The sequence below is a fragment of the Chlorocebus sabaeus genome, chromosome 18 (assembly GCF_047675955.1).
Source record: "Chlorocebus sabaeus isolate Y175 chromosome 18, mChlSab1.0.hap1, whole genome shotgun sequence".
Taxonomy (NCBI): domain Eukaryota; kingdom Metazoa; phylum Chordata; class Mammalia; order Primates; family Cercopithecidae; genus Chlorocebus; species Chlorocebus sabaeus.
In genome coordinates, this window is record NC_132921.1 from 22,495,816 (window position 1) to 22,567,904 (window position 72,089).

Here is a 72,089-nt window from a genome sequence, read left to right on the forward strand (position 1 = left end):
AACACTTCCATTGCCAGACAAGGTTTGGGGTAGGTGGGAGTGGGAGTTGGGGTGCCTGCTAAAGTAGGCTTGGAACAGTGGTGGCAACGCTAGCCGCTAACTGGTGCACCTGAGAGTGTGCCAAGATCCTGGCTGGCCAGGCTGCCCCTAACCCCACCCCAGACCAATTACATCACATCCAGGCACCAGTAGTTCTGAAGGCTTCCCAGGTGATTCCAGTAGGCAGGCTGAGAACAACGCCTTAGAGGGACATTTCCTGCCTCTGGTCTCTGCTCTCCACCTGTATGGCTTTCATTTCTCTATTGCCTCACCACAGAAAGACTCTTGGGCAAGAGGCTGCATTGGAAGGTTCTGGAGAGTTCGCCCACTCACCAACAGAAGAGAGATCTTCTCCAGGCCACCATGTTCATCTCAATCGTTTGTTGAATCCAAACTAGTAGGGTATCCTCACAGAACTCCAGGGGGCACTGTAAACGCCCTGTTTTCTGGGATGGGCTCTTCTGGAAATAAAACTCCCCGTGAGTGGTGCCACCTGCAGTTGGGCAACAGTCTAGCCACAGTTCAAATGCTGGCCCAGTTGAGGTGAATAATGAATTTCATGTTCCTCTCTTCACACACTAGTGTTCCACCCCCGGTGCAGTGTGAGTGCTGCCTGACTCCCTCCTCCACCTGGTTCTGGTGGAGATGCCTGTGTCACTCCCTGGTTCATGAGTTTCAGCTGCGATGGATTCTACAGGAAGGCGGCCAGTGAGAGGCAAGGCTGCCTCTATGGTGGATGCTAGGAGGTGCTAGAAGAAAACCCTGAAACCCCTCAACATCTCACCCACTCACTTTGCCACTGGGCTCCATCCGCCCACCATAGGCTTCCTGTTTGGTTGAGGGGTTTTGCAGGTAGCTGCAAAAATGGAAATGTGATCTCACAAGGAATCTAAGAAATTAATTTTAGTGTAATTAAATTAGTAATATTAACTTTGCAATGAATGGGGCTAAGGGGATGGGAATAAAAGAGGTGTGTTTTTAATAAGGGGCATAGAGAAAGAAGGAAGATTTTTATCTCCTGTCATTTTGCATGAGAAGAATTTGCCGAGCCCTTGTGGGTGCGGTGGGAGGATGTGGGTGTGGAGTGATGAAAGAGAAGAGGGGACCAAGAAAGAGAAATACCAAGAAAATTCACTTACTTTACAACATTTTCTAGAGCCAGTCTGAGCATTCTCTCCTTTATTCAATAAATAATTTTTTAGCATCTGCTGAGCACTGTGTGAAGTGCAGAGAATAATGATGAACAAGGTGCTTTCCTTATCTTGAGCAGTTCACAGTGTAGCATCAGAGACACTTAGGATGATTTAAATGTTACCGTGTGGTATTAGAAATGTTGATTTAGGGGGCTGGGCACGGTGGCTCAGGCCTGTAATTCCAGCACTTTGGGAGGCCGAGGCGGGTGTATCACGAGGTCAGAAGATCAAGACCATCCTGGCTAACACAGTGAAACCCCATCTCTACTAAAAATTCAAAAAATTAGCCAGGCGTGGTGGCGGGTGCCTGTAGTCCCAGCTACATGGGAGGCTGAGGCAGGAGAATGGCGTGAACCCAGGAGGCGGAGTTTGCAGTGAGCCGGATGGTGCCACTGCACTCTAGCCTGGGCGACAGAGCGAGACTCCATCTCAAAAAAAAAAAAAAAGTTGATGTAAATTAGAAAACCCAACTCAAAATGTCTTCAACAAAGAGGAAATTGTTTCTTGTTTCTCTTTCTCTCTCTCTCTCTCGCACACACACACACACACACACCTGCAACACATGCTGTCTTGTTGGGCAGTCCCAGGGCTGGTTAATTCCGAAGCTGAACGATGTCAGACAGGGTTTCACCATGTTGGCCAGGCTGGTCTTGAACTCCTGACTTCAGGTGATCCACCCGCCTTAGCCTTCCACAGTGCTGAGATAATAGGCGTGAACCACTGAGCCTGGCCTGGATATCTTTCTGATTTATTTATTTATTTATTTAGCGTGAAACCCCAGCCTGGAATTTTTTTTTTTTTTAGCATGAGAAAATATTTCCCAGAACCATGGTTTATCTGAGACTAGGGGAGATAATGAATATCAGAACAAAATCAAGGCTCTGATAAGTAAGAAACGGTAGATTATTGGTATTTTAATTTGCTTTTTCCTGTTGACCAATGAGAATAAGCACCATTCCATATGCTTACTGACTATGCACATTTCCCCTTTTTAGAATTACTTGCTTATTCCTTTATTCCTTTCACTTCTTTTCAATTAAGTTTATCCTTATCTTATTGATTGGTAAAAGTTCTTAAATGCACTGAGTACTAACCCTGTGTCACTTCTATGCATTCCGGTGTCTTCTTTCAGAGCACTTTGTCTTTTCTTTTTCTTTTTTTCTTTTGTTTTTCTTTTTTCTGAGACTAGTCTCACTCTGTTGCCCAGACTGAGTGCAGTGGCTCAGTCTCGGCTCACTGCCACCTCCACCTCCTGGGTTCAAGCAATTCTCCTGCCTCAGCCTCTGGAGTAGCTGGGATTACAGGTGCGTGCCACGATGCCTGGCTAATTTGTGTGTGTGTGTATGTGTGTGTGTGTGTGTTTTTCTTTTTTAGTAGAGACAAAGTTTCACCATGTTGGCCAGGCTGGTCTTGAACTCCTGACCTCAGGTGATCCGCCTGCCTCAGCCTCCCAAAGTGCTGGAATTACAGGCATGAGCCACCTCTTCTGGCTGCACCTTGTCTTTTCTATGTTATGTTTGGTGTCCTTGGTTATAAGAAATTTTAAATTTCAAATTAGTCAAATATATAGATAATTTCCACTAAAATTTGTGTTTTTGTTTCTTTGGTTTTTTGTTTGTTTGTTTTTTTGTTTGTTTGTTTTGAGACTGAGTCTCACTCTGTCACCCAGGCTGGAGTGCAGTGGTGCGATCTCAGCTCTCTGCAACCTTCGCCTCCTGGGTTCAAGCGATTCTTTTGCCTCAGCCGCCTGAGTAGCTGTGACTACAGGCATGTGCCACCCTGCCCAGCTAATTTTTGTATTTTTAGTAGACACAGGGGTTCACCATGTTGGCCAGGCTGGGTGTTTTTGTCTCTTAAAATATTCTCCTATGTCTTTATCCACAATTTGCTTTTCAGATTCAGGCTTTTAATATAGCTGGAATTGATTTCTGTATGTGATAGGGAGCCTACTTTACTTTTCATACAGATAGCTGATTCTTGCAGGCCATTTATTGAGCAGGCCATCCGTTCTCCAAGGATTTGTAATTCCGCCTCTGCTGCTGACCAAGTTCCCCATGTGAGTGGAATCATCTGTCTATTCTCTCATTAGTTCTATATTCCTAACCCTTTTCTCTTATGAATTTAAAATCGGTTTGTCAAATCCAGCAAAAATCCTGTGGAAATTATTAGAACTCAATTTAATATATAAATTACTTTTGGAAGAGTATCCTTCTTTATGAAGTTCTGTCTTCTCATACATGAACAAACCACATCTTCACTGATTCAGGCTTTCTTGTATCAGTTAATGATGGGCATAATTCTTTTCATTATGGTCTTGTTCATTTTTGTTTGAGATTTATTCTGAGGCAACTTACAGTTTTGTTGCTATTGTCAACAGTATTATTTTAAAATTATATTTTCTAATGAATTATCATTGATCTCTGTGAATGCTATTGACTTTAAATTTAATTTTTAGTTTTATCACAGTAGTACATGAACATAACTTAAAGAATCAAGTAGCCTTATAACCAAAACATACCTCTTCCTTATCTCCTTTTCTAATAGTTCTCAACCAGGGGTGATTTTGCCTTCCCCAATCCCCTGCCCGGACATTTATAATGTCTGGAGACGTTTTTGATGATTACGACTGCGAGTAGGGGACATACTGCCATATAATGAACAAAGGCCAAAGATAGGACAGTCCCCCGACTACAGAGATTTATCCACTTTAAAATATTGATAGCAGCAAAGTTGAGAAATCTTGTTCTATTCCATTCTCCCAAAGGTAATAATCAATCACTCTTCTAGCTGTTTCTCTGGGTATTTAACCTCCACATTTCTAAATTATTTTTAAAACTACAACTTTTAATTTTTTCTCTTTTTTTTTGTTTTATTTATTTATTTATTTAGAGATGGAGTCTCGTTCTGTCGCCTAGGCTGGAGTGCAGTGGCGCAATCTCGGCTCACTGTAACCTCCATCTCCTGGGTTCACGTACTTCTCTGCCTCAGCCTCCCGAGTACCTGGGATTACAGACATCTGCCACCACGCCTAGCTGATTTTTGTATTTTCAGTAGAGACAGGGTTTCACCATCTTGGCCAGGCTGCTCTTGAACTCCTGACCTTGTGATCCACCCACCTCGGCCTCCCAAAGTGCTGGGATTACAGGTATGAGCCACCGTGCCCAGCCTTGTTTTATTTTAAAAGTAACCGTTTATCCTCAAATTTCTGCTAGGGATAAAAGCTCCCAATATGTTGAAACACATCAAATAAATGATCATTTGCATTTGTTTTGTGCACATCCTCCATCCTCTTGCCTGCGCTCTAGGTCTGCTGTACAGATGTTGATCTGGGACAACTTTCACCATAACCCGGAGAATTTGTTTCTCTTCTTCCCCATGTTGGATTACCCATTTGCTGAATCCCATGTCTGCACTTTTGTGATTTCTTCTTTCATTCTGCTGGGGCAGAAGCTTCAATGTTTTCACAGGAGACATATTTCTTGACTCCTGGATTATCTGAAATTTTTCTTACTCTACAGTGTTAAATCAAGTTTAGACTAAAACTGCCTTCTTACATACTTTAAATTCAGCCTAAAGGTTTCTCCTTACATGGTGAACTATAGCCTAACTGCAAGTGTAAACAGACTGTCATCTACTCTTGTGCCAATCACTGAGTTTTGGCCAATTAAATGTGGCCAACTATTCGAACCTTGTTCAAATAAGACAAACACTGAGCTGTAACCAGCCTGGCTGTTTCTGTAGCTCACTTTGTTTTCTGTAATTCATTTTCCTTTTTACTGTCTATGAATCCTCTGCCACCACGTGGCTGTGCTGGAGTCGTCTCTGAACCCACCCTGGCTCCGGAGGCTGCCCAATTTGTGAATTTTCTTTGCTCAGTTAAACTCTTTTAAATTTTATTCTGCTGAAGTTTTTCTGTTACTATCAGTTAAGATAGATAATTTGGCTACATATACAATTCTGAATTGGAAATGATTTCCTTTAGAATTTCAGAGGTTTGCTTCATTGTCTTCTGACTTTCAATACTGTGAGGAGAACTCTGATGGCCTCATGTTTCCCAGTGCTTTATATGTCACTTTATTTCCTCTTTGGAAGATTTCTGGGATCTTTCTTTGATTCTCATTTGTTGTGCGGAGCACAGGGTGGCCACATTCTATCTGGAAATTCATATTCTACAGTCTGAAAACATTTTTCTTCTTTTTTTTTTTTTTTTTGAGATGGAGTCTCGCTCTGTCTCCCAGTGCAGTGGAGAGATCTCGGCTCATTGGACGCTCTGCCTCCTGGGTTCACACCATTCTCCTGCCTCAGCCTCCCAAGTAGCTGGGACTACAGGCGTCCGCCACCACGCCTGGCTAATTTTTTGTATTTTTAGTAAAGATAGAGTTTTACCGTGTTAGCCAGGATGGTCTCGATCTCCTGACCTCGTGATCTACCCGCCTCGGCCTCCCAAAGTGCTGGGATTACAGGCGTGAGCCACCACGCCCGGCCTGCCTCTTCTTTCATTTATTAAATTAATTGTCTCTGATATCTTACTTTCCTTCTGGAACTATATTTTCCTTCTGGAACTATACTTTCCTTCTGGATCAAACGCTCTTGTTTTTGTATCATGAGCCCCTTGTCACAATAATATTCTTAGATGCACAAAATAAAATGCATAGGATTACAAAGACAAACACTTCTTTTGAGGTACAGTTGAAAAAACATTAAGAAATAAATTTTTAAAAATAAAAATAAAAAAGAAATAAATTCATATATATAACATATATAGAGAGTTATATATGTTTTTAAATAACAAAACAATAGTAAGTTTAACAAACTACCATTTTAAAATAAAGTTCAATGCAAACTAATTTTAAGATATCTATAACAACTGCAATATGATTGTAAAATATCTATGATTTCTATTGGTGACAAAGTTGCAGTAAAGTTGTGCTTTGTTGCTTATGTATTTACTTACTGTTTTTTGTTTGTTTGTTTGTTTGTTTTTGTTTTTTAAGATGGAGTCTTATGACCAGGATGGAGTGCAATGGTGAGATCTCAGCTCACTGCAACCTCCCCCCTCTCAGGTTCAAGCGATTCTCCTGCCTCAGTCTCCCAAGTAGCTGGGATTACAGGCACATGTCACCATGCCCAGCTTACTTATTCGTACTTATTTTTATTTATTGTTTAGAGACAAGGTCTTGCCCTGTCTCCCAGGCTGAAGTGCAGTGATGCCATTTTAGCTCGCTGCAGCCTCGAATTCCCAGGCTCAAGTGATCCTTCCGCCTCAGGCCCCGAAGTACTGGGACTACAGGGACAGCACCACGCCTGACTAACGTTTTTATTTTTTGTAAAGATGAGGTCTTGTTATGTTGCCCAGGGTGGCCTTGAACTCCTGGGCTCCAGTGATCCTTCCACCTCAGCCTCCCAAAATGTTGGTAGTATAAGCATGAGCCACCACACCTGGCTGCCTGGACATTTAAAAGAGGAAATGTTATGTATTTGTCAGGGGTTAGGGAAAATAAAGATGTATTATTTTACCCTATGGGTTTATGAACGAACTCATTCCACAGACCTTTTAGGAGTCTGGGGAGCCCAGGTTAAGAATGCCTGATTCAGATGTTAGATCTCTTAAATGGATCCTCTAATTTTGTTATTTTTCTCCCTATTCTTGTCTTTGCCTTTTTTTTTCCTGATTTCCAACAAATGACTTTTACTTTATTCTCTGATACTTTGAAGTTTTTAAAATTATATTTTGAATTTCTAACAATTTTTGTTGTTGTTGTTTTCAAAATGTTCCTTATGTTTAGCATCCTGACCTTGCTTCATATATGCGACATCCTTTCTTATCTTCTGAAGAGAGGGATGAAAGTGAAGGATTTGTCTGTTTGTTTGCATTTTCTTCTACTCCTTACATCATTATCTCTTTCATCATAATTACTTCCCACTATTTGGTTATTAGGGATCATGAGTTTAAAATGATTAATTGCAGAACTTTTACTGACTGTACCCATTATTTCTCCCACAATTTTATAATGCTGGCAGGTTTTTAAAAAACTGAGCTACAGTTTACATAAAGTACATAAACATTCAGCATACAGTTCAATGAACTGTAAAAACCAAGGTATAGGCTGGGCACGCCTGCAATCCCAGCAAGTTGGGAGGCCAACGTGGGAGGATCACTTAAGTCCAAGAGTTTGAAACCAGCCTGGGCAACATAGCAAGACCCTGTCTCTACAAAAAATTTACAAATAATAATAATAATTAACCAGGCGAGGTAGTGCATGCCTGTATACTTGGGAGGCTGAGGCCTGACAGTCGCTTGAGCTCAGGAGGTCCAGGCTGCAGTAAGCTACGATCGTGCCACTGCACTCCATCGTAAATGAGAGCCTGTCTCCCAAAAAGAAAAAAAAAAAAAAAGGATATACAACATTTACATTACTCCACAGATTTCTTGTAATCCAGGATATATAGGATATATAACATTTACATTACTCCACAGACTTCCTGTAATCCATCCCAACAAATATTCCCCTTCTATGTATAACCCCTGTGTTGACACCATGAATTCCTTTTGCCTGTTCTTGAACTTTATATAAATGAAATAATGGAGTATTGATGTGGACTTTTGGGTCTGGCTTTTTTCATTCAGCATGTCTGCAAAATTTGTTCATATTAATTCACCTATCAGTCTTTTGTGTACTTTTTGCTAAGTAATATTTTATTGTATGAATATATCACATGTTATTTTTCCATTCACCTATTAATATACACCTGTCTTGTTTCTGGGTTTTAACCACTATGAATAAAACTGCTATGAACCTTCTTATACATATTTGTAATTGTTTCTAGAGTTTTAATTTCACCTTTTTAAAACCGGAAAGATAATTTTTAAAACACTGATTTTCTGAACTATTTTATTGATGTCTGTCTACACAATTGCGTGTTGTGTCTCACACTGTTGCTTTGGGTTCACATTATTCTCTGCTGAGGTGTCTCCTTTAATAGGGAATGTTAGTGGCTGGTGCGTTCCTGATGTCTTAGTTTTGTCCTTCTTCTTGAATAATGACTTGAAAAATGATTTATATTACCCTTAACACTGTGAAGATACCACCTCATGGTCTTCTAGCTTCTGTTATTGCTGATGAGAAGCATGTGGCTGTTTAATTCTTATTCCTTTTTAGCTAATCTGACTGCTGTTTCTCTGGTAACTTCTAAGATTTCCTCTCTGGAATTTTTATTCAGCTGTTTCATTATGTTATTTCTAGGTGTGATTTTATTTTTATTTAACCTTCTGCCATGGGGAGAGCACTTTTGATCTAAGGACTTGTTTGTGATCATGGAACATTCTCAGCCATCATCTCCTCAAATATTGCTTCTTTGCTGTTTCTTTTCATGATTCTCTTCATTATTCCTTTTATTGCCTGCAAAATTTCTATTAGGTATGTAAGTTCTTCATTTATTACTCTGTAGATCTTAAATATATATATATATTTTAAATAGTTTAATAATATTTTATTACTGCAATCGTGTAGAATGAATTTATCTTTTGACTGTTGATTTTGTTGGATGCCTTTGTTAATTGTTTTTATATATTTTGGAATTTTGGCTTAATTTCAATGGAATTTTGGATAATTTATCTCTCTCTCTGTCTCTCTCTTTCTCTCATTTCCTCTCACTCCCCCTTCACAATTGACTTCACCACTGGCGCAGGTCTTGTATTGAGGACAAGGAAATACTGCCCCATAATGCTGTTGAGAATATTTAAGAGCAGTCAGGAAACCTTTGTAGCTTGGTTTTATTGCAGCAAGTGTGTGTGTGCTATTTATACTGGCCTGTTTTTATGTTTTCATTGGTTTTTATCTGTTTTTATGTTTTGTTATATTTCAGCAAAGAGGAGGACCTTAAGTCCTGAACTTCCAAGTCCAACTTGACTGGAAACTCTCCAGTCTTTAATCCATAGAAACCTGACTTCTGTCCCCACCATGCCTAGAAAACTACTTTTTAAAAGAACATTAGTGGTCACCACATTGGTAAAGTATTAATAAATAAACATGTTTTAGTTCTAATCACGCTTGGCCTTTTGGCATGCTTCCTGACTATACTGCATCCCCCACAAATGCTCTGTTTTCTTGGCTCCCACAATAGCATACACTTTTTATTTTTAAAAGGTTGTAAAATATGCAAAACATAAAACTTATTATCATAACCATCTTCAAGTGCACAGACCAGTGGCATTTCATATATCCCCATTGCTGTGTGGCCATAACCCATCACCACCGTCTGTCTCCAGAACTCTTTTTATCTTGCAAAACTGAAACTCCATACCCATGACACAACAATTCCCCATTGCCTGCTGCCCCTAACCTCTGGCAGCCACCATTCTACTTTCTGGTTCTTTTTTCCAAGACTGGGTCTCCCTCTGTTGCTCATGCTGAAGTGCAGTGGTACGATCACAGCTCACTGCAACCTCCAACAATCCTCCTGCCTCAGCTTCCTGAGTAGCTGAGACTACAGGCATGTACTACTACACCTGGCTAAGATTTTTAGTTTTTGTTTTTGGCAGAGATGGGGTTTTACTGTGTTGCCTAAGCTAGTCTTGAACTCTTGGCCTCAAGTGATTCTCGACCTTGGTCTCCCAAAGTGCTGGGATTACTGGCATGAGCCGCTGCGACTGGCCTCTACTTTCTATGAGTTTGACTGTTCCAGATGCCTCCTATGAGTGGACTCATACAGTATTTGTCCTTTTGTGACTGGCTTTTCACTTAGTGTAATGTCCTCAAGGCTTACCTTTGTGATAACACATCTTTCTGCTGACTTCTTTCCAGTCCCCCTTCTGCCTTCTTTCCAGTCCCCTCTTTGTTCATCATGTCTTCATATTGGTCTTCCTCAGCGTTCCCTCCTCCCGGACCCTGTTCTGTCTTCATCATCGCTACCCCTGGGTAATCTTCACTCTCATGGTATCAACTACCATCTCCATGGAGGGGATGGGGCTGTGTTTCTAGCCCAGACCTCTCCCTTAGCTCCAAGCTTTGCATCTCCAATTGTCTGCGGGACACTTTTTCTTGGATAGTTTGTAGGCACGTCCAGATCAGCATGTCCCAAGTTCAATTCCTCATATCTTTCTTCCCCCATAAATAAACCGCTCATTCTCTAGGTTTCCTGTCTCATTAATTGACACCACCATCTACCCCAACCCAATCTACAAATAAAGATGTCATCTGTGACTCCTTTCTGCCTCCCTTCGCATTCCCTCCAGAGTAAGCCAGTCAATTCCTATTTCATAAACATCCCTGTATCTAACCCATTCTCTCCAAATCTACTGCATATAACCTACAACAGACCACCACTTTTCTAGCCTGAGAAACAGCCTTCCACCTGGCTTCTGTGCCTCCAGATCTTACACCTTCCTAATTTGTTCTCCAAACTGATACTTCTCAAATGCCAATCTGATCATTATTTTCTGCTTAAAACCTTCAGTGGCTTCCCATTGCCTTTGACAAAATAGCCAAACTTCTTGGTCTGGCTCCTCTCGGCCAATCACGAACCCATCTGCAGTTCATGTTCCAAAAATGAAACGCCCTAGAACAATGACGTCCACCATTTCTTTCCGGGGTCAAGAGAAGAGCTTAGAAGACAAATTCTAGGAGATGATGCCCTCATTCCTTTAGGGAGGCAGACAATTGGATGATAACTAATTAGCATACATGTACTGGTAAAGTCAGCACGTGACCTGGTGAGCTGGCACCAAGATGAGCTGGTGAGCTGGCACCACGAGGCCTGTGGTGCCTTACACATGAACACGCAGCCTGACAGGAGCTACAGTCTTAGGTATGACGGGAGAAGGATTGCCCCCTTCTGGCTGTGATTCTGATTGTCCCTGAGTTTTTCTGTTCCCTAGCATGATTAACTCACTGGGACATCTTTATTAGAGCTGGATCCATGGTTACAGTTTATAAAGCAATGAGAACAAATTTGAAATCTTAATAATGTCCATTCCAGGAAAAAATTAACCACTTTAAGAATTGGAGGGGGAGGGATGTAATTTTCTACTTCATTGCATGGGTTTGGAGTATAGCTGAGAGCTATTTGGTTTGTGGAAGTTATTTCTGGATGATTCGACGATGAGGCAGCCTGGCTAAGGCTCTGGAGAGCTGGTTTAAAGAGGAAAACAAAATGAAAAAAGAAAAATTATTTTTACATAACCTTTTTTAAAATGGGGATTTTTAAAACAACAAAGTTTTGGGGTGTTTTTTTTTAGTTTGTTTTGTTTTGCCTGGTTTTAGTTTACCTATTCCTTTGAGAAGCTGTAGAAAGACTTTTATCCTGGAGAGGCTCAAATGCAAAGCTAGATCAAATTTTCTATAATTTCGAGGTATCTGTGGAGTCTTTGGAGCGGTTTTATAAATTCGCAGGACTCATGAGCTTCAGAACCTCTGTCTGGGAGTTCAGTGAGAAATGAAAAGATGGAGTCTATTTGGGGAGGATCATAAACACTTTTTTTTCTTTCAAAGATAGGGTCTTGCTCTGTTGCCCAGGCTGGAGTGCAGTGGCATGATCATAATTCACTGTAGCCTTGACCTCCTGAGCTCCAGCAATTCTCCTGCCTCAGCCTCCCACGCAGTTAGGATTACAGGCGTGCACCCCCATGCCTAGCTAATTATTTTTAATTTTTTTGTAGAGATAGGGTCTCACTGTGTTGCCCAGGCTGGTCTCAAACTCCTGGGCTCAAGTGGTCCTCCTGCCTCAGCCTCCCAAGCTGCTGGGATTACAGGCATGAGCCACTGTGCCTGGCCCAAAAACACTTTTTAAGAGTAAAGCTAAGCCAAACAACCATGAAAGGACACAAGTATGAACTGCTAAGTGTAGGGATTGGAGCCAAGAGGACAACAGAGGCTGTCGCAGAGTGTCACGAAGATGTTCGTAGATTATCTCCCAAATGGGAGGCTGATTATATTAAATTGCAAAGTTTTTGTTCTTTTTGGTTAAAAAGCCTTCATGTCTTGAATTTAGTTACCAGCTCAAAAAGGTAGGATGACCTGGGGTGGGAAATGAAACATTGAGAAGTCTGGCCGGGCACGGTGGCTCATGCCTGCAATCCCAATGCTTTGGGAGGCCAACGTGGGCAGATCGCCTCAGCTCAGGAGTTCAAGACCAGCCTGGCAAACATGGAAAAGCCCCGTCTCTACTAAAAACACAAACATTAGCCAGGCGTGGTGGTACATGCCTATAGTCCCAGCTACTCAGAAGGCCGAGGCAGGAGAATTGCTTGAATCCAGGAGGTGGAGGTTGCAGTGAGCTGAGATAACGCCACTGTACCCCAGCCCAGGTGACAGAGAAAGACTGTCTCAAAAAACAAAAAGAAGAAAGAAAGAAAGAAAGAAAGAAAGAAAGAAAGAAAGAAAGAAAGAAAGAAAGAAAGAAAGAAAGAGAAGGAAGGAAGGAAGGAAGGAAGGAAGGAAGGAAGGAAGGAAGGAAGGAAGGAAGGAAGGAAGGAAGGAAGGGGAAAGAGGAAAGAGGAAAGAGAGAGAGAGAAAGAAAGAAAGAAAGAAAGAAAGAAAGAAAGAAAGAAAGAAAGAAAGAAAGAAAGAAAGAAAGAGAGAGAAAGAAAGAAAGACTGAGAAGTAAAATTCAACTATTCTTGTAGGAAAAGTCCAACACTTCCATTTATTTATGGTTGTAATGAAGACAGGACCACTTAGGACCTCAATTAAGTAATGAAGTGATTACCATTGCCTGGGGCACTTATGCTGGACAGAAAGATGATGCTGCATTAAAGCACAATATGGGACAAAAAGAATTCTGGATAATGTGACCTTCAGGCTTGACATATTTTGACATGCTTACCTTACAAAATTATTTTTCATGAATATTGATAAAATATTCACACCTCCTTTGTGGAAAAAGTCACTGAGATGAGCTTTCATGTGTGTGGTGTTCTTTAGCTAGGGGCATCAGCACACTTTTAGAGTCTAAGGGTTTTTCTTAGCTTTCTTTTTTTTCTTTTTCCTTTGAGATGGAGTCTCACTCTGTCACTCAGGCTGGAGTGCAGTGGCGCTATCTGGGATCACAGCAATCTCCGCCTCCTGAGTTCACACTGTTCTCCTGCCTCAGCCTCCCAAGTAGCTGGGACTACAGGTGCCTGCCACCACGCCCGGCTAATTTTTTGTATTTTTAGTAGTAATGGGGGTTCACCATGTTAGCCAGGATGGTCTCGATCTCCTGACCTCGTGATCCGCCCGCCTTGGCCTCCCAAAGTGCTGGGATTACAGGCGTGAGCCACCACACCTGGCCTTTCTTACCTTTCTTGCATCACAATTTCTGCATTTGTAAAAGAGGAATTCTTAGAAGCTCAGGTCTGCTGGCAGCCTTGAAAAGTCACCTAATCAGTCTTTAGGCAAGTTCCCCACAGAAGTAACTCTGACATCCTTGGCTGATGCACCCAATCTCAGTCAATCCACTGAGATTCTAGAACTGGAGATGCCCACTCTTAATATATTGACTCAGGGTCTTCAAAAGATGTGCCAGTGCCCATAAGCTCTGTCCATGGGCATCACTCTGATATAACTGCTGCCTCACCTGCTGCTTGTCTTTTCTTTGTGACCCCAGACTGAACTGTGATATTGGCCCTTACACCTTACCTCCCTGAATACCAACCCCTCTCCTTGTGTTATCTGGTGTCCTAACCAGGCCTTAACTATGAAGCTTTTCTTGCCCACCGGTATCCCTTCAGCCCTTGCCATCTCAGTGCCCACTAGCCTGGCTTCAAGTTGCCAGCCCCTGCCTTTTTGCCTCGGATGTCCTCTGGCTGTTGGAGCCTGTTGTGCTCCAGTCTACATGGCAGAAGGAATCAATCACCCCAAGGAATCAATTAATCCCGGAGCACTGACAGGAGTGGTTGATAATTACCCCAGCTTCCTTGCCTTTCCCAGGGAAGCACTGTTAGGCACATGCTCTATACTGTTTTCCAGAGTTCCCCAGTGGTATTAAGCTCCACTGGTATATACACTGGTGTCTTTTTAAATAAAGTCACCACCTTGTTACCTGCCCTCTCTTCCCTGTCTTACTTCCACATCACCCATTATTGTTTGCATAACAATAAATGCAATAAACTATTGAAATAAACTGGCATTCAAACTCTTGTCTCAGAATTTGTCCTTGGGAACAAAAACTAAGACAGGCATCTCAGACTTACCTTGTTCAAAACAATCCTGAACCCTCCTTTGCCCCTCTGTTTTTCTTCCATTCCGCACGTACCCACACCCGAACTCTTTCTTTCCGTTTTCCCCATCTTAGCTAATGCTCCAGCCAGTTCCCCAGTTGGGCAGGCTACAAACCTACGAGTCATCTTTAGTTCTCTTTCCCTCTCGTAGCCTACATTCAACCTATTGGAAAGTCCTATTGGCTCTATCTCCCAAGATAAATCCTGAGTTCAGCCATTCCTCATTAGCTTCTCCGCTGTAACCCTCAACCAAGTTACTGAAACCTCATACCCCGACTGCTACAACTGTGCCTTGCTGTCTCCCTGCTGTACACTCACCCCTATGGCCCACGCACACCCAGCAGCCAGGGCAATCTTTGAAAGTATAAATAAATCCTGTTACTCCTCCGCTTAAAATTCTCAAAAAACTCCCCATTGCTACTAGAACAAATACTGAATTCATGGACAATCAGCTCCTGCCTTCTCTTCACTCCCTATCTTTTATGACATTCCTATTGATAGATTTGTTTTTTTCCCCCCCATTGCATGCACATGCCAAGCTAACTCTTGTTGTAGCATTGGGGTTTAGAAAATGATACCCCAGGCCAGGTGCGGTGGCTCATGCCTGTAATCCCAGCACTTTGGGAGGCTGAGGTGGGAGGATTGCTTGAGCCTGGGAATTTGAAGCTGCAGTGAGTTGTTTTGGGGCCACTGCACTGTAGCCTGGGCAACAGAACAAGACCCTCCTTCTAAATGAAAAAAAAAAAAAAAGAAAAAATAGATACCCCAAAATATGTCAAATATGCCGCTTTGGACTTCAAACTGAGTGCATCTGGGAAGCAGCAAATATGGTGGGGAGAGGAGGTTCTTCCTAAAGTTCCCCTATCTACCTAAATGCCGGATCCTCCAGAAGATATTCAATTACTGGGAATTCCTTCCCCAGATATCTCATCAACCGAATATCTTTGCAGGAAGAAAGACTAGAGTAGACTCCATACCCAGAGCCCACGCTATTGCCTATTATTCAAGCCCATTCATCTCCCCTAAAAATCATTTGCTCTTCCTCTAAAATTGCCTATATCCTCTCTTCCCTCTCCCCTATGAAGAAGATATTTAAACGTCAGCCATCTGGCCCTTCTTTGAGTTTCATACGTTGTGTGGCTTATGTGCACTTGCATATTAATAAATTTGTATGCCTTTTCTCCTGTTCATCTGTCTAAAGTCAAGTCTATTTCAGAGAGCAAACCTTCAGATGGAAAGTTCCTTTTGCTCCAACACAGGGCTTTTGTGTTTGCTGTTTCCTCTGCCTGGAATACTCTTCCTTTATATGTTTGTGTTTCATTGCTACGGTTGCTATATCACAATGCTGAGATTCCTCTGCAGAAATGAAGAACAATGAGTTGCTCCCAGATGCTCAAAGTGTTGCCAGCACATAGCCTTCAGCTGTGAGCCATCTTCTGGCATTGCCTCTGCCGAAGATAGATGCCCTTCCCAATGTCACGCTTCCTTTTTGGAGGAGCCACCATCCAATGACTGATTATATCATGGGCATGTGCCTGTCCCCTTGCCCCAACTCAGGGAAACTCTAAAAGACTATCTCAGCTCCAGAGCCCCTGTGGGGTTGGCTGAGGCCTTCATGGCTCAACTTCTCCCTCTTCCCAATGCCACTTCCTTCCTCTCCATTCCATGGGTGTTGATCCCACAAGCACTCCTTGAGAACCTCCTGTGTGCTAATCTCCATTCCAGAGTCTGTTTCCTAAGGATCCCAACTGGTGATATTAATCACTGAAGGATCAGCCCCATGTCAACCCCTCAGAAAGGGCTGACCACCCAATCTAACGTTGTATCCCGTGGCTGAATGAAGACAAACACTCATGAAAACGTTATAGGACAGGATGAGACTGAAGTCACCATCGAGAAGGGGTGCAGAGCACTAAGTGCAGTAGGAGACCATACAAGGCAGACATCAGGGAGGTCAAAGGGCTCAGGGAAGCTTCCTGGAAGGGCTTGGGCTTCCCATGGTTCTGGTGGATTCTGAGTTGACATGTTAAGGTTCTGGCCACTCTTCCCTCCTCTGGCTGGATGTCTAAAAACTAGAGGAGCATGATTTCAATCCTCCCCTTCAAGGGGGCATGGATAGACACTTGGACAGCACTGTCCTCAGACTGTTCCACTAGTCAGTGACCACTATCTTTTGATGGACAGTGATATGTGACTTCACATCTTTTACTTGCTTGTTGGGGGAATCAATAATAAGAAATGTATGAAAGACATTTTTTGTGTATTTTGGAATCAAAGTGCTACAATAATGCAAGCAAAGCCATTTTCTGCATGGGTGAAAAACCAGCTGCTTGTGCCCTGGGGTATTGGCAGGAAGGCAGTCTAAGAAATGTTGCATGGAGAAGGGCTCTCTGAGCATCCCGCGGGCGGAGCACATGCTGTAGAAAGGTTGCTCTCAAATTCGATTACTCTTCAGATGCAGCACACTTCCTGGCCACTTTTCTATGCCCTTAGTTCGTGTGTACCATCCTGAGAAATGCGAGTTCATTTCAGCAACAGCCTGAGCAAAATACTTTTTAAAAGGGCACACCAGCCTGGCGTGGTGGCTCATGCCTGTAATCCCAGCACTTCGGGAGGCTGAGGCAGGCAGATCATAAGATCAGGAGATAGAGACTATCCTGGATAACACGGTGAAACCCTGTCTCTACTAGAAATACAAAAAATTAGCCAGGCATTGTGGCACACGCCTGTAATCCCAGCTACTCGGGAAGCTGAAGAAGGAGAATCGCTTGAACCTGGGAGGCGGAGGTTGCAATGAACCGAGATTGCGCCACTGCACTCCAGCCTGGGCGACAGAGCGAGACTCTGTCTCAAAAAAAAAAGAAACAAAAAACAAAAAACAAAAAAAACCGCACACCAGATTGTCTGTAACACAAAGGGATAGATGCCCCATCTTCCATGATGAGATTGTTATGCATTGCATGCCTGTATCAAAACATCTATGCACCCCATAAACATATACACCTACTATGTACCTGCAAAAATTAAAAATAAAAATATATTTTAAAAAAGCATACCAGCTGGGCACAGTGGCTCATGCCTGTAATCCCAACACTTTGGGAGGCTGAAGCAGGTAGATCACTTGAGGTCAGGAGTTTGAGACCAGCCTGGACAGCATGGCGAAATCCCATCTCCACTAAAAATACAAAAAATTAGCCAGGCATGGCAGCACATGCCTGTAAACCCAGCTACTTGGGAGGCTGAGGCAGGAGAACCTGGGAGGCAGAGGTTGCAGTGAGCTGAGATTGTGCCATTGCACTCCAGCCTGGGCGAGAGATAGTGCCATTGCACTCCAGCCTGGGCGAGAGATAGTGCCATTGCACTCCAGCCTGGGCGGCAGAGTGAGACTTTGTCTCAAAAAAACGGCACGCCAACTGTGGGAGGACATCACATCATGCAATCCTAGCCTAAAGATAAATGATGAGTGAATTTATATTATCAGCCACTGATTCGTATAATAATCAACTAATGAAAAGCATTTGTTGGATACCCAAGTGTCCAAAATAGGTGAATGATAGTATTGTTCTCCTCTATTACCACTAACAATTGAATAAATATTGATGATTCACAGATTATCTGATTAATTTACGTGTGCACTTACTAAGTAATGGTGTCTCCTGTTGCAGAGGGTTCATCTCCATAGTCTGGCATGAAATATGCTGAGAATGCACAGGAACCCACTCTAGATTTTAACTTGTGTCCCACAGGCCCCACCCAACCTCACGGCCCTGACACCATATGACCCTTAGATACAAGAACTGGGCTCAAAAGAGTCTTACGGTGAAAATGAAAATGCACTGCTGCACAAAGGAATGCTCACAGGGCATCTTAGGGCATTCCCACAGGCACTCAGTAGGGCTAGGCTGCACAACGTGCTTAGCTAAGCCTGGAAATTTGCTTTTGCCAGGCAAAAGAAGCGCCATTCCAACTGCCCTCGCAGCTTCGGCAGGAGGGGAGACTCCTTCCCACCCTGCCGCAGCCCACAAAGCACTCAGCTCTAAAGTGTTTCCAAGTTGTTGCTGGCAGAGCTGCCCACCTGGACCCAAAAGCCAAGGAACACATTATCTCCCACATGTCCTAAAGCAAATGAATGACTAATAATGGGGCTGGGTTTTCGATCTCGAAGTGCTTTCTCCAGCACTCTGAGCCCTACCACAGTGTGAGAATATTGCAAGGCACTGAGAACTTTATTTTTCCAAATAAGATTTCCTTTCCACAAATTAAACTACTCAGTAGCAGTTGTTTTGACAGAGATTCAGTCCAGAATGCTGCTGAGGTATTTATACTATGCTCTGCTTAACAAGAGGGCAAGAGACACCCTGAAGTCTCTCTTCTCAGACGTCACTGACCTAGCCCAGAACTTAAACCTGAACCAGGTAGATGTCCAGGGAACACAGTGTGGAGAGGAGGAAGAGGAGGTCGTTTTTACAGCCTTGTAATGACAGGGCACTCTCTGCTGAGGCTCAAGGCCAAATGACATAACATTTTCATTCAACAGAGATAGTGAAATGAAGCGGATATTTCCAAATAATGTGTTAAAATAAATATTAGCTTGGGCAGATCTGGTTTTATACATGGAAGGGAGAATGCAAATGCATAGTGAACCCTTTCTATTCTGGGATTTGAAAAATTCAAATATTTCAATACTCAGATATATGTTAATATACTGTCTCCCCTGCTCCAGCTGCAGTGTCTGCAAAGTCTCTGCTCCAACTCTCAGAACTCCCAGCTGTGAAAACTTTGGACCACGTTTGGTCACTTTGGTAGCTTCTGTTCGGTGTTTCTGCCTCCTGGGGGGTGATGGAGAAAGGTTGTCATCTGAAGGCACTCTTACAGTTTGCAGAAACACATAAGGAACTGTTGTGTGGAAGAGGTACCAGGTCTGATTTGAATTGTTTAGAAGACAGAGTCTCTTTTCTTGCTTAGTAATATACCTGATGGATGAGATCCTAGTGATGGTGTTGACATAGCAGAGGGAAAAATGTGTCCATCAGAAGTGGGATGAGCTAGTAGAGCGCCTAAAGAAAGCAAGCATCAGGAGAAGTGTGGACACCCTGCCAGTCTGAACCCAGCACCACCCCAGAGGTGTGCCCTTCCATCAAGCATCCGGGTGTGCCGCTGGGAAGCAACTTCTCTATTGTGGAGATAAACATGTTTAGTGAATAGATCTGATGCCATTAAGCACTCAATTCCCATAGCTCATTTGCTTTTAGTTTTAGTTTGCCTGTGGGGGACCATGCACTCTTCATCATGACTTGAGTATTTTTAGATATATGTCATTTTATTTGTCATCATGAATTATGAGTTACCAAGGAAGTTTACCATGAGTCTCCACAGGCTTGGCTAATTATGAGGACTCCGCTAAGAACTGGGTCTCACGCTGCTGAGAAAACCAGGGATTGAAGATTTCCATGCTGAAGACTCTAACCTGGACCATGGGGAATTCATCATGATGATGTTGTGAAGTACTTTTGCATGTCAGCAAGCAAAATTGTCTCAGAACACTCCTGCATTGTTGAGCCTCAAGTAAACATCATGTCTGCACCTTAAAGATGGAGAAACTGAGGCAGTGAGCTGTTAGTAACTTGCCCCAGTAATACCCTACTAAGTGCTGGATCCAGGATTCAGGCAGGGGACAGTTGACTCCAAAGTCCAGCTTTTGCACTGTAACAGGCTTACCCTTGTAGCTCTGCCGTGGGAAGCTGTTACTTCCTCCTCTAACCTGGCCTTACTCATCTTTCTACTCCTATACGTAGCACACTGTCCAACAGACAGTGGGCCCTCAAATGTTTTGAATAAATGAACAATGAATGACGTGTCTGTGTTCTGGCTTCACAAGTTCCCAGGATTTGACCCATCCTCAAAGTGGTGTTTAAGGAATCTAATGAACTTGGGCTTGTGTGCATGCTTTCATAAGTGCTGAAATATTATCTGACTGTAAGTATTAAAGTGATTCAACCCTGAGATATGTATCCTGACTGCTGTATCCAAGAGCGCAGAGGTTTTCTTTCGTTCTAGATGCTGTGATAAGTTCCTTCTGTCTTTCAGCTCTCCTCAGTTTCAGGAGGTGGATGACTTTCTTAGCTGCATTATAAAGATGGGGCAGCTGAAATTCAGAGAGGTCAAAAAACCTGCCCAAGACACATAGCTAGTAAGGGAAGGGATGGGATTTGAACTTAGGTAGTTAACCATTACACTATACTCCCTCCCACAGCAAATGGTCTTTCCTATGCTAAATGGTCTAATGGCTAAATGATCTTTCCTATGCTGTCAGGAAGAAAAAAGATTTAAAACAAATAATAAAATGATGGGACATCAGAGCTAGAAGTGATTATCTGGCCTGATCCTCTTCATTGAGGAAGTGATGAGACTGATGTGTGACGTTGAAATGTAGGAACTTGGTTGTAAGTTTGGTCTGTGGAAAGTGGTCTTTCTGCCGTCACATGACTTGAAAGGTGGAGCAGATTCTCTCCTTCTTTGATAGGATCTCAGGGATAGGCAGGTCATCCCAGAGAACACTCCAATTTCAAAGTGTGGGGCAGGTCTATTGCTTTAGATTCTCACTCTCCGTGTTTCTAATCCCTTAATACCAACGGTGTCTTTTTTTTTTAAATAATTTCAACTTATTTTAGATTCGGGGGTGCATGTGCAGGTTTGTTACATGGGTACATTGCATGATGCTGAAGTTTGGGGTACGGTTGATCCCATTGCCCAGGTAGTGAGCATAGAATCTAATAGTTTTTCAACCTTTGCCCCCACCCCTTTCTTTCCTCCCTCTAGTAGTCCCCAGGGTCTATTGTTCCCATAATTACGTCCATGTGTACTCAATGTTTGCCTCCCACTTATAAGTGAGAACATGCAATATTTGGTTTTCTTGTTTGTTTCTTTGTTTGTTTTTGAGACAGAGCTTCACTCTGTCACCCAGGTGGAGTGCCGTGGCACAATCTCGGCTCACTGCAACCTCCACCTCCCAGGTTCGAGCGATTCTCCTGCCTCAGCCTCCCCAGTATCTGGGATTACAGCTGCGTGCCACCATGCCTGGCTAGTTTTTGTATTTTTAGTAGAGACGGAGTTTCACCATGTCAGCCAAGCTAGTCTCAAACTCCTGACCTCAGATGATATGCCTGCCTTGGCCTCCCACAGTGCTGGGATTACAGGCATGAGCCACCATGCCCAGCCTGGTTTTCTTTTTCTACATTAATTCTCTTAGGACAATGTCCTTCAGCTGAATGCATGTTGCTTCAAAGAACATAATTTTGTTCTTTTTATGGCTGCATAGTATTCCATGTTGTATATGTACCACATGTTCTTTATTCAATCTACTGTTGATGGGCAGTCAAAGGTGATTCTTAAGTAAATATGGAGGTAGAGGTATGGGAGGCTGTCTCTGCTCAAATCAGTATATCTAAGCATGAATTGGCTTGTTAGATTAGCTAGAGTACCCTTATAGGAAATTCCTTTACACTAGTAGTAAGTGAGGGAAGAAAAATGATGGAGAGGAGGGTGGGGAAGGTAAGTCCTCAAGTGCAAGGCTTGGCTGGGCAAGGCTTTTACTGTGAGGTTGTGAGAAAACTGGGCATGGGAAAGAACAGGGAGAAGCTGGAAATCGATCGACTGCAAAGTAGGAAGGAAGTTGGAAAGGGGGGTGAAGAAGTAAAAAAGGTCAATGATTCTCTCTTTAACCCATGTCCAGCCCACCGAACAGTTTCCCCTACACCATTTGAGGGTTCTAGTAGAGACAGGCTCTCTGCCCTCTCCTACATCCAGCCAATGCCCTTTTTTACCTGGAAACCCTGCTCAGTTGGCAGGAAGCCTCCCCAGGTATGCAAGAGTACAATCCTCTGGGGCTCATTTTTCTTAAGGTAATGGAACAATAGAGGTGAAAAAGAACATTCTCTTCCCCTGGCCACTTTAGTGCACAGAATTCCTGCAAGGTTCTCAGAACTGAAGATTAGCTTTCCTACAATCATGAGAAAGAATCTGGTGCAAGGACAGGGTTTCTAGTATTTTCCACCTGGTATGTACATCACCCAGCATGTATTTTAGTAGTGATTTTTTCCCTTTTGCATATTATATAACAAATGTCCTAAATTTTATATAAATTAAAATTTATGCAATTATATACTGTGACACAAATATAAGCCCTTTATGAGAAATCAAGCAATATAAAAGATGGAATTAAAAAGCATAGTTCTTCTTCTTCCATTCTGCTCAGTCTTCGAAGGTTAACCGCTTAGCATTTTAAGATGTATTCCTATCAGCCTCTTAATATGTGTTTACATTTAACTAAATCTATCTGTCCATCACCTGTATTTCTTTTTTTTTTAAATTTTTATTTTTTTGAGGTGGAGTCTCACTGTTGCCCGGGTTAGAATGCAGTAGTGCGATCTCAGCTCACTGCAACCTCCACCTCCCAGGTTCAAGTGATTCTCTTGCCTCAGCCTCCTAAGTTGCTGGGATGACAGGTACACACCACCACGCCTGGCTAATTTTTGTATTTTTAGTAGAGATGGGGTATTGCCACATTGGCCAGGCTGGTCTGGAGCTCCTGACTTCAAGTGATCCGCCGGCCTCAGCCTCTCAAAGTGCTAGGATTACAGGCGCGAGTCACTGTGTCCCACCTATATTTCTTACATAATTTTAGTGTTCTGATTTTTTCATTCCTTTTTGGATAAACCAGATAGACTATAAACATTGCTTTGCAACCTGCTTTTTAAAAAAAACTGTGTCCTGAAAATCTTTGCATATCAGTACATTTGCCATTACTATGTTCTTTATAGCTGTTGGATCGTATTCTGTAGCATGGATATAATTTATTATTATTATTATTATTATTATTTGAGACAGAATCTCACTCTGTCACCTAGGCTGCAGTGCAGTGGCACAATCTTGGCTCATTGCAACCTCCGCCTCCCAGGTTCAAGTGATTCTTGTACCTCAGCCTCCCAAGGAGCTGGAACTACAGGCACGTGCCACCATGCCCAGCTAATTTTTGTGTTTTTAGTAGAGATAGGGCTTTGTCATGTTGGGCAGGCTGGTCTCAAACTTCTGGCCTCAAGTGATTCGCCCGCTTCGGCCTCCCAAAGTGCTGGGATTACAAGCATAAGCCACCGTGCACAACCTGGACCTTATTTGCTAAGTCAGTTTTCTACTGTGAGACATGTTTGCTGCCCCAGCTTTTTCGTTTTTGCAAACTGTGCCAGAATGAACACCCTTATACATGCATCTTTGTGCACCGGCACAAGCGTGTTTGTAGGGAACGTTCATAGAAGTGAAATTGCTGGGTCACAAGGTAGGTGTATTTAAAACATTTACCGGTACTGCCCAATTGTCCTCCAAAAAAGTCTGTTACAATGTATACATTTTCTGCATAGCTTGTTCAATATTGGATATTATGAATATCTTGCTAGTATGATGAGTAAAAATAGTACATGGTTTTGGCTAATTTGTATTTTCTGATTACTAGTGAGACTGAGCTTCTTTTCACATATGAATGGTCATTTGTATCCTTCTTTTCTGGATGAAGTCCTGAGGTTTTACAAAGAAGCAAAACACACCTCTCTGTATAAGATATTACTATAGACTGAATGCTTGCATTCCCTATAACTCATATGTTGAAGTCCTAACTGCCAAGGTGATGGTATCAGGAGGTGAGGGAGGTGATTAAGACATGAGGGTAAAGGCCTCATGAATGGGATTAGTGCCCTTATGAAAATGACCCCCGAGAGCTCTGTTACTCTCTTTCTTGCCATGTGAGGGTCCAACAAGAAGTTGGCAGTCTGTAACTTGAAAAGTGACCGTCACAAGAAACCAACTATGCTGGCACCTGGTTTTGGACTTCCCAATCTCTAGTAAGAAATAATTTTCTGTTGTTTATAAGCCACACGGACTATGGTACTTTGTTATAGCAGCCTGGACTAACCAAGACAGATACCCATATCTTCTAAAGCATGAATAAAAGGCAAAAAAGAGCTAAAGTTATTGATGGAGTTGGACTGTCATATGCATTTGGTAACTTATTATAGAAATTATATTCTGAAGGTTGCATGGCTACAGATAAATTCTAATTTGAACAGAGGATAAATTTGTAGAGAACACTTCCTTTAGGCAAATCTGATATAAAATATGAAAATCCAGACTTAGAGACAGATTTACTCAGGAAGTGATTATTTGCTTTACAAATGGTTTCACCATAGGGTTCCCTTAGATAGTCAACTCTTCTGTGTGTATTTAAAAGAAAATGCCCTCCTATAAAAATGTGTTTGCACACACAGTGTTAAGAATACATCTGACACATAAAGAAATGTAGGTCTCCTAAAATATGTGCTATGCTGACAGGTGAAGCTGTTCCTTTTTAAAAGATGTCTGTTGCGACGGGGAAGGGTATAGAGTGTATTTTCTCCACTTTTCTCTCCCTTTCGAAACAGTAAAGAAAATAGGTAAAGAGTGGTGTTCTGCCCTCTGGTAGGCACAGGTTATTGCTGGGATTAGCTTGGGTGTGATCCAACCTGGTTCCCAAAAACCTGGCACTCACCTGCCCTCAAATGCTCCAGGAAGACAACTGGTAGGCCTGTGGCTTCTTTGATGTTCCTGGTGAGTGATGGCCAGCTCCTCTTCCAGCCATAGCTCTACCACCAGAGCTGTCCTTGAGGGTCCTGGTTATCCCTGAAATCTCATAAGAGGCATAATGTAGAAACATTGTGAACTTGAACTCCAGTCGCGTGACTTTCCTCTGAGGCCCACCTTGTTACCCACAGACAGATCCTTGTTTTCTACCTTCCTGAGCTTCTAAGAAATGTTCCACAAACCGCTTTGCCAATCTCCACCTTTTCCTGGGGGTAGTGGCCACTTTATCTTGGAACTCAAAGCCTCGAACACTGAGCTAGTCACCAACACTGCTTCAGATGCTGCTATCTGAGTTAAACAGGATTCCCCATCACCAGAGGGAAGGTCCGCAGGCAGGTTTTTATCCATTTTGTATATACCCCACTCGCCTGAAAGTAAGTAGCTATGCCTCCCCAGGACCCAGAGGTATGACAACATCCAAAACTTTCCAGATCATGAAATAACATGTTTTCTCATTTAAGGGGGACAAATAGAATAAGCTCCCTCCTGATCTGAGGGTGTAAAATGTCCTTTTCTTTGCAAGTACTTCCATTACTTACAAAATGTTCACCAATCATATCATTTTGCCAACTTCGGTATTATAATAAAATCAATTTCAGGTAAAGCTAGTTGTCTCTCACTGCTCTTTACATCAATATTCTCTGTATTTTTCTGAATGAATTTTAGGTTTATTGTATTAAGTTCAATAAAGTAAGCTATTAGAATTTTAACTGGAATAGTGTTAAAACTCTGACATGTAACTGGAGAGAATTATCATGTTCACTGTATTTCCCTCTCCTTTAAGGAACATGGTATTTTGCTCCAGTTACATTAGGTCAATTCCCAAGCATTTTATATTTTTGCCTGCTTTTAAAAACATCATAATATTTTAATTATATTTTCTCTTTTCTGGTATGGAACTGAAGTTTGGAGATAGCTCTCATAACCAGACATTTTATTGAACTTTTAGTCTTTACTAACTTTTGTGTTTTTCTTTGGGTTTATTATAAACACATTTTTGCCATTTGAAAACCATCTTTTTATTTCTTTTTTTAGAGTTTTAAACCGTCCTGGCACATCTTACCAGGTTCCGTGGCTTTAACAACCAGCCATATGCAGAAGAAAACATGAAGGCTTATGTTAGGAAGCAATTGTCTAAGATAGTGGGATCCTGGAGGAAAAGTGACTCACAAGTCAAAGGAAGGAAAACTTTCAAGGTGAGAGGATTCATCCAGGATTTCTACTTGTCAGAATCTCCCTTAAAGAAATAATTTAAAATTTGATGTGTAAGAGTGTTCAGAGTATTACCTACCTAAGCCAGCACTTGGAAACAATCTAAGTGTACTACAGTTAGGAAACTGATAAATAAATTATGGCACTCCATGTAATGAAGTAGTATGTGAGCATTAAAAAATAACATTTGCAGCTGGGCATGATGGCTCATGCCTGTAATCCCCGCATTTTGGGAGGTTGAGGTAGGAGGATCGCTTGAGTCCAGGAGTTCAGCACCAGTCTGGGCAACATAGCAAGACCTTCTCTCTATTAAAAATTTAAATAACTAATTGGGCATGGTGACATGCACCTATAGTTTCAGCTACTCAGGAGGCTGAAGCGGAGAAAACACTTGAGCCCAGGAGTTCAAGGCTGTGGTGAGCCATGCTGGTGCCACTGCACTCCAGTCTGGGTGGCACAGCAAGACCCTATCTCAAAATGATAATAATAATAATGACAGCGTTTGCAAGGGATATTTGATCACTTAAGAAAATAGTCATTGATTGTTTATTTTAAAAGCAAGACATGAACTGAATATCATCTAAACTTGAAATCTAAGTACATGAACACAGAAGAAAGGATGGAAAGACGTTACTTGTGGTTATTTCTAGATTGTGACAGTATGAGTCATTTTCTTCCTTGTATTTTCTTTATTTTTAATTCTCTACAGTAAGCATGTAGTACTTTGTGATAAAAAGAACACCTGCTGTGGCCTGAATGTTTGTACCATCTGCCCCTCATTCACATGTTGGAGCCTAATTCCCAGTGTGACAGGATTAGGAGCTGGAGCCTTTGGTCATAAGAGCAGAGTCTTCTGATGACATTAGAGCCCTTATAAAGAAGAGACTAGAGAGATGATCTTTCTCTGAAATATGTGAGGATGCAAATCTGGAGGTAAGCTCAGATTAAACACCGAATCTGCTGGCACCCTGATCTTGGGCTTCTCAGCCTCCAGTACTATGAGAAATAGATGTTTGCTGTTACGTCCGCCATGGTATACTACTTTTGTTATACAGCCCAAGAAGACTAGGGTAGACATCATAATATTTAAAAGAAATACAAAAAGAAAAATGAGGAGAAGGAGAGAGAGGTTGGGCTAAGTAGCAAAGAGAAAATCCAAATAGGATTTGACTATCAGAGTTAAGCCACCAGGGCCCGGGTGCTCCAAGTGAGCTCAGCCTTTCAGCCATCCCTGGCAAGGCAGCAGACGCACAGGATGAGGTATCTTGGGCTCTCCAGACCAGTTCATCCAGAAGTTACTAAATGATCTCTGTGGCTGACATATAGAATGGACAAATCACCCAGTCACACTCAGTCTGAATTTCTGATACACATAATTGGGAAATAAAATAAAAGGTTGCTGCTGGAAGTCAGTATATTTTGGGTTAGCTTTCTAGGCAGCCATAGATAACTGGAACAGTGGGGTATGGCTATTTTTGCATGAGCTGCTCTTCATTTGCATAGAGAAGTAACTGGGCATCCTTGCTTGGTTAATTTCCTTGTGGCACCCATAACAATCATGGGAAACCTCTGGGAAGTGGATGGGCTCCCAGATTGGGGAATTCCAGTAAGAAAAATTCTATTTTTCACAGTCCTCAGTCTTTTATGTCACTCCTTAAAGAATTCTTCCAGGAAAATTTGCTTGTCTTTCCTCCTCATCAACTATCTGCTAGCTGCTTTAATTACTTTAATTGAACTTAGATATGAAGCAAAGGTAATTGGATGAGGGAGTGAAGGTGCTCTAAGGAGGAAGGGGCCCTATGGAAATGCTGCGTGCTGGCCGGACAGGAGAGTGACAATTCATCAGGATGGGGGTTTGGGTTCTGAAACGAACATTTTCATTGTTCTTACTGTAGAGATCACATGTCTGGGCTGGTTTTCATCCTCCTAAAGGAATTCTCCTCTAAGGTGTGAGGTGCAGTCCCAGTTCCTGAGCTGTTAGAGCTGGGATTGTCCCCAGGGATCCTTTAATCCTACCTACCTCATTTCACAAAAGAGGAAACTGAGCTCTCATATGTGTGGGGGACCGGGGGAGGGAAGAGGACAGATTCTGAATCATAGTTTGTAACTGGCAGAGAAGTGGCAGAAAACCCAGTCCCTGACACACCCTTGTATCATGTCAGTCTAAGATGAGAAATGTGAGAAGAGGAACAAAAAATCTTAATTGTTAGCACGTAATCAGCAGGGTCATTCACCTGCCAGTTTGTTAACTTCCTATCCCCGCAATCAGTGCTGGCAATTTCTCCCTCATGAGAAAGGATAATAGGTAGTGACGTATTTGACAAGCGTCAGCAGGTCCTGGGGTTTGCCACATCTACGCTGAGTGGAGCTAAGCAACCAGGGAAGATGCAAGAATTCAGGGCAAGTGGGAAAGAGGCCAGTGGCCTCCCACCCTGGAGAGCCAAGGCAGGTGGAGGGCCCACCCCTGCAGCTGCCTGGCCCTGGACCCCAGGACGCCTTACTTTAAGCCTTTTGGAACTGCTAGGAGGACATTGTGTTTGCTGGGAATGTGCTCTCTGAAAAATCTTTCATTGGGTACACGCCTTTTGTCAGCCATATGCTGTTTTCTCTTTTTAGCTTCTGAATATGGATGTGTGGCTCTCTTTGTGTGATTAACAAAGTTACATAAGGACAGATTCAATAGGTAATATTTACAATCAGGCTAATTTTCTTAATGACACTGTTGCAAGAATTCTCTTTTTGAAACTCTATTCTCCCAGGTATTTATCTTACAGCTTGTGGTGCATTTTGAGTTTTGTTCATCTTAATTCAATTACTAAGACAAGATAAAAATTAGCAACACTTTACCCTCCTTCTGGTCTTCAGGTTCTCTATGAAATTTTAGATTGAGGGGAAAAGGGAGTTAAATTTGTATCTACCAAGTATCTCTAAGGGGCATAAATGTATTCAAGATGTTCAATTATGCCCCCAATTGATCTCTAAGGTGATTCATATACACTATTCTTAAAAAGTAAATGATTCTGAGCTAATATAACAATTTCAAACAAAAATAAAATGCTGGCTGGGCGCAGAGGCTCACATCTGTAATCCCAACACTTTGAGAGGCTGAGGCAGGTGGATCACCTGAGGTCAGGAGTTTGAGACCAGCTTGGCCAACATGGCGAAAGTCCATCTCTACTAAAAATACAAAAATTAGCCAGGCACGGTGGTGCATGCCTGTAATCCCAGCTACTCAGGAGGCTGAGGCAGGAAGAATTGCCTGAACCTAGGAGGGGAGGTTGCAGTGAGCCAAGATCATACCACTGCACTCCAGCCTGCGAGACAGAATGAGACGCTGTCTCAAAAAAATAAAAATAAAAATGAAAATAAAAATAAAAAATAAAATGAAATGTTTCTAGTCCCAAAGCTAGATGGAGCTACCTCATTCCCCCATGCTGTATACATGGTAAAAATAATGTTTGTTCTGTTTGTTCAAACCTTGCATTTATTTTGTAGCATGGGCATTTTGTTTTATGTTCCAGACAACATTTGTCTGCTGCAAAATCTCAGCCAGTTCCTGTGTTACCTGAGCAAAGGAGACAATGTCGAAGGTCTCTAGAGGCCCATAAATTAATTCTAAAAACACCAACGTGATCAGTTTTCTGGCACTGAGCATGGGGATGTATGATCGTGGAAATCAATCCTTGTAAAAAGAATAAAATAAAGAGGTTTGGATTGTCTAAAGCAATGATTTTTGTTAAATTTAATGCAGAAGAGGAGGTTATTGAGATAACTCTGATTATTCCTGCCCACCTTCCTCATTTCTTTAGGGTTTCTCAACTGTGGTCAGCAGAGAAATTATTTCTTACCGTGGCCCACGAGACTTCACTGTTGGAATAATTTGACAAAGCCATATTGGCCCAGTGGGGAAAACAAAAGGTCTTATAAATTACCACTTCACACCAGCATGTATTTGCATATGTGGGCTAAGCAGACTCTGCTCAATCTCAAAAACACTCATATAAGGCAAACTCATCATGCACTGTTCAGAACTCAGCATTCTCAAAAAGTTAAGGCATCAAACATAAGTATTCCCAAGGCTAGAGAATATACAGTTGGCAGCTCCTTCTGGGGAAAAAATATGATATGACATTTGTACAACTATTTTAAAATTTAGTCAAAAGTTCTAGAGCCCAACACTCGGAAGCAATGGCTGAGTCTTGGAAGAGCTCTCTGCAGTGATAGGAACTCAGCCAGACACCTGGGGGTCACTGCAGCCTAGTCCAGCCCGGGGAAGGATGCTGTGCAGAGCCAAGACCTGCACATGATCTTTTGCCAAATGGAATAGCATTGACATTGAAGTGTTGCTGTAAAGGCAATGGCCTGGAAGATGAAATGTGATCAGAACTGAGGAGAGGAACCTAGACAGAAATTCAAACTGATAGGACAGTCAACATAAGGTGAAGTGGATGGGGAGCAGTGGGGTGCCGGTAAATGTTTAACTGCCAGCTCTCTGGAAAAAAGTATATGTGTTTGTTATACATTTTTCTGATATAAAGAAAATGTGTAGGCCAGGCGCGGTGGCTCACGCCTGTAATCCCAGCACTTTGGGAGTCCGAGGCAAGTGGATCACTTAAGGACAGGAGTTCGAGACCAGCCTGGCCAATGTAGCAAAACCCCATCTCTACTAAAAATACAAAAACTTAGCTGGGCCTGGTGTTTCATGACTGTAATTCCAGCTATTCAGGAGACTGAGGCATGAGAATCGCTTGAACCCAGGAGGAGAATGTTGCAATGAGCTGAGATCACACCACTGTACTCCAGCCAGAGTGATAGAGCGAGACTCTGTCACAAAAAAATAAATAAATAAATAAATAAATAAAAAGAAAATGTGTAGCAGTTTACCAGTAATAGTAACATATACAATGCTCTTTATTATAGATTCCATATGGCCATTTGATCCTCACAGAAAGTTTTGCTTTTTTTGCCAAATTCTTATATTCATAGTCAACCTATGGTTGTGTCAACGATCATTTGATAAATGGAGTAAGTGGAGTTGTATCCCAATCTGATACCTATTTCCCCAATAAATTGCTTTCATTAAATCTAATATGTGATCTACCATCAGACTTTCTCACTCTTATACACATTATATTCATTAAACTGAAATCTCTTTCAGCTTTACCACAAGATCCCTCTGTCATTTTTGGCATTTTAGGGATATTAATCTAAAAAGTAGTTTTATGTTACATAGTAAAAGTCATAAGACTGAGTGAGCATTAATGTAAAATTGTGTTAATTTCTTCACGTAATTACAGAAAAAAGTTTTAAGCTAACATACTTACCTTAGTTTTCAATGTATACCTCTATATTAGTCTGACTTGCAATTTCCTCAAAATCCATTATCAGTTTTAATAATTCTATCATCGACAACAGTGTCATAAAATCAGACTATGAATAAATGCTTAATAACTATCCAGTTCAGTAAAGAAGTTGCTCATATCATTGATGGATGAGTGTGGTTACGAGATGAATGTTGGTTGATGTTTTCATGTATTTTAACATGTAAGATGAAAGTGAAACAATGAAGATGAATGTTGGAATGACACTAATTCTTCATGACAGGAGCCACTGCTTTCCCAAATTAGATAGTAGTTTTCAATACTGGAACACTATTTCATCAATTTTTTACTGTTATTCAGAATGTAACAGCTGCATTTGTGCTACACTTTTCATTTTAATCCACATTCTTAATACTTTATCATTTTCTTAAGTCTACACAATCTACAAACCAGTAAATCAAGCCCCATTTTACAGCATTGGCCAATTTCTATGGTGTAAATACTTTTACTACCATCAATTTCAAGCTACCACCCTGACGTCACTGAACTTGGAGCTGCACAGCAGCACAGCATTATGTATTTCCGCTGCACAGATTTGACAGATGTCGACGACAGCACAGTGTAGTAAGATCACAAAGTGGTGAGTTTTGAGTATGTATTACCTTTGTTTTAATATAATTTATTTAGTGAAAGTTTATATCATTTAATTGTTTAATAACTATATTTAACAATTGCCTCTGAAAATTCCTGGACATTCAACCATCAGCTCTTCACAAGCCGGTATATGCCACACCCCTGGTGGAGGGACAGACAATAAGGGAGAAACGGAAGGGAGGCCGGTGGAAACTGCTGGACACCCTCCTTTATCCCTGAGCATTGGATTCTGAATCTGGTTGGAAATGGAGGTGATTCAAGATGTGATATGGAGACGCCATTTTATTTTGGGGCTCACTGGTTCCTGGGCATGGAAGTGGGCCTTCATTCCAGGCTTACTTCCAATGGAACAGGAATTGTTTATATCCCTCTTGTTCTTGCTTGATGGGCTTGAAGCAGAGGTGAGATTGGGCCCTTGGTTGTTGTAGGGTTGTCAGTAGGTTGTGCCAACAGGACATGTAGAGAAGGCAGAGGAAAGAGAAATCAGGAAGAGCTGTCAGAAAGATGCCTGTGGTGCTGTTCTACGGTGAGCAGGTCTATGCATGCCTACTCCAAAAGGCTGAGGGTGTTGGGAGGCTGAAGAAGGAGGCCGAAGAAGGAGGCTGATAAATCCACTTTTTTCGAAAGAAACATTTAATAGGGGCTTTTGAGTAGAAGCCATGTCTCTGGTGGCCATGAGAGAGTGGATCCCTGCCCTGGCCCTCCAGAAAGTATTCTTTACATGGCAAACTTTTAGGGTAAAGCATGCAGCTAGTCATATCTCAGATCCTCCTGTGAAACTTAAGACCAGTGGGGAAGTGAGATAAGCATCTTCATGAGGAGTTATCCAAGCTACAGGTATTGTTTCTTGACTTTGCTACAGGAACACCTTGGTGTGCCGGAGTCAAACATTGGTCATTATGGTGGTTTTGCTTCAAGATGGCATCACTCTTGCCATGCAACAGGCTGTTTCCTTACAGGTGCCTACCTCTGCTCTGCATCTTTAAGCTAGCCTAGCACACCCAGGCACACATCAGCCTGCTGGGCCATGAAACAACTCAGTGGACATGCAGGGTATTATGGTACCTGTAGGAATGATTTCAAACCTTTCTGTGTGTCTGCAGCCTGTTTCCTCTCTCAGGTGCCCTTCACAACCTCATTTGGACCTGCTGATATGGGCACTGAATCTCTGAAGCTCTGATTCTTGGATCCATCTTGAGGCTCTGGCTTGAAAAATATTTTAAAAATCATATTTGTTGATGGCAAGGGTGCAGTAAAATAGACATCTTATAAACTGCTGGTAGGAAAGCAAATTAGGACATCTTTTGTAGAATTCAATTTGTCCATAACTGTTCAGAGTATGTTAAAAGAAAAGCTTTAGCTGAATTAAATGTAAAACAGTTCAATTGAGCAAAGAACAATTCATGAATCAGGCAGTCTCCTGAGCTAGAGGAGGCTCAGACACTCCAGCACAGCCACGTGGCAAAAGATTTATGAATAGAAAAAGGCAAGTGACGTTCAGAAAACAGAAGTGAGGTACAGGAACAGCCAGATTAGTTCCAGATTGGCGTTTGGTGTATGTGAACATGGTTTGAACAGTTGGCCACATTTGATTGGCCAAAACTCAGTGATTGACACAAGAGTAGGCTACAGTTTGCTTACAACTCCATTTAGGTTGTAGTTCACGAGGTACAGCAGAACCTTTAGGTGAAACTTCAAACATAGAAGGAAGCAGCATTAGGCTGAACTTAGTTTAACAAGTCTTTAAAATGTCTGCCTCTATAATCCCACTTCTAGGCATGTATGTTATAGAAATATTCGGAGATGCTGTAAAGATATTTATGTAAAGAAAATGCCTTATTTTTTAGTAAATAGTTAGGAACAACCTAAATATCCAATAATACAATTATATTTAAATTAATTATAAGTCCATACTGGAAAATATTATACAGACACTGAGAAATCACTTTTAAATAATATTTAATAATATAGGTAATGATTAGGACATAATAAAAAGTGGAAAAAGCAGGAAACAAAACTGCACATGCAATAGGATCCCAATTTTATTAAAAATTTACATATATAATAGGAAGAACTAAAAGGAAATAAACTAAAACGCTACCAGTGGTTATCCATATTCATTGCGGGTGATTTCTGCTTTCCTTTTTAAAAATTTCCATATTGTCAATTTTTCTAGAATCACCATGTATCATTTTTAATACAAAAAAATGTGGTGGCTCACACCTGTAATCCCAGCACTCTGGGAGGCCAGGGTGGGCGGGTCGCTTGAGCCCAGGAGTTTGAGACAATCTGTGCAACGTGGCAAAATCCCATCTCTACAAAAAATTTTAAAAATGAGTCAGGCATGGTGGTGCACGCCTGTAGTGCCAGCCAGCTGGGAGACTGAGGTGTGAGGATCGTTTGAGCCCAGCACGTCAAGGTTACAGTGAGCTGAGATGGGGCCACTGCATGCCAGCCCGGGTGACAGAGTGAGACCTTGTCTCAAATAAGTAAATAAATAAAACACCAATTTAAAAGACATTGGTTTGCAACAGCCTGTAAGCTCCTTAGCTTGTCATGCTGCACATAAAGTTTGCAAATGTATATATTGATAGCATTTTCCCAAAGAAATGCTCCTCTAATTTCATCAAAAGAAGTAATAAAAAAATTGAATTTATTGAAATTTACTTTACAATCTGATTGAGAATATAAACAAAAAATGGCTATGCATAAAACTTTGCTTCCATCACAGTAGAAGAAGCTGCTAATGGGGAAGAATTAAAATTAGAGGATACGCTGGTATTTGGATTCTTCTGAAAATTTCCTAGGAGAGCCTTTTAAAATATAAAAGATAGCTTCTGATACCTACTTGAAAGTATGCATGTAAAAGAAGCAAATACACTATGGAGAGAAATTTGTTCTTTTAGTGGCTCTTCTTTACAATTCTATTCAGCACTTATTCAAGTGATATTGAAGGCTTCACTCTGTCATGCTGAAGTTGTGTCCAAGCCTGTGAGAACATTTAACTAAATAATATTTGGAAGCTAGGCTCAGTATCTCAAGAACAATAGCATTTTAATTTTTAATTACATTTTCTGCCATTACAATCGATATTTATTAAGTGGTCTAAAAATGAAAATGACACTCTGCCGAGTGCTGTGTGAATTATTCAAAGCAAAGTTTTTAGAAAAGTGAAACCCAGCCTAGAGGATGACTTTCATCATTCTTTACTGTGTTGTTCTCGCTTTGCCGAGTTTCTGCTCTGCCATTATTCTCTCGTATCCTGATATCACCCCAATTCACTCTTTTCTTACTTCCTTTGGCTCTCAGATTTTCCCCCACGCAATTTGAAGTTTGATTATGGTCTGTCTCTTATTATTATGTTTTCATTTTATATATATATTTTTTAATGTTTTCATTTCATGTATTTATTTTTTTATTATACTTTAAGTTCTAGGGTACATGTGCACAACGTGTAGGTTTGTTACATATGTATACATGTGCCATGTTGGTGTGCTGCACCCATTAACTCGTCATTTACATTAGATATATCTCCTAATGCTATCCCTTCCCCCTACCCCCACCCCACAATGGGCCTTGGCATGTGATATTCCCCTTCCTGTGTCCAAGTGTTCTCATTGTTCAGTTCTCACCTATGAGTGAGAACATGCGGTGTTTGGTTTTTTCCCTTGTGATAGTTTGCTGAGAATGATGGTTTCCAGCTTCATCCATGTCCCTACAAAGGGCATGAACTTGTCCTTTTTTATGACTGCATAGTATTCCATGGTGTATATGTACCACATTTTCTTAATCCAGTCTATTATTGATGGACATTTGGGTTGGTTCCAAGTCTTTGCTATTGTGAATAGTGCCACAATAAACATATGTGTGTGTGTCTTTATAGCAGCATGATTTATAATCCTTTGGGTATATAACCAGTAATGGGATGGCTGGGTCAAATGGTTTTTCTAGTTCTAGATCCTTGAGGAATTGCCACACTGTCTTCCATAATGGTTGAACTAGTTTAAAGTCCCACCAACAGTGTAAAAGTGTTCCTATTTCTCCACATCCTCTCCAGCACCTGTTGTTTCCTGACTTTTTAATGATTGCCATTCTAACTGGTGTGAGATGGTATCTCATTGTGGTTTTGATTTGCATTTCTCTGATGGCCAGTGATGATGAGCATTTTTTCATGTGTCTGTTGGCTGCATAAATGTCTTCTTTTGAGAGGTGTCTGTTCATATCCTTCACCCACTTTTTGATGGGGTTGTTTGTTTTTTTCTTGTAAATTTGTTTGGGTTCTTTGTAGATTCTGGATATTAGCCCTTTGTCAGATGAGTAAATTGCAAAAATTTTCTCCCATTCTGTAGGTTGCCTGTTCACTCTGATGGTACTTTCTTTTGTTGTGCAGAAGCTCTTTAGTTCATTAGATCCTATTTGTCAATTTTGGCTTTTGTTGCCATTGCTTTTGGTGTTTTAGATATGAAGTCCTTGCCCATGCCTATGTCCTGAATGGTATTGCCTAGGTTTTCTTCTGGGTTTTTTATGGTTTTAAGTCTAACATTTAAGTCTTTAATCCATCTTGAATTAATTTTTGCATAAGGTGTAAGGAAGGGATCCAGTTTCAGCTTTCTACATATGGCTAGCCAGTTTTCCCAGCACCATTTATTAAATAGGGAATCCTTTCCCCATTGCTTGTTTTTGTCAGGTTTGTCAAAGACCAGATGGTTGTAGATGTGTGGTATTATTTCTGAGGGCTCTGTTGTGTTCCATTGGTCTATATCTCTGTTTTGGTACCAGTACCATGCTGTTTTGGTTACTGTAGCCTTATAGTATAGTTTGAAGTCAGGTAGTGTGAGGCCTCCAGCTTTGTTCTTTTGGCTTAGGATTGACTTGGCAATGTGGTCTCTTTTTTGGTTCCATATGAACTTTAAAGTAGTTTTTTCCAATTCTGTGAAGAAAGTCATTGGTAGCTTGATGGGGATGGCATTTAATCTATAAATTACCTTGGGCAATATGGCCATTTTCATGATATTGATTCTTCCTATCCATGAACATGGAATGTTCTTCCATTTGTTTGTGTCCTCTTTTATTTTGTTGAGCAGTGGTTTGTAGTTCTCCTTGAATAGGTCCTTCACATCCCTTGTAAGTTGGATTCCTAGGTATTTTATTCGCATTGAAGCAATTGCAAATGGGAGTTCACTCATGATTTGGCTCTCTGTTTGTCTGTTATTGGTGTGTAAGAATGCTTATGATTTTTGCACATTGATTTTGTATCCTGAGACTTTGCTGAAGTTGCTTATCAACTAAAGGAGATTTTGGGCTCAGACGATGGGGTTTTCTAGATATGCAATCATGTCATCTGCAAACAGGGACAATTTGACTTCCTCTTTTCCTAATTGAATACCCTTTATTTCTTTCTCCTGCCTGATTGCTCTGGCCAGAACTTCCAACACTATGTTGAATAGGAGTGGTGAGAGAGGGCATCCCTGTCTTGTGCCAGTTTTCAAAGGGAATGCTTCCAGGTTTTGCCCATTCAGTATGATACTGGCTGCTGGTTTGTCATAAATAGCTCTTATTATGTTGAGATATGTTCCATCAATACCTAATTTATTGAGAGTTTTTAGCATGAAGGGCTGTTGAATTTTGTCACAGGCCTTTTCTGCATCTATTGAGATAATCTTGTGGTTTTTGTCTTTGGTTCTGTTTATATGATGGATTACGTTTATTGATTTGCATATGTTGAACCAGCCTTGCATCCCAGGGACGAAGCCCACTTGATCATGGTGGATAAGCTTTTTGATGTGCTGCTGGATTCAGTTTGCCAGTATCTTATTGAGGATTTTCGCATCGATGTTCATCAGGGATATTGGTCTAAAATTCTCTTTTTTTGTTGTGTCTCTGCCACGCTTTGGTATCAGGATGATGCTGGCCTCATAAAATGAGTTAGGGAGGATTCCATCTTTTTCTATTGGTTGGAAGAGTTTCAGAAGGAATGGGACCAGCTCCTCCTTGTATCTCTGGTAGAATTCAGCTGTGAATCTGTCTGGTCCAGGACTTTTTTTGGTTGGTAAGTTATTAATTATTGCCTCAACTTCAGAATCTGTTATCGGTCTATTGAGAGATTCAACCTCTTCCTGGTTTAGTCTTGGGAGGGTGTATTTGTCTAGGAATTTATCCATTTCATCTAGATTTTCTAGTTTATTTGCATGGAGGTGTTTATTGTATTCTCTGATGGTAGTTTGTATTTCTGTGGGATCGGTGATGATATCCCCTTTATCATTTTTTATTGCGTCTATTTGATTCTTTTCTCTTTTCTTCTTTATTAGTCTTGCTAGTGGTCTATCAATTTTGTTGATCTTTTCAAAAAACTAGCTCCTGGATTCATTGATTTTTTGAAGGGTTTTTTTTGTCTCTATCTCCTTCAGTTCTGCTCTGATCTTAGTTATTTCTTTTCTTCTGCTAGCTTTTGAATGTTTGCTCTTGCTTCTCTAGCTCTTTTAATTGTGATATTAGGGGGTCAATAATTAGATCTTTTCCTGCTTTCTCTTGTGGGCATTTAGTGCTGTAAATTTCCCTCTACACACTGCTTTAAATGTGTCCCAGAGATTCTGGTATGTTGTGTCTTTGTTCTCATTGGTTTCAAAGAACATCTTTATTTCTGCCTTCATTTCGTTATGTACCGAGTAATTATTCAGGAGCAGGTTGTTCAGTTTCCATGTAGTTGAGTGGTTTTGAGTGAGTTTCTTAATCCTGAGTTCTACTTTGATTGCACTGTGGTCTGAGAAACAGTTTGTTATAATTTCTGTTCTTTTACATTTGCTGAGGAGTGCTTTACTTCCAACTATGTGGTCAATTTTGGAATAAGTGTGACGGGATGCTGAGAAGAATGTATATTCTCTTGATTTGGGGTGGAGAGTTCTGTAGATGTCTATTAGGTCCGCTTGGTGCAGAACTGAGTTCAATTCCTGGATATCCTTGTTAACTTTCTGTCTTGTTGATCTGTCTAATGTTGACAGTGGGGTGTTAAAGTCTCCCATTATGTTGTATGGAGTCTAAATCTTTTTGTAGGTCTCTAAGGACTTGCTTTATGAATCTGGGTGCTCCTATATTGGGTGCATATATATTTAGGATAGTTAGCTCTTCTTGTTGAATTGATCCCTTTACCATTATGTAATGGCCTTCTTTGTCTCTTGGTCTTTGTTGGTTTAAAGTCTGTTTTATCAGAGACTAGGATTGCAACCCCTGCTTTTTCTGTTTTTCATTTGCTTGGTAGATCTTCTTCCATCCCTTTATTTTGAGCCTATGCATGTCTCTGCGTGTGAGATTGGTCTCCTGAATACATCACACTGATGGGTCTTGACTCTTTATCCAATTTGCCCATCTGTGTCCTTTAATTGGAGCATTTAGCCCATTTACATTTAAGGTTAATATTGTTATGAGTGAATTTGATCCTGTCATGATGTTAGCTGGTTATTTTGCTCATTAGTTGATGCAGTTTCTTCCTAGCATCAATGGTCTTTACAATGTTTTTTGCAAATGTCTTTACAATGCATGTTTTTGCAGTGGCTGGTACTGGTGTTCCTTTCCATGTTTAGTGCTTCCTTCAGGAGCTCTTGTAGGGCAGGCCTGGTGGTGACAAAATCTCTCAGCATTTGCTTGTCTGTAAAGGATTTTATTTCTCCTTCACTTATGAAGCTTAATTTGGCTGGATATGAAATTCTGGGTTGAAAATTCTTTTCTTTAAGAATGTTGAATATTGGCCCCCACTCTCTTCTGGCTTGTAGAGTTTCTGCCCAGAGATCTGCTGTTAGTCTGATGGGCTTCCCTTTGTGGGTAACCTGACCTTTCTCTCTGGCTGTCCTTAACAAAAAATGTTTTCATTTTAATTGATATGTCAATCCCCCAAAAACTGGTGCTTTCTGCAAAATAAAGTATCATCAGAGCAAACAGATAACCTACAGAATGGGAGAACATTTTTGCAATCTATCCATCTGTAAAAGGTCTAATATCCAGAGTCTACAAGGAACTTGAACAAATTTTCAAGAAAAAAAAAAACCATTAAAAAGTGGCAAAGGACATGAACAGACACTTCTCAAAAGAAGACATTCATGCACCCAACAAACATGAAAAAAAGCTCAACATCACTGATCATTAGAGTAATGCAAATCAAAACCACAATGAGATACCGTCTCATGCCAGTCAGAATGGCAATTATTAAAAAGTCAAGAAACAACAGATGCTGGTGAGGCTGCAGAGAAATAGGAGCACTTTTACACTGTTAGTGGGAATGTGAATTAGTTCAACCATTGTGGAAGAGAGTGTGGCAATTCCTCAAAGACCTAGGACCAGAAATAATAACATTTGACCCAGCAATTCCATTACTGGGTATATACCCAAAGGAATATAAATAATTCTATTATAAAGATACATGCATGTTCACTGCAGCATTATTCACAAGAGCAAATACCCAAATGCCCATTTAATGATAGACTGGATAAAGAAAATGTAGTACATATTCACCACGGAATACTATACAGCCATGAAAAGGAATGAGATTATGTCCTTTGCAGGGACATGGACAGAGCTGGAAGCCATTATCCTCAGAAACTAATGCAGGAACAGAAAACCAAGCATCACATGTTCTCACTTTTAAGTGGGAACTGAACAATGAGAACACATGGACACAGGGAGGAGAACAGCACACTCTGGGGACTGGGAGGGGTGAAGAGGAGGGAGAGCATCAGGAAAATAGCTAATGCATGCTGGGCTTAATACCTAGGTGATGGGTTGGTAGACGCAGCACACCGCCATGTCACACATTTACCTATGTAACAAACCTGCACATCCTGCACATGTACCCTGGAATGTAAAATAAAATAATTTAAAACAAATTTTTTTAGGCTAGGCATGGTGGCTCACGCTTGTAATCCCAGCACTTTGGGAGGCCAAGGCAGGCAGATCACGAGATCAGGAGATCGAGACCATCCTGGCTAACACAGTGAAACCCCGTCTCTACTAAAAACACACACACAGAAAAAATTAGCCGGGCGTGGTGGTGGGAGCCTGCAGTCCCAGCTACTCGGGAGGCTGAGGCAGGAGAATGGCATGAACCCAGGAGGCGGAGCTTGCAGTGAGCCGAGATCACACCACTGCACTCCAGTCTGGGCACAGAGCGAGACTCCATCTCAAAAAAAAAAAAAAAAAAAAAAAAAAAAAAAAAAAAAAAAAATTAATTTAAGTAGCACTTTCCCATTTTCTTGTATTCCCCCCAGGCACTTGAAACAGCATTGAGCAAACAATTTATAATGGAAAAATCTTGTGGGCTTAAATTGACTTCAGTCTCCATTCAGAGGCTAATTTAAGATTATAAATTCAGTCTTTGACCTTAAGCAAAATGGGCAATACTCAGGGGCTCAATGGACCTGTCAAAAGGACCCTTCAACTATAACCCAAGTTGTTGCTTCTTTTTTTTGTTTGTTTGAGATGGAGTCTCCCTCTGTCACCCAGGCTGGAGTACAATGGTGGGATCTCGGGTCACTGCAAGCTCTGCCTCTCAGGTTCACGCCATTCTCCTGCCTCAACCTCCCAGAGCTGGAACTACAGCTGCCTGCCACCATGCCTGGCTAATTTTTTGTATTTTAAGTAGAGACGGGGTTTCACCATGTTAGCCAGGATAGTCTCGATCTCCTGACCTTGTGATCTGCCCATCTTAGCCTCCCAAAGTGCTGGGATTACAGGCATGAGTCACCGTGTCCAGCCTATTTCTTTTTAAATGAAATTTAGACTATTTGCAACTTGATCAGAGACCCTAATAAGCCACATCTTTAATAAGTGACACTCAGGGTCCACAGGGGGTCTTTAAGGGGTTCACAGAAAATGTGTATCCTGAAAAAACAATCCATGGATTTCAATTATTTTTTTTTTTGGCACCAAAATAAACATACACTAACTTGTTGTAACATGGCTGGACAGGATCTGGTTTGAGGCGCATCAGTTTGAAAAGAGTTCCTATCACAGCAACATGAATCCTGCTATAATTGAAGCAAGAATAAACATTGAGTTTATGATGGAGCTTGGGTGGAAGAATGGTGAAATCATTGATGCTTTATGAGAAGTTTATGGGGACAGTGTCCTGAAGAAATCAGCAGTTTATAAATGGATAACTTGCTTTAAGAAGGGATGAGACAACATTTAAGATGAAGTCCCTAGTGGCAGGCCATCCACATCAATTTGCAAGGAAAAAATTCATCTTGTTCATGCCCTGATTGAAGAGTATCGATGATTAAGAGTACAAACAATAACCAACACCACAGTTATCTGGACTGGTTCAGCTTACACAATTATGAATGAAAAGTTAAAGTTGAGCTAACCTAACTTTCCATTCCATAAGTGCCAAAAACCATTGTGCCTAGATCAGCTGCAGACAAGGGCAGAGCTCTCAATGGAGATTTGAAACAAGTGAGATCCAGATCCTGAAGCATTTATTTGAAGAATTGTAGCAAGAGATGAAACACAGCTTTGCCAGCACAATCCTGAAGATAAAGCACAATCAAATCAATGGCTACCAAGAGATGGAAGTGGCCCAGCCAAAACCAAAATGGATCCATCAAAAACAAATGTCATGGCAAGAGTTTCTTGGAATACTCAAGCCATTTCTCTTGTTGACTTTCTGGAGGGCCAAAGAATGATGACATCTGCTTGTTAGGAGGTGTTTTGAGAAGGTTAGCCAAAGCTTTAGCAGAAAAACACCTGGGAGAGCCCTTCCTCACCAAGACAGTGCTCCTGCTCATTCCTCTCATCAAACAAAGACAATTTTGTGAGAGTTTTGATGGGAAACCATTAGGCATCCACCATACTATCCTGATTTGGCTTCTTCTGCCTTCTTTTTGTTTCCTAATCTTAAAAAAAGAACTTTAAAAGACAACATTTTTCTTCAATTACTAATGTAAAACAGACTACACTGACATGCTTAAATTCTTTCAGTTTTGATTTTTTTGTTTTTTGAGATGAGGTCTCACTCTGTCACCCAGGCTGGAGTGCAGTGGGATGATCATGGCTCACTGCAACCTCAAACTCCTAGGCTCAAGTGATCTTCCTGCCTTAGCTTCCCAAGTAGCTGGGACTATAGGTACGCACAACGTCTGGCTATTTATTTTATTTTTTTTTAGAGATGGGGATCTCGCTATGTATCTCAGGTTGGTCTTGAATTCCTGGCTTCAAGCAATATTGCCTCAGTCTCCCAAAGTGCTAGAATTACAGGCATGACCCACCATGCCTGGCATTGACCCTCAATTTTTTAGGGGCAAACTAAATGGTTAGTATCATTGCTTACAAGTGTCTTCAACTTGATGGAGCAAATGTTGAGAAATAAAGTTTATATATTTTTACTTTTAGCTTTTAATTCCATTTTTCCATGAACTTTGTGAAGTCCCTTTGTATTTCCTTTCATTAAAAAGGCACAATCAGAGTCCCCAAAAGAAATGGAAAGAAGAAAATGGCAATGAATATAATACCATTTCCCCAGCCCCTCAGCCATTAAGTGGAACAAAAATACAGAAACATTTCTGGGAAAATATAATTGATGATAATTACCTCTGAGGGTACAAGAAAGAGGAGGGGCAGGGGTTCTCAAGTTGTATCTGCAATGTTTGAAGCAATAAGGTGAAGTGTTAACACATTAAATCTGGGTAGTGGGTACAAGAATGCCTATCATGTAAATTACTTTTAATTAAGAAGAAAAAAAAGAGGGAGAAGGGGACTGGTCATGGTGACTCGCAACTATGATCTCAGCACTTTGGGAGGCTGAGGTGGGATCACTTGAGCCCAGGAGTTCAATACCAGCCTAGACAATATAGCAAGACCCCATTGCTACAAAAAGAAAAACCAACCAAACAAAAACATAAAACAATTAGATGGGCATGGTGGCAGGTGCCTATAGTCCCAGCTACTTAGGAGACTGATGTAGGAGGATTGCTTGAGCCCAGTAGTCCAATGCTGCAGTGAGCTATTATCATACCACTGCACTCCAGCCTGGGTGACAAAGCAAGACCTCTTCTAAAAAAGAAGAAGAAGAAGAAGAAGAGGAAGAGGAAGAGGAAGAAGAAGAAGAAGAAGAAGAAGAAGAAGAAGAAGAAGAAGAAGAAGAGGAAGAGGAAGAGGAAGAGGAAGAGGAAGAAGGAGGAGGAGGAGGAGGAGGAGGAGGAGCAGGAGCAGGAGCAGGAAGAAGGTACTAATTATATTTTAACCAATGAGAGAACTAGGTGCCTGGGCCCTACATCTTTCCTGGAAACCAGCCCAACAGGTGCGAATCTATTTATAGTCCAGAGTGTAAGCAGACCTTAAATTATATCTAGGTACAGGATAAATGTAAATCTTTAGAAAGTGTTACAGTAATCGGTGGTTACAGGATAAATGCAAATGTTTAGAAAGTATTGCAGTAATCTGTGGGGTATGTCCTGAGCCCAGATCTTCCCAAGAGACTGGTAGCAAATGTGAACCACCCTCCTGGACAGAGAAAGTGAAAGTACTTGGTTCATTCAAAAGGTAACTCACCAGCAAAAGCATTATAAAGGAGTTTAGAAAATTCAGCACAAAAAAATGGGCAAGAGAAAAATATATCCCAGGGGAGAGAAAAGATAGCAACTGCAACCTACAAGAAGCTAAAAAATAGGATGAGGCTCTTTCCTTCTCAACGTTTCTGAACGTTGAGAGGGGGAAGCACCGTATGATGGTCTAAAGAATGCTGCACACTTAGGGGCCGCAGCAAGCAGAAATGCTCCTGTTACTGCCCCTTGGAATAAAACAGCAATCCCTCTTGAGAGGTGTGGAAGCTGGCTCGGTCAACTGTCGTGTCTTCTCAGAGTGTGAGTTGAAGCAGTACTGAGAGCCAGCTGTGGCCCCAAACCACTTATAACCGTTCTGTCTGATTCACATGGAAATGAATGATACTTAGGAATAATCTGATGTTAACATTCTTGGCAGAAAACTAGAAAGCATCTGTTTCTTGAGGGGCGTCTATAGGTAGTGAATGGCTGTCTACATAGACGACCTTGATGAGTGGATTGAATATTGAATCTCCTGGACCTGACTTTAATACCGCAATAAAGGGATTTGGCATCCATGAGCTCTGGAAAGACTGTGTCCACATGCTGGCCTGGTCAAGATCTATGGATTTTGTGTGCATGTGTGCCAACTGAATCAAGTTTATTGAAGAAAAAATCATTGTGTCTGTAACTTAAAAACAATAATAGCAACAGGACGTATAAACATTTTTGAGGGGCCAGACCCCTCCATGATGTGCCATACTTTGGTTTTATATAATTCTCGCAGTAACACTTTGAGATGAAACTATCATTATTCTAGATTTAAAGTTGAGAAAACTGACCCCCAGAGAGGCTATGTCCCCAAGGTCACACAGGTGGTAAGTGAGGGAGCAGGCATCTGACCCCAAGTCTATCAGACCCAAGCCTCTGCTCTAATCGCTGATCTGACAGTAAAAGACACCCTCGTGTGACGCAAATTCCTACTAATTCTCTAAATTTAGTAACTTAAAATTCAGCTTTTTTCCACCACTGTTTGCCCTTGAAAATAATGTGATGTACTCCTTCATACCTCCTTCCACAAGAACTAGGGTTATCATTATATATTAGAATAAGTACTATCAGAATTATATATTAGTATTATTATGTATTGTATATTCATTTCTTTGGTTTGCCATTAAGTGGCAAAAGCTGGGTGGCTTAAAATAACAGCAGTTTATTTTCTTTCTTTCTTCTTCCTTTTTTTTTTTTTTTTTTTTTTTTTTTTTTTTGAGACAGACTCTTGCTCTGTCACCCAGGCTGGAGTGCAGTGGCACTTAACTGCAGTCTCTGTCTCCTGGATTCAAGTGATTCTCGTGCCTTAGCCTCCCAAGTAGCTGGGATTACAGGTGTGCACCACCACGCCCGGCTAATTTTTGTATTTTTAGTAGAGACAGAGTTTCACCATGTTGGCCAGTCTGGTCTTGTACCCCTAGCCTGAAGTGATCTCCCCACCTCGGCCTCCCAAAATGCTGGGATTACAGGAGTGAGCCACCACACCCAGCCATATTTCCTCACTGTTCTGAAGGCTAGAAATCTGAAATCAAGGTGCCAGCCAGTCCAGGCACTCTGTTAAGACACTTGGAACGGATCCTTCCTTGCCCCTTTCAATGTCTGCTGGAACCAACCATCCATGGACTTCCTTGGCTTGCAGACACATCACTCCAATCTCTGCCTCTGTTGTCCCGCTGCCTCCTTCTCTGTGTGTCTCTGTGTCTGTGTCTCCAAATATCTCTTTCCTCATAAGGACACCAGCCCTTGGCTTTAGGGCCCACCCTAATCAAATATGACCTTACCTTAACTTGATCACATCTGCAAAGATATTTCCAAATAAAGTCACATTCTGAGGTTCTAGATGAATGTGAATTTTGAGGGGGTCACTATTCAACCCAGTACACCATCCAAGAAGTTTACCAACTTTCCTGATCCCAGTTAGTGCTCCAGCCAAGGATAACTACTTTTAGGAACATCCCATGGTCTCTGGGGTAAAATTACAGTGTCTGTCTTTACTACAGGCCAGAGCAGCCTCTAGACCTCAAATCAACAAACAGAAGCTCCTGGAAATCTCTGAAAGTCACAGACCAAGGATAAGCATTGGCTTGATATCACTTTTCTACTTTTCCTTCCAAAAAATTTCTGGACTCTCTTCCAGCACCAAGACCGTCAATCCAGTGGCACGTGTTAGTGCTTCTCCATGACCCTTATGACTAAGCACACCTTCCTAGTGATGATAACTTGATCCCAACAACACAAACCATCACCTTCCATGCAAATGAAGGGCACAGAGGACTTTGAAATACAGACCTCCTCCCCTCCTTGGCTCCAGAGCCTCATGACTAAAGGACGAGGCCTGGAAGCCCAGAGGACCAGGCTGGATGCGGCTGCACCATCCTTCCTCATCATGCAGTGATTCGTTGCTTGCTCTGCACTCAGCTTGGGCCTTCCCCATCGAGAGGAGATGGGGAAGAGAGGAGAGATGGAGAGAGGGGAGGTGAGTCTGGCCGCAATCCCATTTCTGTTGCAGAAGACATTCTGACCTTGGGAACTTGGGAAACAGACTCCTTCATGCAGCACGTTATTCTGCCTTTGCTTCCTCTGCTCTTTCCCACCTCTCCATCTGCTGCTGAAATGCTGAGGTCCCTGACTTGGAGGCTGAGCCCTGCCCTGGCTTCTTTCTGGCTGGGGAGAAATTCTATCAGATGCCTCAGCCACACCTAAAGAATCTCGAATTAAATCGTTTTCCTAAAGCCTGGAATCCATGGCCTGGCTGTAATGGACTTGTTTAGGCCACCCCAAGTCTTTTCTGGTAAAGAAACAAGCCCAGCCCAGGAGTGCACTCCGGTTGCCCATGCAGGCTTCCCTCCTGTCATTCAGAACTGGCTACAGCCATAAACCTGGGATCGAGCCTACCTGCCCCTGCCCCGGTCCTTCGTGCCTCCAGCAACCCAGATAACAGTCCTTGGCCCCCTCTTGACCCTACTTCCTGTTTCCCTTACTGCCGCTCAGCGTCAGATCTCCCTATGCCCAGTGCTGCCTGATTTTCACACCAGACAGCTTCTGGTCTCCCTGCTGTGCCCCCTAGATGAGACCTGCTGGAGCCAATGACGACCTGCAAAGGAACCAAGCAGGCCAAACCCCTGGTGCGCATTGCCTTTACCTGAACCAACCTCGTTAGGATCCACCTGCACAAGTCCCAGGTCCCAGTGAGTAGGGCATGGACCCTTTTCCCTTTCCGACAGACGTGTGTTGCTGTGGCTCTCTGAGGCCCCTGTCACAGGGCACTGCAGTGGACTAAGCCCCTCTATGGTGGGAAACTTAGTCCTCACTCGTCCGCATCTGAACTCTTCCTTTGATCTCCCTGCCTCTAACAGCAGCTCGTCCTGTTTCAATACTCCCAGGAATGTCTCAGCCTCACCCAAGAACAAAGTCTTCCTACAAGACCCTCAGTCTTATCACATAATCCTAAAGACACCAAATTAACTCTGGCTCTAACATAAATAGTTCCATTCTAGGTGGGTTCATCTATTCCTAAAAGTTAAAAGTTGATTTTTCTTTTTTTTTACTTAGTATACCTTGATTCCCTTTCCACATCTCTGCATAAAGTATGCCCAGCACTGTGTGAGGTCTGGAGACAGCCCTCTTGGGGTTTACAAGATAGGCTATAACAGCTCTTTCACCTTTGGTTGTTTATCTACTGTCCTCTTGGTGGACAGTTTGGCCATTTTCAATGGTTGCACAACTACAAACTATCCTGCAATCCACATCCTTACACTTGCATATTTGCACAGTTGTGTGAGCATTTATGTATGGTAAATTCCTGGAAGTAGAATCGCTGGATCAAAGAGAATGCATTCTTCAACTTTTTAAATCATTTTTTTCCATTTTTAAAAATTTTGTATAGATTGAGGTGTACAAGGGAAATTTTGTTACATGGATATATTGCATAATGGTAAAATCTGAGCTTCTAGTGTAACCATCACCTGAATAGTGTATTTACATTGTACTCATTATGTAATTTCTCATCCCTCAACCTCTCCCACCCTCCCACCCTTTAAAGTCTCCAACGTCTATTATTCCAAACTCTGTGTCCATATATACACACTATTTAGCTCCCACTTATATGTGAGAACATGTGGTATTTGACTTTCCATTTCTGAGTTATTTCTGCAGATAATGGCCTTCAGCGCCATACATGTTGCTTTGAAATACATGATTTCATTTTTTTTATGGCCGGGTAACATCCCAGGGTATATATACACCACATTTTCTTTATCCAATCATCCATTGATCTACACTTAGGTTGATTCCATCTCTTTGCTATTGTGAAGAGTGCTGCAATAAACATAGCAATGCAGGTATCTTTTTGATGTAATTATAAAATCAATTTTGTTGAAATATAATTTACATAAATAAATGGGCCTATATAAAATGTATAATTTAATGAATCTTAACATATACGTATATAGTACCTGTGTTTATGTATAGACATTTGTGAATATATATTAATATATACACCTGTAAAGCTGCTAGCATTATCAACATACATAATATTTCCATTCTTCTTTCCCATTCATAGTCTATCCTCCCATTTATAACATGCTCCAGGCAAACACTGATCTGCTTTCTGCCACTATACATTGGCCTATGTTTTCTAGATTTTTATTTTTATATTTATGAGGCAGGGTCTTGCTCTGTTGCCCAAGCTGGAGTGCAGCGGTATAATTACGGCTCACTGTAGCCTCGACTTCCTGGGCTCAAGCAATCCTCCCACCTCAGTCTCCCAAGTAGTTGGGACTACAGGTGCATGCCAACACACCTGGCTAAATTTTTTAAATTGATAGTGGAGATGAGGTCTTGCTATCTTGCCCAGGCTGGTATCCTAAAGCACTGGGATTACAGGTATGAGCCAGTGTGCCTGGCCCATTTTCTAGATCTTCTAAAAAGAAGAGTTCTACAGCATGGGCTCTGGCTTCTGGCTTCCCTTGAGATTCATGTGTTGTTGCACATATTAGTACTTCCTTCCTTTTTATTGATAAGTAGTATCCAGTGGATGGAATGGACAGACAAAGGGCCACAATTTGTTTGTGCATTTTTTGGTGGACAGACCTCTGGGTTGTTTTCGGTTTTAAGCTACAATGAACAAAGCTGCTACAAATATCTTTGTACATGGTATTGTGTGGATATTTGTTTTCATGGACCTTGGGCACCTATGAGTGTAATGACTGGTTGGTTCCTATGGTAGGTGTATATTTAACTTTATAAGAAAGTATCTAGTTTCCAAAATGGTTGTACCATTTTTTAATTCCTACCAGCAATGTACCCTTAAACTTCTGATAGTTTCAATCAAATTCCTCTTGAAGATAACTTTACTAACATTCTCCAAAAGTAAATAAGAGTTTCCATGTACCACACTCTCACCAACATTGTAGATTCTTAATGTTTTTAATCTTTGCCAATCTAATCATTAAAACATGATGAGTCACTGTTTAGAAATGCATTTATGTAATCACTTGAGAATGACAGCATCTCTTCATGCATGTACTCGCACTTGTATTTTGCCCTCTTTGAATTTTTCATATCCTTTGTCCATTTTTCAGATGTGTTACTCAGGCTTTTCTCAGAGCTTTCTCTACGTTAGTACTATTATTGCCAGTATTCATTCTATATCAAGCTTTGGTCTGGCTGGAAGATATTCTGATATAAGGAGTGAGATGGGAGTCCGGAGGAAGCGCTCTCCAGCAAGCCTGAGGCCTGGTCCTGCCAGAAGACAGTCACATCTTGAGAAGTTGAGCTGCAATTTACCTTGCCTTGCAGCAAACATTTAAGAAAGTCCTGGAGCTGTTTTGAACAAGTTGCTTAGACCTAATGAATACCAGACACACTGCCAGGGTCTCCAGAACAGGCAGAAGAGTCCAGGTAGGCCAAAAAGACCCCCAAGAACAGCAGGGTGCACGCTTCTCTTACTGGGAGATTGGTATTCCAGGCCCCTGTGTTCTCAAGGGGAGTTCAGGCGCCTGGGAGCCTCCGCCTGGGAGCCTCCACCTGGGTGCATACTGCCCTCATGTGTGGGCATGATTTTCAGACACTTTTCAGTATCCCCCGCCATTAAATAAACTTTCTATCCTTGGCTACATTTGTTGGCACCTTTACATCAAGCACATCACCCTCCCATGTTGGAGCCTGCTGAACTTTTTTCTCCAAACTGCTAGTCAACTGTCCATTGATGCCACGTATCAAAGAACATATCTTTCCCTGCTGGTTCTAATTCCCATTCTGAAGCTCTGTTCCATTGCCCTGTTTATTACCACAATACCCCTATTTTTATATGAGTTTGCTTTCTAACAAATTGTAATTGCTAGTAGGGCAAGTCGTTTCCATTACTCTTCTTTCAGAATATTCCTGAATGTATTGTTCTTGCATATTTGCTCTTCCAGATAAACCCTACTGTAAAAGCAATACTTGGAGAACCTTTCCCTGGAGGACATAGGAAACATCTATATTTGGTTGGTAATAAACTCGTAAGCTGTGGAACACAGAGGACTCTGGTCAGTGCTGCTGTGCTAGGCCTGGGCAAAACTAGGTCATGGCTGACAAGGTCAGGTCTAGCACCTGGCTTGCGGATGGGGAGGACACTTGGTGGAAGGAGATCAAATTCTGCATTTGATGGTTTCTCTGAGAACTCATCATGGGCTGGAAAGAATAGGAGTTCTATGTTCAAAGTCCCGGGCAAGGGTCTGGCAGTGGAGTCAGGAAACTGAGTTTATAGAATTGAAGAACATGAGCACGGAGTTCTTGGCAAAGGATGTGGACACAAAGATGTCACAAGGTTTGGGTTTTTTTTCTTTTTTAAGAATAAATCTCGATAAAAGAAAAAACCATGTGGAAAAAAACCATGAGGACAGAATGGGATTTAGTACTGACAAAAGTCTGTGAAGACAAGTGCTTCCAGTTCACAAACAGGCTGTGCTTATGCCGGACTATGATCCTTAACAAGGTGCTTTTGGGCCCATCTTATTTTCCCATAAAAATGGTGTTTGCTGCCGGGCGTGGTGGCTCACACCTGTAAGCCCAGCACTTTGGGAGCTGAGGTGGGTACATCACCTGAGGTCAGGAGTTCGAGACCAGCCTGGCCAACATGGCAAAACACCATCTCTACTAAAAATACAAAAATTAACCAGGTGTGGTGGCACACACCTGTAGTCCCAGCTACTTGGGAGGCTGAGGCATGAGAATCTCTTGAACCTGAGAGGCGGAGGTTGCAGTGAGCCAAGATTGCACCACTGCACTCCAACCTGGGCAACAGAGTGAGACTCTGTCTAAAAATAAAAAATAAAAAAAAAAAAAGAAAGAAAGAAAGAAAGAAAGAAGTTTTAGAAACAAATTAAAATAAACACCATAATTGACAAGGAGCAGAGTCTGGATTTCTTGGTGACAACACACACAAGTCAACTCTGGCAAACTGAAGTAGGAAACATGATGTATGGAAAGGATGTATGGAATTAATGGGAACACTGAAGAGCATGGCTTGGGAAATGGGTTGAGAATAAAAGGAGCACCAGCAGCCGGGAACACTGCCAAAATCCACAGAGAGGGACCATCTGCTAGGCCACTGCCACTGCATCACAGCCCTACCCCCAGACGTTCCCGCATGGGCCACTGAACACCTGCTGCCTTGGCTGGGGACAGTCTTCACTGTATCTTTGCATCACTTCTTGAGAGTCAGAGTCCTGGGTGGAGAACACGATTGGCCGGGTCTAAGCTCATCTCTCATCACCAGGGAGTAGTGAGAGGGAACCTCTGCCTCCATTCTCCTCACATCATGGGGTGCAGCACCTACTTGCCTGATATTTTACCATTGTTGCCAAGGAGGAAGGGTATTTGGATGCAAGATAACAAAAATAAATGAGGGAACAAAAACAACAACAACAAAATGCAACTGCAAAAAAAAAAAAAAAGAGAGAGAGAGAGACAAAGAAGAAAAACCTACTTATTACCACACAGTGCAAAGCTTTCTAAAGTGTTAAGAAAGCAAAGAAGGCAACACAGTACCCAACCATCACAAGCCATTTCTAAACTGCACTGAGCAAAGCATGTTTGGGCACAGTTCAGCCCAGCCACACGTCCTGCAGGTTTCCTTACAAACACTGAAGATCCTGCTCAGAACATCCTGCTTTCTTCTGTCATTGATCATTTACAGTATTAACTATGGGGATGATGGCAAAGTCATAGATGGGTTTTTAAAAATCCATATTTCAAAACTTTTGTATCCAGGTATCTGTGGTTTTCTTTAGAATAGCCACCTTGTGAAGTTATGTATTCTCAGTTCCAACACATTAGGCCATTACTCAAAACTCGTCTCTGAGACATGCCTTTAAAAAAATGCCTTCAGGCAAGGCAAGGTGGCTCACACCCGTAATCCTAGCATTTTGGAAGGCTGAGGTGCGAGGGTCGCTTGAGCCCAGGAGTTTAAGACCAGCCTGAGCAACATAGCGAGACTTCATCTCTACCAAAAAAAATCAAAAAAGAAAACTTAGCCTGGTGTGGTGGCACAAGCCAGGTGATTCCAACTACTCAGGAGGCCGAGGTGGGAGGATCATTTGGTCCCAGGAGGTAGAGGCTGCAGTGAGCTGTGATCTTACCACTGCACTCCAGCCTGGGTGACAGGAGTGAAACCCTGTCTTGAAATAAATAAATAAAAATCATAAATTATAAATTGCTTATAAAATTATCCAAAAAAATTTTAAAAATTTATACCAAGGCTAAAAGAAACAAGGTCATAGGGTAGTGTCTTACACTGCAGTGGGGGTGCAAGGCTGTGTCAGTAAATCATTGATACATTGAAAAATTAGAAACAAATTTACACATGTCTGAATGGGAGAATTGTTAAATCACTGTTCACATGTTGCATAATAAGCTGCTATGCGAAAAGGTCTTCAAAAACTTGAATAAAATGAGAATATACTAATTTAACATTATTGTTAAATGAAAAAGGCTGCCTATCATCTTAGCTTTGATAAAGGTAGACGTAAAAGAGTACACAGTAACAACACAACAACAAAGGCTGAAAAGAAACACAATATTTACAGTGACTATCATTGGATAGTGATGAATTTTCTTTTCTTTTTTTTTTTTTTTTTTTGACAGAGGGTCTCACTCTGTGCCCCAGGCTGGAGTGCAGTTGTGCGATCTCGGCTCACAGCAGCCTTGATCTCCCAGGCTCAGAGGATTCTCTCACCTCAGCCTCCTGAGTAGCTGGGAACAGAGGCATACACCACGATACCCGGCTGGGTCTGCATTTTTAAAGGCTTCTGTGTCATGTGAAACTTACACTAAACAAATTTGTGTGGTTTAATCTGTCGTGTTATAAGGGCCTCAGCCACAAACCTTGCGGTGAGCGAGGAAAAACATCTTTTCTTCCCCTACAGTATTCATGATGCAATCTAGAGTCGAGCACATTGCCTGGCACACAGTAGTGACTCAGCAGATGGTGTCATCAGTGTGACAGTAATTCTTACAGAGAAACATTACTGGGGCCAGTTTCTTGGCTGTGCAACCTGTGCAGTCACTCAGGCTGCAGACTGCATACTCAGGACAGCTCTGCTGTGGTTTTTTTGTTTGTTTGTTTGTTTGCTTTTGTTTTTGTTTCTTTGAAACAGAGTCTCGCTCCGTCACCAGGCTGGTGTGTAGTGGCGTGATCTCGGCTCACTGAAACCTCCGCCTCCCTGGTTTAAGCAATTCTCCTGCTTCAGCCTCCCAGTAGCTGGGACTACAAGCATGTGCCACCATGCCCAGCTAATTTTTTGTATTTTTAGTAGAGACAGGGTTTCACCATGTTGGCCAGGCTGGTTTCAAACTCCTAGCCTCAAGTGATCTGCCTGCTTCAGCCTCCCAGAGTCCTGGGATTACATGCGTGAGCCACCATGCCTGGCCTCTGTCCGTGGTTTAATACTCTGCTGTCATCATCTTGAAAGTCTTAGTGCTTTCCCAACCAGGGACTCCCCATTTTCACTTTGTACTTGGCTCTGTGAGTGGCGAAGCTGATCCTGAGGATTATAGCACTGGAAATCCACTCACAGGCAATCTTCTGGCTTCACAGCTCTGGTTGAGCTTCCTGGTATGCTCTTTTCTTGTAAGTATGGTCTTAGTTTGCTTTTCCCCAAAAGAAGGTCCTGAAGGAAGGATTTGAGTATAAATAATTAATTTGAGAGATAATCTCAGAAAGCATAATGAGGAAGTAGGGCAGTGCGAGAGGGCAGGAGGGAAGTTCATGAAGGGCACATTAACCAGAGAGTCACTGGGGATCAGATCTGCTGAGGAGCCTCTGAGTCACCAGAAAACTCATACCCCAGAATCATGACATCACAGAAGTGGGGACGAATCAGGGGCATTTATCCACCCATTCCCGACCCACACTGCTTAAGCTTTGCTCCTGGGGAATGAAGCCTCCAGTGCTTTTGGCCTGCCCCAGGTGTGGGTCTGAAGACCTCTGGCAAAAAGACTCAGAAGCCAGGCCCAGAGCAGTGGCTCACGCCTGTAATCCTAGCACTTTAAGAGATCAAGACAAGCAGATTATTTGAGTCCAGGAGTTCAAGACCAGCCTGGGCAACTTGGTGAAACCTCATCTCTACTAAAAATACAAAAATTAGCCAGGCATGGTGGCATGTGCCTGTAGTCCATGCTACTTGGGGGCTGATGCAGGAGGATCACTTGAACCTGGGAGCTCAAGGCTACAGTGAGCAGAGATCGCACCACTGCACTACAGCCTGGATGACAAAGTGAGACCATGTCTCAAAAAAACAAAAACAAACAAAAAGACTCAGAAGCTGGAGACTGGAAGCCACCAAACATGTACTGGGGTGGAAAATAAACCCCAGTACATGTTTGGTCTTGGATTTCTTTTCCAACTTCAAAACACACTACGTGTCCAAATACCGTGATCTGGCAGAAGTTACTCTCAGTTGAGAGGTAGGATGGTTGGGTCTTAGTTCTGATTCTGCTGTGTGAGCAAGCCAGGTCCTCCATTTCCCTGGGCCTCTTGTCCCATCTGTGAAAACAGAGAATTGAATGACATCTAAATTCCTTCTACTCTCAATGTTCTATTCTAATTCATTTCTGTAACCAAGAATGTTGAGCTTGGGGGAGGAAAAGTGCCAATCCACCAAACAAGTAACTCATTAAAATAGAAGAGTCTCATTAATTTTTTTCTGAAGAACTGAATTCTTTAAAATAGGGAAGCATATTGAATAGGAGAGCAGGAGCAGCTGTTCTGTTTTTCTTTGAGGATAGAATGAAAGGCACTGGACTTAAACTGTGCCAAAAGGGATTTATTTAAATTAGACATTAAGCAAGTTGTGAGACAATGCAACGCGTTACCCAAGGAGATGTTGGAACCAGCTCTCTAGAGACAATTTTTAAAGAATTGTTTTATTTTTGTTCTTCAAACTGTACATGTATGTTTCTATCCAGTGTTTCATATGTACATTTCATCTCAACATAAAATGAGAAGGTACAGTGAGGTCTTTCTAGGAGAAAATGGCAGATAGGAGGCACTTGTTCACCACCAACCACCATCCCCAACCTATGGCCATGGCAGACATTACTAACGAATTGTTGCTCTCTTCCCGTACCAGTTCAGGCAAAGCCTCGTCATTTATCTCAACACCATGATCCAGGTATCCACCATCAATCAATCACAGTTGGCCAGTGCGGTAGAAACCGTCACGTCTCACATGACTATGGGGTCTCTTCCCATGATGGTTATGACTATTTCACTCGCATTCATGGCTGACTCAAACCATTTGTACAGAATCCTATGAAAAGACTATGTTCCTAAGTCTCCTCAATATATAACAGTCACAGTGTTCCTGCCTGGGAACTTTAGCATGTTAAGAATTATCTGTTCTTATTAAAATGTAGATTCCAGAATCCCACCCCCAAAGAGTCCGATGATTGTGGGAAGAGGCCCAGAACCTCCATTCTCCGGAATGATTCTGTGTGACCGATGGATCCAGTGATTACTCTCTGGGAGGCAATGCCACCAAAGGAGGGCAGGAGTTGCCGTACAGGTTCAGAGACCTGTGTAGGAAATAAATGTCCTATATTTGCATCTCAGTTCTAGCTCATTCTGTTCAGTCTCATCTGGAGTCCAGTTTCCAGGCTGGTCTAGGCTCTGCCATATCTTTCTTGCACAGAAGCAAGCCCTTCTTTGTTGGCTCTCCAGGCTGTATCTTTTTGTGGGATTCAGGTTAAATTGAAACTGTAGGAAACTCTCTGTTTATTATCCACTCAGCAGGCCAGGACACTTTGCTCTTCACTTTCCTGTGGCTTTTCTCTTAACCATCTCAGATTTTCAGATCTGTATGACTGACCTGTCCCTGGACTTTTCTAGTGTGTGATTTTCCTTTTCTTGACTCACACTTGCCTTTCTTTTTTTTTTACAGGAGGACACCAATCAGTTTCACACTGTTTCCCCAGCCTTCTACAGATTCATATCTACTCATCTCTTTAACAAAGAAGGCTGATAACAAGGATCATATTCAAAATGTTTGACAACTGCTTGGTGTGAAGTAAAATATAGACACCTGGCACAGAACCCAACCAGTCAGAACAGGCATCAGTTCTGATTAGCCAGTACAGCTGCACGCATCCCACCTGGTGTGGAAAGCTGAATAATGCCCCGTTGTCCTAGTCCCCAGAAGCTGTGAGTGTTACCTTATATAGCAAAGGGACTTTGCAGGTGTGATTAAGTTGAGCTTGAGATAGAGACATCATCCTGGATTATCCAAGTCTTAAATGTAATCAGAAGTGTCCTTATAAGAGGAAGGCAGAAGGAGATTTGACCATATAAGACAGAAGACATACAACTATAGAAGCAAGATGCTTCACGGCCGCTTTGAATATGGAGGAAGGGGACCTGAGCCAAGGGATGTAGGTGGCATCTAGAAGTAAAAAAGGCAAGGAAATAGATTCTCCCTTAGAGCTTCCAGAAGGAACCAGCCCTACCAACACTTTGACTTTCATCCAATGAAACTAATTTCAAACTCTGACTTCCAGAACTGTGAGAGAATAAATTTGTGTTGTTTTAAGCCTCTAAGTTTGTGATAATTTCTTACAACAGCCCAGGAAATCAGTGCATCTGGGAATACCAGTGTGGAGATGGTCAAGGGAGGGCTGGAGGCATGAGGAGAGTTGGCCACACCCTGGATGAGCTGAACTGTGGACCCCAGTGCAACACGGAGCCAGGGAGAGGCAGGGATAGAGAGTCTGAGATCTGCTGGGAAGACAGAGGCAGGACAAGTGCAAGACTAAGATGTAGCCAGAAAAGTACTTATGGCCAGAGTCAAAGCAAAACTGTAATCAAGTCTCATACATATCCTCTGTCATTAAACAACGCTTTAGAATGTCTAGGGCAAAACTCATGCGCTCAAGTTACTGCTGAGTGCAAAGGCTTGCCTACGCCTTGTTGGTAACGGGGAGTGAAGAAAAGTCTACTCTATTCCTCTCTAAGAGTCCTGTCCCCTTTTCATGGTACATCCATAAATCTTCTAGTACCTGTCGGGTCCTTCACTGGTATCATGGGAGCTGGCTTTGCACTCTCTGAAACAACTCTCCATTGGGTGCCGTGTGGGCTCCTCTGGGATTCCCATTGCTAAAAGCCACCCTGATGATCTTTTGCCTCTGGAAGATACTGGCCTAAGGATAGATATATAGAATAATGGAATAGGATTGAGAGTCCAGAAATAAATCTTTATATTTATGGTTAATTAATTTTTGACAAGGTCACAAAGACAATTCAATGGAGAAAGAATTGCAACAAATGGTGCTAGGACAACTCATAACCACAGGCTAAAAAATGAATTTTCAACTCTTTCTCACACTGTATGCAAAAATTAACACAAAATGGATCGTAGACCTGTATGTAAAAGACAAAACTGTAAAACAGAAGAAAACATGAACATAAATCTTAATTACGTTGGAGTAGCCAATGGTTTCTTAGATGTGATACCTAAAGCACAAGCAACGAAAGAAAAATAGTTAAGTTGGAGTCCTTCAAAATTAAAAATGTGTGTGCTTCAAAGGACACTGCCAAGAAAGTGCAAGGACAACCCACAGAATGGAAGAAAATACTTGCACATTGTCTACTGACAAGGAATTTGTATCCAGAATATACATGGAATTCTGACAATTTAACAATTTTTTAAAAACAATTTAAAAATGAGCAATTTAAAAATGTTTAAACAGACATTTCTTCTAAGAAATATAAATAGCCTGTAAGCACACGAAAAGATGCTCAGCATCATTAGTCATTAGAAAAATACAAATTAAACTCACAATTTTACACTCATGAGGATGGCTAAGATGAAAAAGACAGAAAATAAAAAGTGTTGGTGAGGATGGGGATACATCGTAATTCTTATACATTGCTAGTGGGAATGTAAATGGTGCAGCCATGGTAGAGAACAGCTGGGCAGTCCCTCAAATGACTTTCCCTCTTGCTCCCTGTTCCCACGTGGGAGACAACCATCCCTGTAACACTTCCGGTATCTTTCTCCATTCACTTCCTCCCAAGACACACACACACAAATGAGACAGAGAGACATGGGCTGGGGATGGAGGCTTCTTCCCTTCCAACCAGGGGCTCTGCCTCTCTTATTGTGGGAGTGAACTTGGCCTGGGAAGGAGATGAATTGTAATGGAAGACAGAGAGGGAAAAATTACAAACGACCAGCCAATAGCGGCCTCCTAGGCCTGTTTTCTATTTAGGCATTCACTTTTCTCCCACAGGCCTCTATGTCGTGGGGCCAAATTCTGTTTTTTTGCTAAATGGCCTAGGATTTCCTCTTGGTATCACAGGCTTCAAAGTCTCCTGGTGCATCACACCCAACTTCCCGTCCCCCGGCCAGATTTCTGTCCTGACAGCAGGGTGTTTCCTGGGCCCTCTCACCACCTGCCTCCCTCAGCTTTGAGAGGCTGACTGGCCTGTGGACCATTTCCCTGACCTGTCCTTTCTCTCCAGTGTCTCTGAGCCCACCTTCTCACCTGGTCATAGCTTCTGCTTCCTGCCAGTGCCCTGAGTCTAGTGGCTGCAGCCCCTCCTCTGGTCACTTCCTCCCACGAGGTTCTGCCTTGGAACCCCTGGTCCTGACCTCTCCCTGTGTCTCCCCACCCCTCTTCTCTGCTAAGCCCTGGCAGGAGGAAGTAGGACAAAGGGACTAAATGGGAAGGGCTAAGAACTCTGGGAGACAAAAGGAACCTTTGTTTTCATCTGCTCCATGCTCCTGGCCAGCCCCTTTGCAGAGCTGTGCCATCCACTGTCATGTTCACATTCACCCCCTGATCCACAGCACATGGCCTGGCCTTCCCTGCCATCTGTCCAGCAGCAGAACTGCCTGGCTGTGCTCATTGCAGACTGTAAATAAACCAGTAGTCTCCACTTCTAAGGGAAAACCAGAGCACGGAAATTATGTTAATTCCAGTCCTAACCCATTTACATGCATATATTAATATGAATCATGTTACTGCTCCAGCTGCTTCATTATTGCAAATACTCTCTGGTGATAAAACCATCAGGTATAAATAACAAACAGTTCTCCTTCTAGCCTCCACCCTTTCACAACTGCCAATACAATCTTGCTTAACTCTACCAGAAAATCTGCTATAGCCATTAGGAATTTAAAGCCCCCCAATAATTTAGTTTCTTTCAAATGGATATTAACTGTCATGTTTCAAGGAAAATGTCAGAAACAACAGGCTATGCTAGCTGGTTGGTGCTAGAAGTTATTTTAGAAGAACTTGAATCCCAAGCACACAAGTTCATATGCTCACTAAGATCAATGCATGTCACACTCTAATGAGTCTTGGATCTTACATAATCGTTGAGCAGATGGGCTGTAGCCATGATTTTGTGCAAATGTAAATTATCCTCTAAATGAGATGTGCTTGAAAAAGATACACCAGGCTCAAATTTCCAAACACGGAGGGGAAAAAACAACTCACCAAAGCCCCATTATTTACTCAGCCGGTTTTGAATGCAAGTCTCCTAGCCAATGTTTTGAAAAATTTATCCCACAGTCTTAAGAAGAGGGAGAAGTCAAGGGCTCTGCACAGTCTCATCTTCCTTTCCCAGCCTTCAACAGCAAGGCATCTGTGGAGAGAGAGGAATTTTGCTATTTATTGGGTACAGTCTAGGAAGGTTCACATTCTGATCCTTTTTTTTTCTTTAATATATTTTAAGTGGAGGTGTAATTAACACACAATGAAATGTGTAGCTCTTAGATATTTCAAATGAATAAACTTTGACAATTGTAAATGTGCAAGTAACCAACACTCAAAACAAGATATAGAACATTTTCATCATGCCTGAAAAGTCTCCATCCCTACCCTCAACCAGGCAACTGCTGATTTTCTTTCTGTTACTATAGAATCAGTTGTGTCTGTTTTAGGATTTCACGTATGTGGAAGCATACAGTAAGAACTCTTTTGCTTTTAGCTCCTTTCATTCAAATAATGTCTTTGAGATTCATTCAGTTTGTTGCATGTATTTATAGTTTGCTCTTTAAAAAACTGCTGAATATATTCCATTGTTCTATGAATGTATTCTATTATTGGAATTAGAATCCAACGATGGAATGTATTTCATTATTCCATTATTTTGCTGAAAAGACTAAAATGTGTTTATCCATTTACCTATATCTGGACATTTGGATTGCTTCCAGTTGTTGGCGCTAATTCAATGGGGAAAGGAAAGTCTTTTTAACAATATTGCTGGAACAACTGGATACATGTGTGGAAAAAATTGAACACCAATCCCTATCTCACTCCGTTAATAAAAGTTAATTCAAAATAGAACATATACCTAAATGTAATAACTACAGCCACAAAATTATTCAAATACAGCATAATAACTTCATGACCTTGGGGTGGGCAGAGTCCTTGGACAGAACACAAAAAGCACTAACCATAAAAAAAATTGGATTTTATCAAAATGTAAAATTTCAGCTCATGAAAAGAGATGCCAAACCACTGGACTGGGGAAAAAAAAAATGCTTGGAACACATATATTTGACAAATGACTTGTATCCAAAATATATAAAGAATGCTTTTAGGCTTTAATTACATCTCAAGTTTTAAAGAATGCATACAAGCCAACAATAAAAAGACAAATAACCCGATTTAAAATGGCACAAAAACCTCAACAGACACTTCACAAAAGATGCACAAATGGCCAATAAATCCACAAGAAAATGCTCAAAATCTCTAATAGTCCAATTTTTACCAATTCTGGTTTAAAATTCATCTGGTCAGCTATTCAAAGCATTCTCATTTCCCCACCACACTGGAAGATATACAATGCCAAAGGGAAGCAGATTTTGTTATGTGAAGACTTAGTTCTCCAGCCCCCTCAGACTGCGTGCTTTCTGCTTTGTAATTACAAGGCATTTTCTAGAATTGCTGAGGTGAACGTACCTGCAGCTGCCAGAGCCTATCTTTGTGTCATCTCGTGCTGCAAAAAGGAAAAACTCTGAGAGCTCATAGCTTTGGAGCATGCGTGGGAAAAGAAGGAGGTGGCTCGTGGGCTGCAGGCAGGGCAGGTCAGCCTAGAAAGGAGGGAAAGTGTGGAGGGATTTTATCAGGACCTGCATACAATCTGCCCTATCCAGTGAAGTTCAAGTTTAGCGCAGCTTTTATAAGCAGAATAAAATCAGAATCTCCAAAGGGCTCACTTTTCATCACTAACCATTTGAAAGAGAAAACATTAGCCTCCAGCCTTCTTTCAGGGGCTGGACTTTAGCTTTTCTAAAGAATAGCAACATTTAGAATTTATCAATACAACTACTTGTGGGGCACCAACTACATACGCAACAGGTGCTCTTGTAAGCACGGTGAAGGTATGACTGAGTGGTACACATCCTCAGGAAGCTTCAAAGACTCTAGACAGTTAGTCAACCAGTTAGTCAACCATCCATACCAGGTAGCTAAGGAGAAGGAGTTTTCATTGGTGGCAGAAACCGAATGGTGACAAAAGTGTCCCTGGCCCAGGGCATTCAAAATATTAGAATTCTGCTATTGTTAGGCAGGTGTTTTATGTTACTCCCTGAATCTGGGAAACTAGCTCCTGGGATAAGTAACAAGCATTTTATCTGGATCTTGATTGGAATCAGATTTAGATTAAATTCAGGTGAAAACAGAGTCTCTGCCTTCTAACTACATTTTGAGAACTGCCGCTAAAGGAGGAAGAAGAGATGTGCCAGGAAGGAGGCTCTTGGCAATGGTGCTAAACTCCACAGAATTGAATTTAACAGGAGCACAACAACATCTAATTAAAGCTTATTTGGGTAGGAGGATCCCATATAAATAAATTTATCAGATAACTGATGTTTATCTATTGAAAAGCTTTTAAAAAAAAAAACTTACTAATATATTTTATCTAACCCAATATACTAAAAATATCACTCCAACATGTAATCAGTGTGAAATTGATTAATGAGACATTTTACATTCTTTTTTTTTGTACCAAGCTTTTGGACTCTGGAGTGTATTTTACATGTGCATCTCAAAGTGGCCTGAATTTCTAGAGCTCACTGGCCACATGTGGCTCATGGTCTGCTCCCATACCGGATGGCATAGGTGTAGGATCTCATGGCTCATGTTTGGCCTATTGCTGCTCTTGCACATGTAAATTTTTCTCTCCCCGAAATTGCAGCTCCTCCTGTAATCCCAGCACTTTGGGAGGCTGAGGCAGGAGGATCATTTGAGGCCAGGAGTTTGAGACCAATCTGGGCAACATAGCAAGACTCTGTCTCTACAAAAATTTTAAAAATTAATTGGGCATGATGGTACACACCTGTAGTCACAGCTACTTGGAAGGCTGAGGTGGGAAGACTGCTTAAGCCCATGAGTTCGAGGCTGCAGTGAGCTGTAATGATGCTGCTGCACTCCAGCGTGGATGCCAGAGCAAGACCCGGTCTCTAAAAAAAATAAATAAATGCATACATATGGTTCCTTAAGGGCAAAGCCAACATCTATTTCTGTTTAACATTATAACTTCCATAGTGCCCTGCCTCAAACAGCTGCCTATCAGACACTAGCCAATTAAAGTTAATTGAGTAAGAACTTGTGGATTCAACTGTCTCCTGAATTTTCCCTCAGAATGTTAATGTTCCTTAAACTGCCAATTTGTGACTTAAAAAATATTTTTCTCTACTTGGTTATCTTGGTTATATGCTGAGCTGCATTTTCTGCGTTTTATTTGCTTTACAGACAGCCTGTTTTTCCTGTAAGTCAGAGATGAGTGTGCCACCCCACACCTCCTCCCCAGATGCATGGGCTGCCTCCTAGGGACTGTCCTTCCCTCCGTGGGAGGCCAGTGGACCAGGAGAGATGTGTGTTTCCCACACTGGCCAGATAGAATCCCCCGGAGTGCCTGTGAGGGTCACTGGTAAAAGTCAAAAAATGTTTAACCTGGTTCATCATTTCAGTTGGAAAAACTTTCCAAGATAAAATAATTTGTTAAGTCTGCAAAGTATTTTACCATTTACAAAATATACGTGAGCTTTCTTACCTTTGCTACTTAAAACAACCTCAAGAGGTCTGGAGGGTTAATGTCAGGCACCTGTTTGTCGTGTGAGGCGCTGAGACTGGGAGGCGCAGGTGCTCCGCCTGAAGTCCCACAGCTGGGAGTTGGTGGATAGAATTTCTGACCACAAGTCTTCAATCCCCAGTGTTTCCCACATGTTGAAGAGCCAACTGTAGTTAGAGATTGTTTCCATGAAATACTCGAATTATATGGGCCTCGATCCTAACTTGCTAATTGTCAGGGATTGGCGCCCTTCAGTGTGTTCTCTAAAGACTTCTGTAAGCGCCCTGGCGCCGCCGCCCGCATGCCCAGGTCCCCCTCAGCCTGCATTTTGACTGCGATCCCACTGCACCCTTTGCCACTCAAGGCCGTTGAGCGCTCTCTGCTCCGTTGGGCACCTCTGCCCTCTGCCCTCTGCTGGTGACCCCTGCTCATAGCAACTCTCTCGTCATCTTTGATGCTCCCTTCCAATGTGGGACCTGCCTTCCCCACTCTCCCCAAAGCATCTTAGGGGCCAGGCAGTTACTTGCAGTCAAACTTCCTTGATATATTGTTCAGGGGCCAGAAAAAAGGAAATACAACCCAAAGAACAGCTGATACTTCCAAAGAGATGTGGCCCTGAGCTTCCAGCCTGGACCCAGCCCCAGAGTTCCTCACCATGTTTGGCACTTAACTGTCTTCCCGATGCAGTGCCAGCCCCACATTGCCTGCACTACCTTGGGGCCCAGAAAAACAGACATGAGTCCCTTTCCCCGCAGCCTTCCCCAGTCTGAAGTTCACCTTTCAAGTTTTCATTTACCGACCTAGAATCAGCTTAGTAGGCTTGTCAGCAGGATGGTCTCTTTTCTCGGGGTACTGCCTCCTCCCCGAGCTTGCATTACGGCCTTGAGTGGGACAAATGAAGTGGCACCGGAAAGTACCCAATATTCCTGTGTTCTGGGGCACTCAGACTTAAATGACTGCCACTAGGATAGTCCACTTCCTTCACACAGACTTTCCTTCAGTGTGAGGTCAAGTTCAAGTCTGCAGAGGCCTCCTGTTCCCATGGAAACACAGATGTAGGTCTCCAGCTTGTTGAAGAACATACCCAACTCCCCAGAACAGGCAATATCTTAAGGACACAGAGCAATGTCACTCCCTGCTGAGAAAGTACAGATCTCTTCTAATAACAAATGTCTGCCAAAAGAGACACGGAATTTGCAAAACCAAGAAAAAGCTTAACTCCTCAGTCTAAGAAATCTGTAATAGGACCACTTTGCCCAATTCAGGTTTTCTCTCCACAGAGGTCTATGCACCCCTAGCACCACCTTTGCTTTCTTCCAGAGAGAAACTTTCCCTGACAAAAGGACAGAAGGGGACAGGCTGCCTCAATGAGAAATTTCATATTCCCCTCTTAGGAAGTGATTCTCCTAGGAGGCAGTTTCTCCTGCCAACTTTAACATGCTGCTTTTACCAACTATTAAACCCACCCAGGCTTCCAAAAACAGATGCAGTTCTAGTGAGGGCAGTCTGTGACATCCAGTGCTGAGGAAGTTGAGTGCTCTGCCCATCCTCCTGTGAGTTCTTACACAGCGTAGACAGAACAGAACTTTGCCTCCACTGGGTGACGCAGGCACCCAAACACCAATTAACTGCACTGTTCTGCTAATACAATGATGCCTCCAGGGAAACTGGGCTGGGCAGGTCAGTTTGCCCTGGTATTAAACGGCCCTAGACAACTCTTGGTTGAATTCTGTCTCCTGCTTTATAGGTGTCTTAGTCTGTGTTTTTATAATAGAATACCAAAGACTGGGTAATTTATAAAGAACAAAGATTTATCTCTCACAGTTATGGAGGCTGGGAAGACCCAGGTCAAAGAGGCTACAATCTGGTGAGGGCCTTGCTGGTCATCCCATGGTGGAAGGTGGAAGGACGATAGAGTACATGTGAGAAAGAGAATGGGGAAGGATGCCAAATTCATCCTTTTTATGAGGAACCCACTCCTGTGATAACTAACCCTCTCCCACCCTAACGACATTAATTCATTTATAAGGGCAGAGACTCATGACCTGATCACCTCTTAAAGGTGTTTAACACCACCCACCTCTCAACACTAGCATTGGGGATTCAGTTGCCAGCACACGAATTTGAGGGGACACATGCAACCATAGAAGTAGGATTTGCATTTCTTACTTGTCTTTCAGGCTGTCACATGTGTCCTTCCTGCTGCTGTTGGTGACTCCGCTCCACAGAGAACAATCTTCTCTTCTCATCTCTGTTGTGAGCTGAGAATGTTGACATCCAAACTTCATAGAACTGCATCTGCATGAACAGCATACGCATTTTAAGTGAGGACCTCAGGGTCTTCCATCTGAGTAAATAACATCAAATTTAGTTTCTTAATTGTTTCTTCTTTTTTCAGTTCTGTTGCTGATATTCATTCATCCATCTATTCATTCAACAATACTTACTAAGCACTTATGTGTTAGGTCCTAGAGTCATGGTTCTTAACCTTGGCTACACATTTGAGTCAGCTGGGGAGCCTTAAAGACTTTCCAATGCCAAGTTTCCATCACTGGAAGATTCTGATAGAAATGGTCCTGGGTATGTCTTGGGTATTGGGAGTTTCAGAACCTTCCCAGGTGATTCTAATATGCAGCCAGGGTTGAGAACTCCAGGTCCGAAGGCTAAGGGACTTCTTCATGGTTTGTTAATACTCTGTGGGAACCCATCAGCTCCCTTCCCCATAACATCTGACAGCTATTTCCACCGTTAGGAGTCTTTGGAGCTTTGCCTTATCTATATTTTTTGCTCCTTGGAATATTTGAGTCTTTAGGGATGCTTTTCTGGACCTTTCTTTCTTGAATAATGTATAGAATATGTGATTACAAAGATTAAACTCTTGGGCCAGAGTCTGACATTGTTGCAGATAATAAGCTTTTATTGGTCATTGACTTGGGATCAAATCTTGGTATTGAAGAAATCTGAGCTGCTTCCTAGAACAGAATTTTATCTTGAGCTATAGAAGGCACACTCTGTCCCCAAACATCACGGCTTCCTTCCTCATCTTCCAGACTTGAAACTCAGGATTCTTTTTCAGCATAGAGGTCTGATCCAAAAGGCCAAAGAGTAGTAGTTCCAGCTTTCCTAATCACTTCCTGTGTGACCTTGAGTAAGTTGCTTAATCACTCTGGGATCTAGATGCCTCATTTTAAAGTTATCAGTAATACATGTCATAAACTTAATTTTATAACCAAGGGAGTTGTGATCATCAAGGATTGTAAATGCATGCTTTTTTTATAAAGAAAGAAATTCAGCAGTATTATTACAAGTTAAATACCTACTGTGAATTGATGTTAACCCTTCACTTCTTCCTTCCTTTTCCACAAGTTTAACTCTAGTTTAGGGTTTTAAAACTTTATACAGAGATTATTGAAAGTGATTTCTGAGACTCCTGTAAAGCACAAATAATATACTATTTTAATTCAGGGTGTGGTTTATTTTGTATTAAATCTATTTAGGGTTAGAATTGGGAACATGAAAAGAACCAAAGTTGAGTGATGCAAAGTCCAGCCTTCTGAATGGAAGACAGAGTTTCAGGAGTTGCTTGGGAGCTGGACAGCCCTTCCCTCTTCCCCCTGCTACTTACAAGGAAAAATATACCTAGCAAGTGGGCAGGGCATTTCCCAAGGCTAATTTACCGGAGCCTTTTGCAATGCAATTCAGGTACTGACTCTATTAGCAACGTGGTGTCCCACTGTTGTGCCTGCAGGAAGGACATCTCTTGCAGGCCAGGGGAGGTTAATGGCAGAGATTAACCCTCACGGTGCCAGAGGACCAGCTTATTTTCAGTTGTCCAAGGCTGACAAAGGAAAATCAGAAAGAGAAAAGAAAAGTGAGCTGCTACTTTGAGTCAAGACCATCCCAATTTCTTTTCTCCATGCCTCCATCCTCAGGGCTCAGGGCTCTCCCCTCCACCCCCACACAGCAAAGCGGGTAGGAGTGTTCCTAGCTGTGACTTCTGTGCACCTGGATGGGGCCCATAGATTTTCATGACACAAATGGAGGCTGGGGTGCGGGAGAGTCGGACAGACCTGGGAGAGGGGATGCTGAGGCCTGAAGGAGAGAAGAGACTAAGGATCCACACTGTGTGGGGAGAGGGAGATGGAGGCAATGGGAGGAAAGAGACGTCCCCAGGAGGGAACACTGTACAGCCACAAAGTATGCTGCTCTAACCTCCCTTCAAGACAACCTGCCGCACGGAGAGAAACTGGTGTACGGCGTTCTGCATATTCTGATCCGTTTCAGCCCTCACACTGAGCCCCCAGCACCCCCACTGCACTCCTCAGGCTGCTCCCAGCCCATCACTGAGCAGAGTGAATGCTCCTTGGCCTTGAAGATCCCCATCTGCTGGGCTTCCTGAGATTCCTCCTCCCCATGCCACTTTCCTCCCCTCGATCCTCCCACAGGTATCAGGTCTGAGCTGTACTCTGAAGGCGTTCTCTTTACCTTTCACAGATGTGTCCCCCAGTCAATAAATCTCTTGTGTATCTAATTCCATCTTAGTGTCTGCTTCTTAAGAAGCAGACTGACCCAAACTGACACTGCCCCTCTGGGATGTCCATGGGAACCTCTACACAGGGATGTCCTAGTTTATGTAAAAGGAGTCCTTTCCCTTCTGCCCGTTTATAACCTCCTCTGTCCCAGCGTGCAAAATAAAGAGATCCCTTTCACTTCTCCAGCATCTGAGTATGAACGTTGCCCCAGGGGTATTGAAAACATCCCAGCTGCCAAACAAGAACAATGTGAAATATTGGCATTGGCCTTCTTCAATCAAGATACTACAAGCCCATGATTGGTTCCATCTTAAGTATACTGTGGCTAATGGACGAACCATGGTGTTTTGTCCATGTTGTCATGCTCTTTTTTCACATCTGTTAAAGACCAGGGCGGCAGAAGTGATGCCAAGTTTCATTCAAACATTTCCCATAGTGGCTATGAGAAGACTCCTCACAGAACTCCAGCTCCAGGGAGCTCAGTTGACTCAGGAGCCCCAGTTCCTGCCCTCTGAAATCCATTGGCACAAATGTGCATGATTCCATCACCATGCGCTGCTCTCAGCCAACTGCTGAATGTGACTGGGAAACTGAGGCAGATCTGCTCCTGGGAGACTCAGGGCACCTCTGATGGCCAGCCTTGACTCGCAAATTCCCTGGTGGCCTTGCTGAAACTTCCTGAGGGTGCACGGCAGCCTAGGATGCTTCCACCCTCTCTCCTTCATGCAGCCTCGCACTCACACTGCCATCTGACTGGTCCCAGCCTTCCTCAGCACTGCCACCCCACCTTCGCTTTCTCTCATCCTTGATTCCTCTAATAAAATCTTTGCATGCCAAGTCTCTGCGTGTGTAAGCTCATTGTGGATCTGTTTCTCAGAGAACCCACCCAAACACGGGTCCCTTCTTCCACCATAAACCACCCCCTGCCCTGGCTGTCAAAGACTGCAGCCCTCCTAAGGTGGATCCCATGGGCACAAAGCCGTTGCCCTGACAGAGCTGAGCCTTCCTTCACCTGGACCCCATTACACTGTCACCCAGACATTCATGATGGGGCTTCATGGCCCAGCACTCCATGTCTCAGTCAGAAATGCAAGGATGCCATCATGGAGGATGCAAGTCAACAGAAAGATTTGCATTAAAAAATAAAGTTGAACACTTTTTTCTCTTTTTTAAGACAGGATCTCACTTTGTCACCCAGGCTGGAGTGCAGTGGCGAGATCGCAGCTCACTACCGCCTTGGCCTCCTGGGCTCAAGTGATCCTCCCACCTCAGCCTCCTGAGTAGCTGGGACTACAAGCACACACCACCACACCTGGCTAAATGTTATTTTTGTAGAAATTGGGAGGCCAAGGTGAGCAGATCACGAGGTCAGGAGTTTGAGACCAGACTGGTCAACATGGTGAAACCCCGTCCCTACTAAAAATACAAAAATTAGCCAGACGTGGTGGCAGGTACCTGTAATCCTAGCTACTCGGGAGGCTGAGGCAGGAGAATTGCTTGAGCCCAGGAGGCAGAGGTTGCAGTGAGCCAAGGTCGTGCCACTGCACTCCAGCCTGAGTGACAGAGCAAGACTCTGTCTCAAAAAAAGAAAGAGAGAAAGAAAGAAATGAGGGTCTTACTGTGTTGCCCAGGCTGGTCTCGAACTCCTGGGTTCAAACAATCTGCCCACTTCAACCTCCCAAAGTGCTGGGGCTACAGACATGAGCCACTGTGCCTGGCAAAGCTGTACATTTTCTAACAGAAAGTAAGTCTGTTTTGACAATGAGACCCAGCCTTGCTATTTTGATTACACAGCAGACATTTTCTGTACATTGAATGACTGAAACTGGAGGGCAGGGTGGGGTGAGCCCACATGTTCAAGCACGTAGTTTAAAAAGATTAGATTTTAAAATTATGTTATAAACAAGAATTGAAATTAACGATATTTCAGGCTTTCCAACCTTTTCTGAATATACCAGATATGAAAACATGCTTCCAAAGTAACTGTTATAATGAAGAATCACTTGGTAAGTCTTGGTAAAGCTTTTTGGTGTACTTCCTAGAGAGTAAGAGAAATGAGTGGTTCTAATGACTGAGTAACAAATCCTTCTGCAAGTCAAATGGTTTCTAGTTCCTTGCCTTGAGCAAAATTGAAGGAGTGCTTAATTGAACTGTCAACTGATAGATGGAAAATATGATTTTTGGCAGATACTTTAGAAGCAGCTTAGAGAATTGAGTGTTACTAACATAAGAGAAATTTTTCTCTTTCCTCCTACTTATTTATGTAAGCCAATGTTTCCCAGCACCTGAATCTATAAAATTAAGGATAAAAATAAAATTGTCCCTAACTCTGTCTCATTCATTCCCATATACATGAGCTTATTGGAAAACACAAACACTTTCATCTAGCTCATTGAGAAATTCATTTCAAATGCAATTTTACTTTTCCTATTTAAAAATTATATTCATGTTTAATAACTTGTGATATTTTTATGTTATGCTAATTAATGGGTATGACTAGTGACATTCATGATAAGCAGGAAGAAATATTTTAACACTTAGGGCTTAAGGATGCAGAAAAAAGTCTTATTTACAAAATTTTCAATTTACGTAGATATTTTTGTGGCAGAGAAGTAAAACAGGATGATCAACAGGCATTGGAGTATAAAAATACATTACATTAGAAAAATACATTAGGGAAAGGCAATGAAAATATGAGTTCAAGGAGAAAAAAAGTAGTGTCAAATTTTAGACTACTATAAAGGAGCTTGTTTATGTATCTTTTTTCTTTTATTTTTTGAGATGAAGTCTTGCTCAAGTAATCCAGTTGCCTCAGCCTCCCAAAGTGCTGGGAGTACAGGCGTGAGCCACTGCACCCAGCTTGTTTATGTATTTTTGAATGGATAATAGATATCAAATCACTATGATGTTTAGATATCATTGGATATGTTTTTTAATAAATTTAAAATGGCTTTGTTTAAAAATGTTCATAGTTATGTATAATAGGTTAGAAATAATATTCCATGCAAATGATGCTTGAGGATATGGCTTTTCATGATTTGCTGAGAAGGAATGCAAAATAAAAAGTCTGAAGGCCAGACAGCTCAAGAGTTCTCAATCTTAGTTGCACATTAGAATCTCCTGGAGTGGCCTGTAA